Raw genomic sequence first — 72,089 nt, forward strand, 5'->3', positions numbered from 1 at the left:
GATAAATATGCCAGTTTTTACTTGATTTTTCTCTTTTCAGAGAATGACTAACCTTCGCATTTCTCTGGACTCAGAGGAAAAATCAGAGAGAATGTTGATGCTACTTGGCACAACTGATAGAACTCTGTGTTGAGTATCTGAAGGCAAAGGGTTCAGAACTTGTTGAATCATTTCAAGGTTTTTTTATGGTTGTACCTCATGGAAAATCTATTTTTTCATTACTCTTTTTAAAATTTCTTTCAATTGATCAATTTTTAACCTCATGTTTTCAATTAAAATTAAAATTATTGAATTCATGGGTGAGAATTTGAGGGCAAGCATTTTATGGTTGAGGAATATTGAGAGAAGTTGAATTTTCAACTGGAGCATGTGGGTTTTCTCACACTGAAAGCAGTTCCAAATATTCACTTGGGATTTACAGATAAAACTATTTGGTAGTGTTCAGCTGATCAAAAAAAAATAAACCAAACCAAAGCCCTCAAAATCCCAAGCATTTGAGTTTATGAAACTTACACTCAAAAATATGAGCAAGTGAGAACTTAGAAAATGTGAGTCCATATGGAATTTAGCATTCAAGAAGAGTACTGTGTCTCCATCTGCTGGTCAGCGGTATAACCCTCTGCCTTCCAGGAGCTGGGGTGTAGCAACCAAAGCCCAGAAGGCTTTTGTTCTCTCTTTTGTCGTCAGTGGGTAATTAGTTTGAAGAATCTCATTTCCGATACTAAAAGGACTTTGAAAATGACAGTAACCAAAGGGACGTGCTCCTCAGTTTACAGCATAAATAAATCTTTTTATTTCCTTACTTTAAAATCTGGTTCATTTGCATCCCCATTTTAATCTTAGAATGGATTAGATTTATACCAATGGGAAAAAATCCCCATGAAAGTCACCAATTCAATTCATATTTGGAGAAAATCACAACATTTTCTTTCAGTAAAATCATTAAGAAAGGAAAGTGTTCAGAAAGTAAGAGGGGTAATCAACAATTCAAAAAGATTAAAAACCCCAATGTTTATTCAAAATATTATAATTTCAGTAGAGTGATTTGTGCAGATTAAGGGATTAGACTGATTTATTATTAGGGAAAATGTGTAAACATATCTTGACCCTACCAAGGGCTCATTGTGAGATACAACTAGGAGTCTTTCACCTTAAAGAGTTCTGTTTGTGTTTGGATCAGTTTGGGCCATGAAAAGCAAAAGTATATTTAGGTATGAATTTGTGGTAGTCGAAAGAACCCATTTGTCTTAATTTGAATGGTTAAGATGCTTTTCAGAGAAAAAGATAAATGTTGAAGATCCTGTTCTATGTTCCTGATTCTAAATGGGAATTCCCATCTAGGTCTTCTGTGGACAATTTTAAGACCAGCTTTAAAACCATTATAGAATTAATCTGGTTTAAGCAATATTTGTTTCTGAAAATGAACAGAACAACTTCTTAGAGGAGATTTTGTCCCTGTAATTAGTTATCTATGCTACCTGGGGACAAAGCAGACCAATGCATAGTCTGCTTGATATAAAACATAACAAACTTCCATGCAGGTCCTGCTGTCAGTCTCAGCTAGGCTACTTTCTAGTCACTCTTGTTTGCATAAATGAGTTTCAGAGGAATTCCTTTTTATTCCTTTCTTTTTTGTTCTGGAATACAAAATCCAAAGTGACAGAATTTTTCATGAAGTGAAATTCTGGTTGCCTCTGCTATGTATCAGTCAGAAGATTTCTCACATTTATAAGTTTCCTCTTGAATATTAGTTAAAAAAAACAAACAAAAAACCAGAGGGAGTTTGGAGTGTAAATACTGGTTTGTAGATGAATGAAAATTATGTTAATTAGAAGATAATAGTAAATATTATAGGCATTGTAATCCTTGCGCTCTAGTGGAAGGAATTACTCAGTATTTCACTAAGATTAAAACCTTCAATAGGTACCTTTATTCTGACTTTTCATTTAGATTTTTGTTTTTCCCTTGTGCCAGGACCTTGATGTCAGAATCAGCTTTTGGATCAAATCTTCAGCTGGCATATGCAATGTAGCTCCATTTCGTTTTACATTTATTGCAAGAAAGCAACTTATGGCAGTAAAAGAGTGTTGTAAGATATAGGAAAAATCAAAAGCTGTCATAAGAGTTTACTGAATAATTTTCAGTGCAAAGCTTGGCTGAAGCAGTAATGAACTGAAATGTCCCACTTACAGCTGCTTGAGTTTTAACCAGGGAAAGCTGCTACAGTTTTTCATAGCAATGAAATGATTAAATGAAACAGATGCATCTGTAGTGACACTGCTAACACCAATCTCAACTCTGTAACAATCGTGTAGAAGCAGCAAAATTACAATTTTGCTTGTTGAAGAATTTGGATACCTAAAGAGAAGTTAACAGTAGTTTGACTAAATAGTATGTTACAACTTAATTTTTTTAATTGAATATGCAACTGAAGTGCTTTATGTACTGTTTATCACTGCAATGAAAAGGTAGTCAGAATGAACTTCTCTAGGCTGTTAAACTGCCTCTTATTAGCATTGAAACTATATTTGCAGAGCATTATCTTAGACTAATTTTTTTTGTATAAGGAAATTGCCATCAAAGCATAGTTAATCTGAGCTGAATTAGATTATAATTGGAGTCCTTATGAATGGGGATTTAAAATTATTCTGTATTGTGACAGAGTAACAATACATTATTAGGATATTAAAAGTAGTTGGCAGCAGTATCATAAGAGTACATTTCATATTAACACTGTGCAGAGTTAATTTTCTTGTTTACACGTTTTTGTACCCTCTGTTACAATAAACTTCAGAAACATCAGTGCATTAAAGATTTTCCAGCTTTAAAAATGCATCATAGATTAAGATATAGCTTAAAAAAGGAGTCTATCCAAAGCCTTTTGAAGTCAATTGAAAGACTGTGACTTCAATGAGCTTTGGATGGGGCCCACAATGTGCTTGTTGCAAAGTAACAGCTGTGCAGGCCTTTGTTTGCAGGAGAATCAGAAGTCTTATATTTGATGGTTGGGATACAGTGAAAAGCGAGAAAGAAGAAAGATGGAGGCAAAATAATACAAGGCATTTAAAAATGGAAATGAATGCTGTTTGTCTTAATTAGGAGATGCATCACAAGCCTTTGGCTTTTATTATTCAACTGAAAATATTTGAACAAAAAGCATCTGAAGAGGTCAGGATATTTCTGTGAAGTTTTTGCAGGAGGGCATATGAACACTGTCTTGCAACCAAAAGGGAGTAACATCTTCAGAGCTCTTTCATATATAAATGAATGAGAATGGGATATCTACTTGACTTTTTTTATTTCTCTAACATGTACTTTGGGGGTAGGATGGGAGGTGGTTTGCTTACAGCTTACAGCAGAAAGAAGTGCCAATGACTCAGAATTCAGTTTGTTGGGAGTGAAATTCAACTAATTTTTCATGTCATATATGATTACGTAGTTGGTAACCTTTAGAACTAGTTAACATGGCAAACATTGGCATAACACAGTCAATTCTATGCCCAGTGAGTAGAAATAAATGTGAGAAATCAACATTGTCAGATAAAATACATTTGAATAGCTAAATAGATGTGCCAGCTGATGCTTACTAAAACCTTGTGTTCATATCTATCTATCTATATATCTGTATCTCAATATCACTTTTAAGAAATACAGCTATATAAAGGTCAAATACCTCTTGGCTGTCATTCACTATAGTTTTTTCTCAGTGAGGCTTGTTAATAGCAGAACTACACTACAACTATTTTAACTTTTCTGTTCTAATAAGTGCCTCTGTTATTTCTGTTTTGTTCTATATACAAGACACTGCTGAAGAGGCTGTGGCAGTGGCTGTGCAGCTGTCATTTGGGCTTTTCGTGTATATTTCAGCTGAATTAAATTAAGAAGGGAAAGGTAGTGGCAGAAAGGAATAAAGGTTGATCAGTGGGACTACTCCCCTGCTATCAGGGGGAAGACATCATATAATGGCTTAATAAAGGGATCAAAATATATCACATATATTTTACTGTCATTACTCTATTTGAAGGATGATTCTCAATGCTCCTTGCTATAACCCAGTGAAATGCCTTTCATTGACCAAAACATACCAGTTTATTCTTCTGACAACCTCAATTTTACATTCATTCTTGGTGTTTACCACTGCTGTCTTTACTGATGTAAGTGTATACCCTATCTCAGCTTTTGTTTGATTAGGATAAGCAAAGAAACCTTTTCTGGCATTCTTACATATTTCTTACTTATTACATAGCTCTTATCTATATCTTTTGTAGTTTGCGTATCCTCTTCTTTGTCTTAGTGGGCATAAGTTTATGTTTCTGATCTTACCAATATATGTAGTCACTTGCCTATCTATTCTGGAAATACCTTGACTGTAACACATTTACCTTCGCTGCATCACAATGGCTGCATGTAAGCTCTGGGGGACCACATAGTGGTCCTACTCTCTGTGAAATTCTGATTGACTACCTATGCAGAGTACTGTTTAGATGTGACTAGTGACACTAATTCTATCAGCACATCTGAGTACTGAGAACACCTGCTGCTGCCCTGTTATCAGCTTCTAACAAAACTGTAACTTCAGATAAATGCATCTAGCCCTTATGGCTCTTAAGAAAATCTTCCAAATGGCAGCTGAATCTAGACCCATGTGAGGCCAACCATGCTGCAGACATGAGTGTACAACAACTGTATATGTTCCTATCCTCTTTTAATTTTTATTACTGTAAAGACAAAGAATTAGTGTCTTGATGGGCTGTTGTAAAATACATTGACAATTACCTAATCAAATCATAAAAGAAATGAGACTAGGAAATACTTGGCTGTTACAGAGTCCTAGGGTTTTTTTTCAGTGAAATTTTACAAAAAACAAAAGAAAATGTTGACACTGCACCTGATTTCACTGATCAAATGTTAGTATTTTATGGGAGAAGGTTTGTACAAGTCTTAATATGATGATATTTAAACATTTTGAAAAACTTATGCATTGAACTGAATTATGGAAAATTCTTGGATCTTTCTTATTTTCTGTGTACTTGCAACATCTTGGTGAGTATTGCTACTCAATCAAATCGCAAAAGTATATGTTAAAAGATGTATATACTTATAAGAAGGACAGAAGTGTTTTTTCTGGATACATCAGCAATCCAAATACAAGAAGGATCATACTGTGCAGAGCATGCAATCATTAAAAAACCTTTTACACTTTGAGGACTTTTGGCTAATGTCTCTATTAAAGGACAGCATCATTTCTTCATTGGTTACCCAAGCTGGAGAGGGAATATTAATTTTCCCTACAATTGCTATGATGCTTCCTTAGATTTGGGAAATAAAACATATACTATAACTTGCATTTCCTCACTTCTGAACTGACTGCTTCTACTTCTTTGTGACTGCAGCAGCAAAGGGAAAGGTACAATGCAAAGTCTCTTCTTCATGAGACATTTCAAAACATTATTTTCATGACAAGATTTTCTGTTTTACTTTTTCTTGCAGCTTTGGATGGCTAAAGATGTCAAATGCAGGAATACTTTATAGTTTTATTTGTTTCATGTTACAAATATCTTACTGTAAGTAGGTGCTGTAGCAATGTGCTTCTAAGCTTTTTTAATGTATTATCAATGTCACCCTAACTCTCAGATAACTTCTCTGCAGCTTGCCAGGACTTGAAATAATGAGCTTCTTAGAGCATTGAATCAGGGCAAAAAAGTATTGGAAATTCCATTGCGAATATTGTGCTTGCGAAACAGTCTTGGCTGCCTGTAATTTAGCAAGAGTACCAGGCAGTTTCTTTGATCTTAATGTTTAAATGTCTCTAAAGAAAACTTTGTTTAGTTTTATTTTTTTTTCCATTTACACTTTAAGTCATTTTCTTTGTTTTCCTGTTAAATGTTCAATAGAAAATTAATGTGTTTTGGATCAGGCACATGTGCATTTATTTGGCCTTGCATTATTTATTAATAGCATTTATTTATTTATTTTTAACTTTCTAAACAAGGAAAAAAGTGTTTATTCCTGTGAGACATAGCCTCCAATTGGATTAATATTATTCTTTGCTTATGTTCAGTGGGGAGACAGACATGTATGTAAGCATCCAATAACCTAAATTCAGTGGGATTTTAGGACAGTCGTAAGTACTAAAGCCGAAACTATAAATAAATTTAGAAAATGGAACAAAGTTGAGGTATCCAGGAGCAGAATTCAACATGGCTTTTTACAGCAAACAGAGTTTTAGTTGACCCAGAAGTGGCATTGCAATACCCTGCACACTAAAGTGGAGTCAGTTAAGCCAGTGTGGAAGGAATGTTCAGGAAACAAGTCTGTCTGAAACAGCACCAGACTCGGAGAAATCTCTTCCTCACTGCTGGTCAGTCACTCTTTAAGTTCAGGTTTTGCAGCACTGTCTCTTGGACTTACATATATATGATGTGCTCTGTGATTTCATTATGCCTCTGTGTCTTTCCCAACAATGGCAATGTTATACTCACATTTTGTACAGTAGCCTTAAGACTAGAACTGTTGCCTGACAACCAGGAGACATAGGTTTTAGATGCAGCTGAAGAAACTACAGATTGTTTTCCTGGATCACTGCTAAATAATATCCAAGACACACAAGTTCATTTAACTTCACATGGCAACTATCACTGCCTTCCAGCTGCCAGCTCTAAATCCCAGTTCAAAATCTTGCCCAGTATCAGGTTTTCTGGGAACTTGGAAGAGGAGGTACATGCATAAAACTTAGAGGCACAATGTCGTATAAATAACCAAGTATTTTTATTGTTGAACATGATTTCACTGACAATTTGTTTTATACTTCAGACTCTCACACTTCTCCGTGTGTTTAAAGCAAGGAATAGCCATTTGTTTAGAGATTTCAAATATTTTTCTCCATGTTTTCAAAAATTAAAAGCTTTTGATTCCTGTTATTTTCATCACTTCATTGCAGATAATTGCTGGGTAATTTTGTGCAAATGCTGAGATTTGAAAAGTGACCACTGCAATACTGCTATCAGAAGACACTGCTGAATGCTAAAGGTATAGAACTGTTATTATTTTTATTATTAGGAATTTAAATTAAAAGAAATTATTTTTAAGAGAATGCTACTCAATGGATAGATTTTCAGGGTTAATTGCATTTGTACCTCAATTTAAAGTTCACAGTTGAGGAAATCAAACACAAATTATGTGTTTCAACAGAAATGCCAATCCATTGTTTAATTTGGAATCATCCTGTTTTGAAATATCTCGTTAGACTGACAGGCTTCTTCTTAAACAGTTTCTGCTTTGCCTTCCTGAATACTAGAAAGCATACATGAATCCTGCAGGCACATCCAAAGGTTAGACGATGTTACATCAAAATAACTGAAGGAAGTAAACTGAAAACTGAAGTGTATGGCCTTGATAGATTTTACAGAAAACAAGAATACACAGAAAACTTTTCTATATTGCCATTGAGTGGAAGGTTAATACAGGAAGAAGTGTGACAGCAATACAGAGAATTATGTGCATTAGTAGGGTTTATGATTTTTCTAATAATCTCTAAATAGAGAAATAGGCTGTGCTTTCATCACTGCTGAGATCAGAATGCTGGATCATTTGTATGACCATATATACTAATTATCATGCTAGTGTCCTACATGTTCTTCAGCTGATGATGCCACTCTTTTATTCTTCTTCATTGCAGCTCATTTTTCTGTGTTTGAGGATGTATACATTGAAGTAAAAATGGAGGGACACATCTCTTTTCCCTTTATTGACTATCATGTAAGCAAACTTTTTCAGAGCAATAATAATTTCATAAATATTTGCTATTAAATGCTTAGAATCATTATGTTTGTCAACAGAAAATAAAAACTGCTTTCATACAGTTATTAGTTTCATCATCAGAAAAGTTACACAAAGCAAAAGAGGGATGTCAGGATGTACATAAATTCTGTGGAATTTCTTGGACTTTAATAAAAATCATGTTTTTCTGAGAATTTCTGTGGATTTTGACAAATTTCAACTTATAAATATGCTTTGTAGACCCTACTTTGTATGTTCAATGTCTAAGCTGTGCTGCAAGATGCAGCACAGGAACAAAGAAATGGCTTTTGATCAGTCTGACTTCTTTTATAGCAAGTAGTCTTGACAGCAAACTAAGATTCCCTTTGTCAAGTTGTACATTCTTCTATGAACTCTGACTCTGTTTTCAATGTATGCAATTATCTCTAGGTTCAGGATAGAAGTGTACTATATCTACACTAGATAAACACTGTTAATAAAGATTCAGAGATAGGATTACTTTTAGCATTTTCTGCTAAGATTCAGGGCCGATCCATAATTTTAGCTATGTGTTCTTAGTTAATTGTTTCCTTAGTTTCCTTAGAGTTACAATCACTTCTATTCAAGATTCTGTTCAGCAATGATTTGGAATTTGTGATGAGACACATGGAGGCATGTCAAAAATAAGAGATATTTAATATTTAAAATTTTCAGCAAATTTTTTTTTAAAAATATTTTTCTAAATTCCTTGAGTAGCCATATAATTTTGAATTGATAAAAATGTTGTTTAATGATGTGATTTTGGTTCTAATGAGCTCAGTACTTTGGTGGAAATGCTCCATCAAGATTCTCAAATAAGCTGTTCCTTCCTAAACAAATAGCAGAATATGCAAATACTAATAAAGATGGAAGTCACAGTGGGTTTTTTTGCACATATTAAATTCATGGATTAAAAGTATATCCCAAGCTTTCATTTAAATGGTATATTTCACTTAGTTTTTGAATAACTAACTGCTGCTATTGAGAAAGCATAATTCCTGAGAATACTGAAGACTAGTTTTCTTTACAAAATGCAACCCACACTTTTAACGCATTTTTAAAATAGTTCAATTTACCCTGAGATGTACCAATTAGTTTTAAACCTTTATATAATTTGAAAATTGAAGGCCAGAAAAGACGGGGCTTTGGAAAATACCAAATACATACCCAATGAATGCTGATGGTGACCCCATAGATCACTGAAGAGACTAAATAATGCTTCTTTTGCAGCAGACCTGGGGGATAATAAGACGGGTCAGTTTCCCTGTTTCAGGAGGGGAGAACTTTCACAGTAAGAAAAATATTCCTGCAAAGCCTAGTTTTCCCTCATTTATTTTCTGAATATTTTTAATTCTCATGCACAATCTGAGTAAGTTTTCTAGCCAATGGGAGAGAATGAAAGAAGGAACACTGCTGAATGTAGGAAATATTGTTAAGGATGCAAAACTGAAACATTCCTCAATTCTGGAAAGAATTGAAATTAATTGTAAGGGGCAGAAAAATTGACTCTTTTTTCCATACATTTGGTAGAACACTTTTTTTCCCCTGTGTTATTTGTAGTACTAGCTATTTGGATCAATGGATTGCTAATTAGAAACTGACTTTGGAAGGCTGCAGCATGCTTCTCAATGATTCATGTGTTTGCATTGATTTTTGCATAAAAGCAAAATCTAGCTGTACTATTTAGCACTTAGAAATTGGTCCTCAATGAACTATTTGTAGCTTAATAGGCTTGATAATACTTGGAAGCTCATTATTGTGTTTTTATCATTATTTCTTGGATTAAACTATATACATACACTCATATGTATATACACACAACACTCACTCACATACGGAGTTGTATTAAGCCAAAGACAAGGTAGGCAGCAGCTTATGGCAGCAGACTGTGAGCTTCATCTATGCCAAAGAGGGGCCCTGGCTTTCCAGTCTGAACAGCAGGTCTTTTTTTCCTGCTTTATAAAGCCATCTTCCTCTCCTGCTGTTGCTGACATTGAGGGAACAGGTTATAACCTAGGGGTGTGCAGCTTCTTAGGGAAAGGATGGCCACTTCTCTGTCTGTCTTTCCTTCAGAAGGTGTAGGAGGGAAATCTCTGAAACCCAGCCCTTTCGATGTTCTGCTGTTGCTTATTCCAGTAAGAGCAGGTCTTGCCTCTGCAGGAGAACAGGACACTGCAGGCCTTCCTGCTTGGGAAAGGGTAGTAGATGAGGATACTTTCATGGGTAGGTGAATAGAAAAGGGTGGACAGTGAAAATCCTGTGCTTTAGGAAAGTAAGGAAGTGGAAGATTACCTGTGAAGAGTCAAGTTCTCAGAAGAGCAGAAGGAGACAAGAGCTGTTGCTACCCTGATAACACAACTCCACTAATCCTTGCTTAGCTTCTCCAGCCTTTTTAGTCTTCTCAATCAATTTCTACCCAGAATATCATGGACCTTCACTGACCTCTGATTTGCTAGCTTGAGTCTTACTCCAGAAACCTTATTCTCTCCCCCCACAACCCATCTGTTCTGTCCGCTCAAGCCTTCACTGAATCTTTTTAGCCTCTTTCTCCCATCTGCTGTGACCCATATTGCTGCTTCCATAAAACTGATTCTGCCTACACTGCTGAGAAGCCTTCAGCTGAGTTAGCATATACAATATGGATTGTTGGTGTCATATGGCCTATATATGTATGTGTCTATAAATAGATTTATTGTCTGGATAAGCAGCCAGCAGTTCAGCCAAGGTTCCTATGAACATTCTTAACTTTTTGTTCATGAATACTTAAAATATAAATTTAAGCACCTGCTAAAATTCTTTGAAAAACTGAGGAACTAATATCCAGATGGTTAGTTACAGGATCTGTATCAAAATTCAATTTCGTTCTCAATCTGTGGACATATTTAAGGCTATTGATAATAGATCTTTACTTCCAGTCCATGAACTTGCTGAGAACAAGTTTTGCACTTAACTGCCAAGGTCACCCTGACTATTTTATCATATCTTTATTTATCATAACCAAGAGATTACTAGAAATTTATCCTTGCTACATTTTTCAGTTCTACTTTAAATTTTCTGGTATGTAAATCTGTATTTCTTCATGAGAAGTGCTTTTCAATTTAAAATTTGCAACACATGTGAACTCTTTGAAAAGGATAGCAATCAGATTGACCATTTAGCAAATATTTGAAGTGAAATACTGGCCTTCTAGTGAATCCAAGTTTAGTTTTCAATTTAAAAAATGTTTCTGCTCATTCCTCATGACTAGCAGAGAACATGTACTAATCCAGAACAGTATCAATTAACCACAGACACCGAACTGTAAGAGCTACTTTAGCAGACAGGTGGAATTGGACTAATTATTGTACAAAGTTACACAGAAGGAAAAAAGATGTGCAGTCTCTCTAGGAGAATTACAAGCCAGTGATGGCCTCCTCCCTTTGCTGCAATTATCTTCAAATCACACCTGCCAACCTGTAGGGAAGCATTCCCATGATTTGTGGCTGTGAACAGAGTCAGGTAAACTGCTATTTTAGTTTGACTAAAATTCCTCCATACCATACCTCTACTTGTTTCAAAGAATGCTGTACTGGAAGTGTTTCTGCAGTAAAAGAGACACTAACACTATAGAAATCATATTAGAAATTATAATTTTTTTAAAAAATTATTATTAATGAATTTAAGTTGAGATACCATTGAGAGACTTCACTCCCAGAATGATTGTTATCATCATGGCTAAACTGAAGTGCCTTTCCACACAAATATAAGAATGTAGTTCCTTTTTGAAAGAGGAGACCAGGATATAGACAGGGATCTGTAGAATCTTTTGTACCGAATGAAAAACCGGCTCAGTTTGTAAGCAAGAAGTTTCAATACAAGAGTGAAATTTCAAGGCCTGAATGTTTGGAGAGACAGGTGAGATATCTGAGAAGCAGAATATCACTTCTTTTACTTGGGATTCTCAGTGGTGACTCTTAAACCTAGAATTATAAGTCATCTTTCTCCTGAAGCTTGTGGGAATGCATGTTTTTTTCTCACCTCACAAGTTTGTCATTCTAATGTGTATCCTGAAGAAGAGTAGTAGAGTAGTAGAAACTATGAGGAAGACCTTCATCATTCTTGTTAAGTACACTTATCACTGTTTTGTAAGTGTACTCTTGCTCACAATAGTTTATCTATCTAAATATTTTTAAAGTGATGAAAGAAGAACTGTGGGATTAATCATCCAAATTTTTGTGGCAGATAATTTCTGATGTTGAGAATCCAATTCTATATGATTGCAAGAAATTGCCTACAAGTCTTCCTGACGGTCTTTTAGAAGATGGAAAAAATTCAGTGTGTACAAATTATTTCAAAATAATAATTTTAAAGAAATTAGTTTGCATTAGTGAGAACAGAAAATAATTATGGTTTTGAAAGAAAATTGAGTTAATTGCAATTTCTCTCATTCATTGTTTCTCTCTGTCTCAGTATATGTAGAGACAGTGAGAAGGGAGTGCTGTATGCAAGAATTCAAACTCAGTGACTGGGAGAAACAACATGACAGCAGCTATTTGTGTGATTAACTTTCACATGATTGTGCCATGTCCAATATTTGAATCTTAGCTGCAGAGTCCAGATGGTATCTTATGGAGAGCCAGTGCTTCGTTCTTCAGCACAGGCTCATTGTTTCTACAAGTCTACAGCTAAACCACTGGATTCAAGACTTGAGATTTATGTTTGTGGTCATGAAATGGTCCAAGACATATCTGGAATTTGAAAACTGACATGTAGACATAGTTGCTATTAGTCAAAAAAAGAATTATCAGAGGGAGAGTAAAAGACAGGAAAGATTAAAGAACATTGGATTTCAAATTTACTCTTCACAAAAATAAATTTAACCTCATCAAATTATCAAGACACATTTTCATTGCAACCTAATTGTCTTCAATACATTAATTTATTTTACAATGGTATTGTACAGACTAAAGCATTCATACAGTAGGAACTTAAATATAAATATTTGCATTTATTGGTTCCATGATGCCATCAAATTTTAAAACCAATCTTACATTAGCTATGATCTAATCATCTCTATTATATTGAGAGATATCTAGAAAATAGTTTGATTCTACCAGTAAGCTATTTCAGTGATTCACATCACAAATGGCCAATAGAAGCCTAATGATATTATTGGAAAAAATTCCTTTCTTCAGTTTTTGTGTTACTGAATTACATTAAATAGAAAGATTATATTAATCTGAGTAAGAGCTTGTCTTATAATTTTATAATTTATAGTATTCTACACTGTTATCAGGCCTCATATATGACTCTTTGATGGTTTCAGTTTTTTTGAACTTGGCACATTTGATGAAAAAGTACACTTGGAAAAGTGGCTTATAATGTAGGGTAGAGAGAGAAGCATACCTGGTAGTCATCATATTCCTTTTGGAATGTGTCCTGAGAATGAACTAAGTCCAGGATGACAACTGGAGCTAGGTCAAAGGTGAGAGAGAAGTTAATCAGTATGAACAGTCAAAATTTCAGTTTTCATTCACTCACCCTATTTTATTTGGCAGTGTAGACATACTTAGTGAGCTTATGTCTGAGTTTCCTTGTCTTTGGCGTGGGAATTAGATATGAGAAAGCTATGATAAAGATGGTCTATATGGGATCAGCCACTGACCCAGCTTTCTTGTCATGCTGTTTTTTCAAGAACATATGGAAATTCAAGGTTCAGAGAGCCTTCATAGTCATGCCCCTTAGATGTAAGGCTTAGTGTGGGGGTGACAGTGTGTGTGTGGATCTCTTAAGGTCTGAGGTGATTGATGAATGCATTCTTAAGGAGCAGAGAGCCAACAGTAGAATGTGAGATGCCTTGTAACCAGTAGAATCTTTCCATGTATGTTAGGTGAACTGCTGACCAATAGTGTGCTAATGTTATATACAGAAGTGGATAAAGGGGAAGCTGTTACTAAAAATAAAGTCCTTTGTCTTCGGTGAGCCTTCTGATCACACTACAGCCTGAGTTGTCTCTGCCTCCTCAACCGCCACAACGCTAATCTACATTACCCTGACAAAGGGTGACCCCAATAGCTTAGTGTTAGGTTTACAGTATAACTTGCAGTGTCATCATCATCATGGCTAGTTTTTGCGAACGAAAATTTGGTAAGGTCACTACCCATGTTTGCTGCAAATGTGCTAGTGGCTAAAAAGGCCAATGTGGGATAGGCAAGCCTGGTTGCAAAAGGCACAGCAGAAAGTCTCCTTAGGCGATATTGGCGAGGAACAGTACTTTCTGCCTTGTCTTTTCTCCTCCAGACTGACTCTGCGTGCGTTCTCAAAGGAAGCAGCAGCGTTGTGAATGGTGTGTCTCCATGAATCCCGTTTGGAGGCCAGAGTGGACCATTGGTGGCAGTCAATATGGTCAAGGCTGAGGTGTTGTTTCAGGGAGTCCTTGTATCTCTTCTTCAGAGCTTCTCTCTTGTGGCAGCCGGTGGCGAGTTCACCATAGAGTACAATCTTAGGGATATGGTGATCCTCCATCCTGGAGACGTGCCCTGCCCAGTGCAGCTGTGTTCTTATCAGCATGGCCTTGGTACTGGTGATCCCTGCCTGTTCAATAACAGACACAGTGGTCATGTAGTCATTCCAGTGGATGTTTAGGACATTGATCTTTGTACTTTTCTTCAAGTGTTTATTGCACTAGACTCTGTTATGGAATTTTCTGAAAGGTCTGTATGTCTTTGCTAACCTGTTGTCTATCTCTGTCAATCTTGTCATCTGAGGAAATGATACTTCTCAGATAGGTGAACTGCTGGACTGACTTAAGCTCTGATTCACCTATAGTCATGTAGGGATGAGGGAAGACTTCCTGAGGTGCAGGTTGGTAGAGAGCTTCTGTCTTCTTCAAGCTGACTTCCAGCCCAAAAATCTCAGCAGCCTCTGCAAAGCAGGATGTTAAGCACTGCAGAGCTGCTTCTGTGTGAGCAATGAGGGCGGCATCATCAGCAAAAAGCAGCTCACAGACAAGGTGATTTAGGGTCTTAGTATGGGCCTTCAATCGTCTTAGGTTGAGTAGGCTTCCATCGGTACAATATCGAATTTAGACGTCATTTTCTTCATCAAGGTCTGCCATGGCCCTTTGGAGCATCATACTGAAGAAGATTGTGAATAGAGTTGGTGCAAGAACGCAACCTTGTTTCTCACCATTCGTTATTGGAAAGGGCTCAGAGAGCACATTGCCATATCTGACTTGTCCACGCTGATCCTTATGTAGCAGGATGATAATTTTGAGGAACTTGGGGGGACATCCTAAATATTCCAAGATGTGCCACAGGCCTTTTCTGCTCACAGTGTCAAAAGCTTTGGTGAGGTCAATGGAAGTTACGTAGAGTTCTCTTGCAGTTGTCTGAGAACAAATACTATATCTGTAGTACTCCTATTGGCTCTGAAACCACACTGGCTTTCAGGTAGAAGTTCTTCTGCAATAGTGGGTACTAATGTGTTCAGAAGTATTCTTGCAAGGATTTTACTAGCAATGGAGAGCAATCTGATTTTTCTCCTTTCTTCTTGTACAGCGTGATGATGATTGCATCACAGAGATCTGGTGGTAGTTTGCCTTGTTCCCAGCAAAGCACAACAAGCTCATGAAATTTAGCATGGAGCGCTTGACCTACATGCTTCCATACTTCAGGTGGAATTCCATCAACACTAGTTGCCTTGCCAGTTTTCACCTACTGTATAGCCTTAAGTGTCTCCCCTATAGTAGGGCCTATATCCAATTCATTTTTCACCAGTTGTTGTGTAATGTGATGAATTGCTGAGCCTTGGACTTCATGGTTGGCATTGAAGAGAGTCTGAAAAATATTCAGACTATCATTTCAGGATGAAGGTTTTATCTGTGACAAGGATTTGGCCATCCGCGCTGAGTAGGGGGCTTTGAACCTGGTGTGTGGGTCTCCTAAAAACTCCCCAAAACTCTTCCAGAGAAACCTCCCAGCAAGAGAAAAGAGAAATTAACAAGAAAATGTTCACCTCCCTAGATAACAGCAGCATGGATGGCAGCCAGGTCTAACCTCTGCAGAGGCAGAGCGGTGTGTCCTCACAGGGGCTGAGGTGAAGGCTGAAAAAGACAGAAGCTCCTTCTCTCTCTCTCTTTTTATACCCCCTGACACTTCTTGATGATGTCAGATGCTATGAAATACTTCTTTGATTGCTTAAGTCAGGTGATGCTAGTCCCTTCTAATCTGTGTCACATCCTTTGGGCCTGCTGAATGAGGCCTACCTAAAACTAAAGCCAAAACTACCACATCATAACATAGCATTTACAATTCCTCCTTCCAATGTGTGAACCCTTCATGGTGAAGCATGTCAGAATAAGCTATCACTTTATTGCTTCTTTGTGTAGATACAATCTACTTGATATATATTGTCTGAAATGTATGTCTGTAGACTTATGGGAAAATTAATAAAACAGAAATTAAAACTGACAGCTTTGAAATGATATGCTACCCTTAGGATATGGGCTACCTCACATGAACACTTTACAGGATTTTTATCGGCATTATGGGCAGTAACTCAATGGGGGTTAACTTCTGAACTGTTTTCTTAAATCTCATTGGACAGGTTTTGGATGCTATATAAGTCTTACTGTATTATAATGTCATGCCAGTGATGCTACAGTCATCATTAAGATAATCCTTTTATTCTTAGTACTACTTTTGTCTTATAATTGCCTTTTCAGTGAAATTTCATGTTTTTTCCAAGTAGTCAAATAAGTTTCCTTAAAAAGTTAAATGCTTCATTCTCCAGCAAGACATGTTTTGAAGATCCAGCTTCCTCAGAAATAGACAGCTATATCTGGAAAGAAACAACAACTGCAATCTATTGTGTTCTGGCTTTTAAATATATACTAATGATTTGCAGTATTAGATTTGGCACCATTTAAAAAAACAAGTTAGGAAGTAAAGATGTGTAAACAACATTATTTTATGAGGATTCTATACTAATTTTCTTTCAGTTTTGGTATACATCAAGGATCTTACAAATTTAAGGGAGTGAGTGAAAGACTGAGACAGGTTTAATTACATGAGACAGAGAGCAGACTCCTCTGCCACATCCAAATTCTAGACCAGCAGTTAAGTAATTTTCTTGGAATATGGAAATAATAGCAGTTTGACCTGGAATATTTGTCTGCTGGTTAGCCTGGTTGGTATTTCCTGTAGTCACTTTGCAAACACTGCAATTTACTCTTCTCCTCTTGGAAGTAACAAATATTGAGGAAAGAAAAGGGATGAATACCAATGTTCTTCAAATAAAGCAGCCACAACCTGAAAAGAGAGCAGCAGTTAACTTGAAGGGAAGCAAAGATTATTTACTGTGGATTGAAGAGAGTCTTCCTTTCTGCACGTAACTGCATTTGCTGGCTTAACTCCTCTGATTATTTTTACACAGCGTTCCTGAGCAAATCAGGTATTGCCACTGGTTTGATGTAAGGGACAACAGACGTCTTTGAGCTTTACAACTGCTTCTATCTTACATATAGGAATTCTTTTCTGATAGGAGACTTCATTTTAATTTGCTTCTACTCTTCCTGTAAAATGCACAATGTATGTCTGACAGTTACTTGAGCTCTATGCTTGTGCTCTAGGTAAATTAAAACTGGCTTTGCAGGGTATATATAAACTGTGCTTTGTATTGTTTGGAATACCTTTGTTCCAGAGTGTGCATCTCTATAATTGTTAAAATATCTTAGAGACATGTTTTTGTTTTCTTTAGAGACAAATTGTTTCTTTCAAAGAGTAGTAATAACTGTTTTAAAGCTGTATGCTTTTATGATCATAAAATGGAATTGGTTCTTCACTCCAGATGCAAAAATTTTATAGTTAGTAAATATAATTTATAGTTGATTTCAGCAAACATGGATTTCTTTATGTTGGTGAAATTCCAGCCATTGTGCTGCATTACAGTCCAAGAGGATTATGAAGCTCAAGCAAAAGGACTGGGTGAGAGTGAGGAAGATGGAAAAGCAAATTTCTCCAGATCACATGCAGTAGCTGAAGAACCAGTTCATGGAAGCTACATCCAAACTTCTCTGTCAAGAAGAGAATGGGAGGCTCTGCACAGCAATGAATACTCTGTGTATTCTTACTTGCTGTTCTGACACATTGTCATAAGGAGTTTTCAGTGAATTTTGGCTGCCTACAATGCAGTCTATGCTAGTCCTATAGGGATTCCTGTTGCATGTGTGCACTTTATGCACACGCATTTAGTACATTTTATTTTCTAGCCTTATTTTATTTTGTTATGGAAGCATGAACATATGTGAAAAAAGTGCATTTACAAATATATGCTTTATCTCAAAATAGTGAAAGTGGCATATAAGGAGTTAATGGAATGATGAGGCAAAAAACTGCAGTGCCAGCAGAATTCCCCAAAGGGTAAACAAAACTCTTAACTGTTGCAAACAATAAATTGTCAATACCTTGTAGAAACAGTGGATAATGAAAAGTTATAATGCCTATAGTTAGTACCCTCTTTAAAAGAATTTACACAGGATATGAAATTAAATTCTATGCACAGTTCTCTTAATTTGCCCTTAATTAAACAATACTCCATAAATGGTGCATTCAGTGACCAAATGTTCAGAGACAGCAAAATGGTGGGTCCCAAGCCATTAGGAATGAAATAAAGTAAGTCCCCCGAGAGCCTGCTAGAATCTGGTCTATCTAAGTGACAACTGATGGTTTAGGAAAGATAATTAACTTTGCAATTACAAACCGCAGCTTTCATGAATGCTGTTTCTTTCTGTATTCTCTTCTAAGTGTTTTACTATTTTTACAGTGAGATAAAATGCTTTTTAAAAATGCTGAGTTCATATGGATCCATTTTTCCTACACAAATATAATTTGAATATTTTATTTTAAATATTTCACATCAATAATTATACATACAGTTATTTCATAAATTGCAGAAGATAAATGCTATATTTTCTATGACTGTCAAGACTTCTTTCTTTAATTTAAAGATCAAAGGGGCATACTGCATCAAAAAAATTTCATTTTTTCCTTTGGTAGCAAATCCTGGACCTAGAAAACCATAAATTAAGCTTGTTTTTTAACCGTACAGACTGAAATTCTCTTCAGTACAGGGAACATCAGTTCTAATCTGCTAACCTGCTTTCACATTGATAAAAAAAAATACCTGCATTGAAGGGGAGTTGCTTGTTGAATCCACATCTGTACCCTTGATTATCTTTACTATAATGTCTCCTAGCATGTGAATTAGTGTATTTTCATGCTGGCATACGTGTCATGAAATCTTCAGATATGCAAAACTCTCATAACTTACATGTACAAGCATTGGTATTTTGATACCCTGTATTAGGGAATTATGAAAAAGCTTAGCTTAGAAGGTATGATATGTTTAACTGTAGTGTTTTGTTGAGACTGTAGATGTCTGTGTATTGAACAGAGTTCCAGTTAGGTATAGACACAGGAAAGGAAGAAGACAGAATCAGGACCTAAATTCATGAAAAATCTATGTGACTTTATCTGCTGCGATCTCACATACTGTAGTGCACTAAACAGCAGGAAATCCCAGCTTTAAGGAAGCTGACCAAATTAATTTGGCATGCTACAAAGGACCAGTTCAAACTGACAGCAACAAAATAACAGAGAGAAGTCCTAGGGCAAACAAAAGAGACTTAAGGGCCCTGGGATGATTGGTAGAGGAGTCGGGAGAACAGGTAGTAATTTCCTCAACCCCTCTGGTAACAAGGAATAATATTGATAAGAATTGACAGATCCAATTAGTAGCTCTGAGGCTGGTATAATCGGAAAAATTTTGGGTTTTTTGATCATGGGATGACCTACTCAACACCTGATCTACTGATGTCTGATGGGATGCACCTATCTCAGAGGAGAAAAAGAATTCTAGCACAGGAGATAGCAGGTCTCATTGACAGAGCTTTAAACTAGCATGGAAGGGAGAAGAAGACAAAACCAGGCTTGCCAGTTAGGAGCAATGGGATTGTGTGCCAAAACTTGAAGAAAGCAGCACTAATGGGATCCCTCAATCTGCTTCATCAGATATTGGCTACAATGTACCACACCTAAAATGTTTCTAAACCAATGCATGCAGCATGAGAAACAAACAAGAGAAGCTCTAAGCTTTGGCCCAGTCCCAAACATTTGACATCATTGGCATAAGTGAAATCTGGTGGGATAAGACCTGTGACTGGAGTGTCCTGTTGGATGGCTACAGGCTCTTCAGGAGGGGTAGGCAGGGCAGAAGAGCCAGAGGGGTGTCTCTGTATGCAACAGAAGGGTTAGTATATGTGGAGCTCACAGTGGGCAATGACAGATTTGAGAGCCTGTGGGAAAGAATCACGGGCCAAGCAAATAATGCAGATGTCATTGTGGGAGTCTGCTACAGACCTCAGAGCCAGGATGATGATGCTTATTATTAATTATTCTTTGAGGGACTAAGAGACTTTTCCAAGTCAACTGCCCTTGTCCTTATGGGGGACTTCAACTTGCCAGAAGTTAACTGGGAGCATCACACAGCTGGTACAATCTGGGCCAGAAGATTCCTAAAAAACCTGGATGACAACTTTATGAAACAGGTCCGAAGGGAACCAACTCAGAAAGATGCCCTCTTTCATCTGCTGCTTGTCAACAGGGTGGATATTATGAGTGATGTGAAGATTGGTGGCCATCTTGGCCACAGCAACCATGAAGAGATTGAGTTTAAAATCTCTGTTGACAGGAGGGAAAGTGCCACCAAAACATCAACTCTAGACATGAGGAGAGCAGAATTTGGGCTGTTCAGGGAATTGGTAAGTAAGGTCCCCTGGGAAAATGTTTATGCACATGCTGGGGTCTATCAGAGCTGGTCACTTTTCAAACATCACCTCCTACAGGCACAAGAGCAGGAAATTCCTGAATGTCAAAAGTCAGGCAGGCGAGGCAGAAGACTGGCATGACTGAGTGGGGATCTTCTCTTGGAAATGAGGAAAAAAAAAGCAGGTGTATGCCCAGTGGAAGCAGGGTCAAGTGACATAGGAAGAATTCAGAGATGCTGCTTGCTTCTGTAGGGAGAAACTATGTGACTAAAGCTCAGTTGGCGTTGAAGCTGCCAGAAATGTTGAGGACAGTAAGAAGAGTTTTTTCAAAGACATTAATGGCAATAGGCAGTATAGAAACATCACTGGCGCATTACAGGATGAGGATGGTCACCTCAGAAACAGGAACAGAGACAAGGCAGAGGTGTTTAATGCGCTCTTTGCCTCTGTCTTCAATATGGATGAGGGACCAATGGGGTCTCAGTGCCCTGAGCTGGAGTACCATGAGTGCAAGTATGATGAACTCCCAGTCAACCCTGAAACTGTGCAGGATCTGTTGCTCCAGCTAAGTCCCTAAAAATCTATGGTGCCTTATGAGATTCATCCCAGAATCCTCAAAGAGCTGGCTGATGTCATTACATAACGCTTCTCAAAGATTTTTGACCAGTCTCGGGAATCTAGAGAGGTACCCAGGTGACTGGAAGCAGGTGAACATTGTCCCAGAGTAAAAAGGTGGACCCTGGAAACTGCAGGCCTGTCAGTCTCACTTCAATGCCTGGTAAAGTTATGGAGAAGGTTGCACTGGGAGGTACTGACCAACACCTGACAGACAATGCAGTTATTGGTCGCAGCCAGCAGGGCTTTATGAGAGGAAAGTCCTGCTTATAAACCTAATTTCCTTTTATAACAAGGTAAACAGCCTAGCTGATCAGAGGAAGCCTGCTGATATAATATTTTTGGATTTCAATAAAGATTTTGAAACTGTCTCTCACAAGATCCTTCTGGACAAAATGCCCAGCACACAGCTGGATAAACACATCATGTGGTGGGTGAGCAACTGCCTAATGGGTTGAGCACACAGGGTGATAGTGAATGGGGTAACATCAGACTGGTGACCTGTCACTAGTGGGGTTCCTCAGGGCTCCATCTTGGGCCCTGTGCTCTTCAACATCTTCATCAGTGATTCGGACACAGAACTGGCAGGGATACTAAGCAAGTTTGTGATGACACAAAACTGCGAGGAGCTGTTGACTTCCTAGAAGGCAGGGAGACCCTGAAGAGAGACCTTGACAAATAAGAGGACTGGACAATCACCAACCATATGAAGTTCAACAAAGGGAAGTGCTGGACTCTGCACCTGGGATGGGGCAGAGGTACCTGGAGGTCCTGCTTGACATCAAGTTAAATATGAGTCAGGAGTGCCTTGGGAGCCAGGAGGGCCAACCATGTCCTGGAGCATCAGGCAAAGCATCACCAGCTGGTTGAGGGAGGGGATTGTCCTGCTCTACTCTGCACTGGGGTGGCCTCACCTTGAATATTGTGTGCAGTTTTGGACACTGCAATATAGGAAAGATATTAAGCCATTAGAGAGTGTCCAAAGGAGGGCAACAAAGACTGTGAAGGGCCTTGAGAGGAAGCCATATATGAGGAGTGGCTGAGGTCATTTGGTTTGTTCAGCCTGGAGAAGAGACTGAGGAGAAACATTGCAGTTACAACTTCCTTGTGACAGGAAGAGAAGAGGCTGGCACTGACCTTTGTGGTGACCAATTTCAGAACCCAAGGGATGAGTCTGAAGTTGTGTCAGGGGAGATTTATGTTGGATATTAGAAAAAGTTTGTCACCCAGAGGGTGTTGGATACTGGAACAGTCTCTACAGGGAAGTGGTCACAGCACCAAACCTAACAGAGCTCAACAAGCATTTACTCTTAGGCACATGGTGTGACTCCTGGGGATGGTCCTGTGCAGGGCTAAGGATTGGACTCCATGATCCTTGTGGGTCCTTTCCAACTCAGCATATTCTGTGTGTCTGTGATTCTGAGATTCTGAGAATCTGTGGTACATTGATTTAATAGCTGAAAGTAAAATTTAGGCCCTGCCTGAAGTGTACCAGCTTCCTTATCATCAGCTGCAGACTGTTGTTGATGCCTGATGTCAGACTGCTGGAAGTAGCATAGGTCCTGGCCCTATGATTACCAGAGTGTCCCATAGAAGTCGGCTCCTGCAATCAATGCATCTTTTTGTCCATGCCATCTCTCTATGCCACCATGGTAAGTGATAAGGACATTTTTCTCACATGCTTTGAGTTTAAATTGCAACTTCATCAGAAGCTTTCTTGATGCACACCCATACAATTGAGGATGCAACCCTCTCAAATCTCAGTCACAGACTCCGAATTCTCTGTAAGAATGGATTTTTTAAAACAATGTGTAACTTTCTGTTAGGGGTGGATTTCTGCGAATTGTGCGTTATAACTCCAGCTGCGCTGGTCACATCTGTACAACTTTACATTCGTAAATTATATGTAGTTAACCTTAGAAAAGTAAGGAAAATACTGAGGTAATAGCATAGTGTTTAAATTGTTCTAGTTTTAAGTGATAGTTTTAGACTTTAATGACAGGCGGTGTATACTGACATATAAGTTTGTAGATTGTCAGAGAAAGGGATGTTATTACTGATAACATATATATTTTGTTTCTCTAACTAACCTTTTCTTCATGAATATGCTTTAAAATATTCAGCTGTCTTGTATGTCATTTTGTCCAACTTTGCCACTTGTAAAGTGATACACACATATGCTTCATCACAGTTAATAGTTCAAGCTTATCAAAGGGTTAGGGTTTTAAGGTAGTCTGAGAACTTGTATGGAAGGAATCATAGCCTTCAAAATCCCTGGTATTGCCCTCACTGATTTTTGAATGGGCCTCTGGATGTTCTACTGATACTTGCATTTAGCATACCTTTCCACTGGAATGTAGTGTAATTCTCTATACTATCACCTCTAGTGAGGGATTTAAAATTCTTGTTGCTGAACATCACACAAGCTGCAGTGCAATTTCCCTGACCTTTAGCGTTGTTACCGCTGAAGACAACACACAGAACAAGAGAAGGAGTATTGTAATAGAGTCATCAGTGAATACTCTTTATCTGAAAGTACCAGAATGTTTGTGCTTCTAAAAAATATTTATTGATATAAAATTCAAGTAATTATTGTCAAACACTGTCTGTTATTTTATATTTAGAAGCAACTTATGAAATTGCATGATCTAAATTCATCGCAGGTTAATAAAAAATGGAAAAATTGAGAGATCTATGGGAAAATACTGTTTATATATCTGAATTCCTATAAATACAAAGAGGGAAAATGATACTGCTTTTTAAAAAGAATTAGCTTTAATTCTTGTCTGTTCTTTTTATGCAAAGGTTTTTCAATATGCTTTAGAAGTTTTAATTCTAGTCCTTAGTTTGGACTGATGCTCCATATGGATTAAAAAACAGATAGTAAGAGATGGATTCACATTTTCAAAATCATCAAGTTATTTGAAAGAAAAGTGCTTCACAGTGTTAAATTCCAACAATTTGATTTGGCTGTTATTGTGGAATGCTGGTATCCAACACTGAATTTCTACAGAGAGGAAAACTTTATCTCCACCCTCTTTTATGATGTGTGATTCAAAATGCCAATCACTGGGAATGGAATACAATTATATTCACTAATATGTCTAAAATAGAAACTCTTGCTGTCAATATATACTCATTAGTACTGAGCTGCAAATGAATTCTGGAATTGTGCTCTTATTAATTAGGTGGCAGACTAGAAAACTTCCTTGCTTCTGTTTAGCCAGATGGAGGGACAGTGCGTGTAATGACCTATGTTGGGCCTTTCCCAGGGGATTTCTTTGGTGTTTCTTGGTGTCAATATGGGTCCATCTTCTAGTTGCCTTTTAAAATAAACAGCCCCAAACTCGCACTAGTGTACACTTAAATTACATTCAGAAAAAGACATAGTAATTTTGTTTAGTTTTAAAATTAGTCATGCTTCACATTCTTAAAATTGCAGAGCGATTTGGGCACACACAGATGCAAGGTGAAATAATTTTTTTTAGGAAAATGTAAGTCAATCTGCTTTTTTTCTCCCCCTCTGTTATGTTATCCTATGTAGTCTGCTGCATAGTCCACCAGCATAGAGAAGTTTGGTTTTAAAAGTCACTATCTTTCTTGTTTTTTTTTTTTTTGACATGTGAGTTTAGATTTCTAAGAGGCTTCTGTGATTCAAAAATGGACTTCTGGGGGAGGGAAGGAGCAGGGGAAGTTGGTGATTAGCCTGGATGAAAAGTCCCTGATTCTTTAATTGACCCTGTATATTCTGAAGAGTCATCAAGTTACTTAAATGTGTATCTTCATTAAAGAGTATGAGTAATACCAAGAACTGAATGGAATTACTCATGGGCTTTAGGTTTTGCATGAATCAAGGATCATCCTGCATAGTACCTTACATTGAGGAAATATTTGTTAAGATTTGCAGACGATACTTCATCTTTGTTGGCATAAAAATGATTCTTTGAAAGCTCATAATTCATTTCAGATGTATAAGAAACAGAAAACAGCAGCCTCAGAATAATACATAACATCAAGTTGTGGTTTTTCATGGGTACGGTTCTGTATTCAAAATGAAGGTTTTAAATCTATAATGAAGGTTTTAAATCTATGGCACTTGAGTTAATTGGAAAAAGACATTTTCTATTGACCCTATGGATGACTAATTTTTCACAAACAACTTTTTTCAGTGTGAGCTCCCAACTGGTGTTTGCTCTGCCAAGTAAAAGCTAATATCAAAAGAATCAGGTAAACACTCTCCTTTCCTACTGTGTGCTTCTCTTTATTCCCCACTGTGCTACTTCCTGTAGAGAAAAATACTGACAAGTATTATTCATGTGGTTCTGACAAATTTCTGTTTAAATGCACAAGAATGTGCAATTTTTGCTCTCTACTGAAGGAAAATTGTTTGCAAAGAAATCTGGTTGAGGATTTCCCAGGAAAAAAGACTTACGTTTTTATTGAACAAACAAATTGAAAAATATATTCAACAACTTATTCCTGGTAGATTATTCACTTGGATTTACATTTATAGAACTTCACTTGGCTTTACATTTGTAAAACTTTGTTACAGAAAATTTTGATCATGTTTTGAATTTTGTGAGTCTAAAATCACACATGTAAGTCATGCTTAGATACATTGTGATACAGGAGTTAGGAGCTTGCTATTGTGTGGAGACATGTTTTCTCATTCTCATATCCAGTGTCCTCAGTTTTCAAATAAGATCTATGATTCGTTTTTATCTTATTTCCTGTGCTTGTAATCTTCTCTCTGTCCTACCCCTTTCAGGAGATGCCAAGAGGTTGGCCCAATGAGGCAGTGTTTTCCTTCCTCTCCTCTTGGAATAAGGAATGGAGGACAGTGTGATTAAAATCCATTGCAGGCCTGGTAACTATATACCTGGAAGCAGGTAGGATCTGAATATTTGAATCTGGAATACTGACAGAACTTATGACTGAAACAATTATACAGGCCTTGTCATGTGCTATAGCATATCTGATCTCTGCATTACAGTGGCAATGGAATTAATTGCCCTCGTGTCTGTCCAATATAATCCCATTTTTTACTTTGTGTGCTAATGAAAAAAACCATTAAAAATAGAAAAGAAATAATGTTTCAGAAGTATGCAATGTGACTTTGAGTGCAAAAAGATAGCAGATGAGGAGCAAGATGATATTTTTACAAAATTCCTTTTCAAGAAGTTTTATAGGCATGGCTCGAGTACCTGCCTGGGGCAGCCACATCAACTTTGAAGTCCTGTAAAACTGAGGGGAGAGAGACTGGTTACTAGTTGTTGGACACTGTCAGAATAATGTAACAGGACATGACTCCCATGAGATCCATTTTTCGGATCCCTACATAGGTCACTTTTGGAGACTGACACTTCTATCAGACAGAAACAATGAATGTACAAGAGCTGTCATCTATGGTGTCTGCCCATCATGTTCAAAGCAACATAAAACAATTTTCCTTCTCCCTGTTCTTTTAAGCTTTTTATTTCCCTTCTATTCTTTTACTTCTTTTTTTAAGATATGTACAAAAATATGCCCTCATGAACTGTTAAGTGTCAGAGAGTATTAGACCCCCAGTGTTCTCTTTGTACATTTTGCATGTCATTTTTAATCAAAAAATGCTAATGAACCAATGAAAATATATGCAAGTTATTTAACATTTAATGGTTTTTCAGTATTTTTAAATACTTCTCTGTACAAGACTTTTATGAAGGCTTTAAGTCCTTAAGTGTCTGAAGGACCACTTTATCAGAATCTAGGTAAATAACATTAATATATTCTGCACTCTGAAGTAGGTTCAAAATAATATGTGCACAGTAGATAATGAAAACATGTTGACATTCTTAAGGTTATTAACACATTTGAAGTTTTCCTAATTGTAAAATTGAAGATGATGAAGTACAATGTCCCTGAAAATCCTAGAATGGAATCCTTCTCATTTTACTAATTGCTGCAACACTTGAGATCTCAGTATGGCGTTTTTTCCTCCACACAAATGAACAAGTGGAGGCCACAGAACCTCTTTAAAAAGGCAGATATGTTAAATAATTAATCTATAATGAAAATTAGTTTGAGGACTAGAGTACAGATATTGTAACATCAGGTTTTGGTAGTTGAACTAGGGATGCAACCTTTTTTTTTTTAACCAAAAAACATTACTATAAAATCCTTATTTTTTCTTGGCACAGTATATCCCAATGTTGGGATCTATCCATCTCTGTCATATGTTTGATGCTGTGGAATGGCTTTGGTAATAAAAGCTATGTGTTCATCTTATGCTTTTCTGTATTTTTATGCAAGGATGAGCCTGAGTTCTCTTCAGAAATCCTAAGTGAACCTATTTCAACTTTTCTGATAAAGAGTGTTTACCTCCCATAGTTTTACTAAAAGTGCTCCATTTTCTTTGCTCTTCCTTTTCTTTATGAAAAGAAACAAGAAACAATCTGCAACTTCTCCAAGAAAGCAAGGAACTGTACCCATCACTGCCTGATAATCATGGAATATCAAGTGTTAATTTTGTCTTATCTGGCAACAAATTAACAAATAGGAAGAGGCATAACAAAAAAAATTTGCTTAGGAGAGAATCATATTGGAATTACGAGTTCTGTATGCAACTCTTTTTTGTTAGGAATCAGGAGTGTAGGGTTCATCAAATCAGACTACAGCTACTCTCAACACTGAACACATACATTTGGCCACAGTAAGCAGTGATTGTGATAGAAATGAATTCAGATAAATTAATCAGAATACTTTTGGAGAAGACAGTCCAAGTCCAGGTGGCAAAGACAGTAGCATCTGAACTGCTCTCAGCCCTGATCACTCTGGTGTTTGTGAAGCCCTCTGCCTATTGACATCCACGGCTTCAAGGTGGATAATCTCATTTGCAGCCTCAGTGCTGGTTTCTCTGCTGCATGTTTCGAAACCACCTGTAGAAAACTGCTAGGAACATTTCACTTTATATACTCATAGCCAATTATATGGATTAAGAATATGTTTAAGGCTGAAGATGAAAAGAAAGTGATAAGAAACCATTGTCTTGAATTAAAATTCTCTCAATTAAGCAGAATGAGGTCTATACTACTGATTCCCATGGGGACAAGCGAAAAGCAAACACCACATGTCAGCTGATGAGATATTTGGTCAGTTCTAAAACATGCACCAACATTGTTACAGGCTCTTTGTAACTTCTCAGTGAACTCTTCTAGTCCTGATTCCTTTTTCCTGTCAAACAATGACCAGAAAGTGTCCTGGAATCCCATTTAAACTTCAACCATAACTTGTAGCATTTAAACATGTAGGCATATCCGTGTTCATAGATAACTGTGCAGTAAGTAACCTGGAAAGATTATGTGTTATTGAAGTACCTGATTCATTTCATTCTGCAAAGTGAGAATTATTTCAATTTTTGTTCTTTCTTTTACTTTTAGAATTTCTGTTTCAGAGTTAGTTAGAACAAGAACCTTGACAACCCAAGTACAAGAGCCTCTTCTCTTAACTCCCTAAAGGTTCCCTTAGTGATAAAAGTATCAGATACAGGCCAAGTACAAGCAAATGGAAGTGCAGGTGAGCTTACACTTTGTCTTTGCCTGTGGAATGTCTACAATGGCATCAATATCTTAAAGAAACACATAACCTAATGCACAACAGAAATAGAAGAGTGTAATTGTGCTTTGTTTTACAATTCATTGAATTATTGTTGGAAACATGGAGAACCTGGTAAGAAGTGGTCTTCTCACATGCCTATTCTTATTTCTGAATAGTTTAAATAAAAGTAAAAATGACTTGCTTAATATCATCTATTTTGAGAAATTATAGGAAAAAACCCTTCCCAACGACTAAAGGGAAGAATATTTTTAATGAAAAATCCCAAACAAACTCACTATTTTCAACTTTGCAGTAGGAATTTTAAAAATGGGATGGAAAATCAGCATTTTGTCTGGCAAACCCTTATATTATCTGTCATGTGCACAGTTAAAACTCCAGCTAGAAATGGTAATGATTCAGCCCATTGTGATTGAAATAGATAAAAGGCTGGAAAATGTTGTTCACAGCTGCAAGAGGACTACCCAAAAAAGAGATGATGTATGATAATAAAGAATGGAGACACCACTTTTTGAACAAAGATTTCTTAAAATTGCATTTCAGTCATTGTATTAGACAGTATGATAGGCTCGATGATGTAACTTTTTTCCAGTAGAAGACAGGAAAAAAATATCCAACTTAGATATCCCTAGCAGGTTCACAAGGTTTATCATATATAGGTAACATGGAGAGCATGGAGAGAAAAATTGGAGGACCTAAGCATTTTGATTATTTTTTAAAGAAGATTGAGTACAAGTAATTACTACAGTATTGCATGCATGAAGAAACAATTCTATTAAAACTTCTGTGGAATTTGAGAGTATTTACAAGGCTTTTCTCTTGAAAAATGTTATTTTTCTAGAACAGAAATCTGTGTGGAATATGGAGAAAAAGGATGAATTAGACTAGAGAAGATCCTTGCGGAGGACCTGACTGGAATGTTTTCAGTTGTGACCTCTGTAAATAATCATTGTGTTATTGTACTTGAAAAAAACCCCCTGAATTGATTTTTTTTTCTGAGGAGATTGTGGATGTGGACTCCAAAGTCTACAATGTTTCTCCACATTTTCTGTTGAACTGGTTTTACCTTACGCAATGTGCTGATAGAGCTATCTATTTATCCACTGTTTGTCTGTTTACCTCATTTAGACTGCAAGAGCTTAAGGTATCGGGACAAGCTCTTAAAATGTCTTATTAAAGTGTACACTTAATGGAGCTGTGATGCAACAAAAAATCCTGAATGTCCTGTGATATCAGTGACATTCAAAGGTCTGTGTACAAGTGCAGACCCAGCTGTATGTTGACTGATTTAATGAACAATCTGAGTGAAGAAAGGCGGGAGAAAACGACAGAAGGAATTTCACAGGATCTTGGGAGTAGCTTAGTATAAGGCCTAGAAAGGAACTGATAGTATATGGCAGGGTGATCTGGTAAGGAAAGTGACAAGGTTAGCAGGATAGATTGAGGTTTTCTATAGGTGAGGGGAAAAGAGAACCAGTGAAAGGAAGTATTAGGAGGTAGGAAGAGGTTATGCAAGTTACAGACATAACCTGGAAACAGGGCGGTATTTTATTCTGATGCATTCAGATTCTGATTTTTATTCTGATACATTTTAGAAGAGATGAAGGAGTGGAACTAGGTGAAAATATGAATCTAGCTCTCTGTGCTTTATATTGCTACATTGGCCTCTGGGCTGAACATCCTAGACATACAAAGATCCTGTGACCTCTTCTAGGACATATCTCCTTCACAGCATATTTTTAACATACTGTTTCAATTGAAGTGCATAGAGCTATTGCTGCAGTCATCCTTGTCACATGTTCAGCACATAGCCAGATTATTGCCTGGCATTAGCAGATTGACAGACTCCAGGATCCTGGAAATGTTGCCCTTTGTGAATACATCAAAATCTTCATTATTTTTCCAGCAAAATACAAGGCACTGTGAACAGAATGTAATCCAAATTCTGAATGCTGTCTCTGTGACAGTAGCATGCACATCTCAGCGTCTGGTCTGTGAGAGATGTGCCAGATTCCAAGGCTCAGTTTGGGATGTGAATGTCTGGTCCCAATCTAACCACAGAATCCTGTGGTTCTCTATAGGCAAATCCTCGTAACTGGCTGCTCACTTATTAAGCATGTTCAGTAAAGCTGTCTTTTGCCAAAAAAACTTTTTTCATACCTGTCCCTTGACAGGTGCTTCTTGGCCTGCTCTCTTCCTATTCCTCTTTACTTAAGAATCTAAGGTTAAAAAAAAGGCCTATTCTTGATTTTTCCTTATTATTCTGTCTGGTTTTTTCTTCACAGGTGTCACATCTCTTCCCCTGCACTTTCTCTTTTACTTCTGGTAAGAAACTCATGGTTAAACCCCATGCTCTTGGTTGATAACAAAGCAGACCTGTGCTGTCTCAAAGCTCAAGTGTTTTTTTCGCCATTTGTGCTTGACTCTGCTATTATGCAAAGTGTGACGAGATGAGGAGGGCAGCTGTAACTGATGAAGAAAGGTCTGAAGGAGGGTTTTGAAGATGAGGTACACATCCAGATACAAGACTGGGTCCACATAAGTTGGACAACTTAGCAGTAGACAGCTTGTTGTCCAAAGCAAAAAAAAAATCGCAGATTGTGAAGGCAGGAGGCCCTCCAACAGATGGAATCTTGTGAGACAGAATGAGATTGAAGTGATTTAACCTGCAGAGGATTGATCCTGTGGAGTATAACTGTAGCAAGAAAAGAGCTTTGTAAGCTGCTTGTTTATGGATGCCTAGGAAATGTTTACCAAAATTTTAATTAGGATGACTTTGCTGTCTTCTTGCCACACTGTTTTCCTGTAGACTCTGACTATGTAATAGTAATTTGAATGCATGACTGACTGTTTTGTGGTACTGAGGGCGACTAGTACGGAAGGACTTCAGTCATTCTATTCAGTGCTGTTATCCTTCAAAACAGGATGACTGCATGAAAATTTCTACCAGGGTGTATATAAAAGTACCAGCACCAGTGTATTCAACAGTTTCTTTAAGCAGGGATCTGGTTACTGTAGTTTGACTAATGACCAGATTTTTGCTCTTTCACAGGATGTGTGTGTGTGTATGTTCTTTATATATGGAAGTACATGATCTTTTATAAATAATGAGACATTCAACTATTTTGTATGATTCTTTAGGCAGAATATTACAACACTTGAAACTGAAAAATAAGAAGTTACATAGCTTGCAGAAGTTCACAAAACAAACAATTGGCATAGCTAATTATTGGTATATTTTTACAAGTGTACTTTCTACTGTTTGTTATCTGCTACCCATACAAACTTCTCACCATAGCGCACTCAAGTTTGTACGCATAATACGTTCATTTGATAACATGTGTGCCTGCTGTAACCAGTGTGCTAAATCTGATTTTGCTTCTCTTCCATCAAATGCTCATTGCATTTCTTGTTACAGAGTCTGACACTGGGGGTATCTGGCAATCAGCTTACACCTTCATTGGTTTGCATAAGAGGCGGAGACAGGACTACACAGTGGCAGCAACTATGCAAACAACTCATTTCACGCTAGCTCCCCTAGGTAAGAGATTCTTTCAAAGGAGATCATTGAATTTACCTGTTTCATATTTCAGTCACCATTGTCTGATACCCAGTTGCACATAAAGCATCTGGTGTAAGCAAAACTAATTTGAATCTTCTTCTGTAAAATGCTAGCTGGATTAAGGGATCAGGTAACCTCTTTCCTTACAAGCATCACTAGAGGGAACCATACTTTGAAAAAGATAAAATAATTAGGACAGCAGAAAGCAGGCAGCATGGATCTCAACTGCAAATGTTCTGGTATAAATTCAACCTATAAAATTATATTTGTTTGCTTATCAAGCAAGCTCCTTTTCAAATTTAATAGCTACCTATATTACACTGACTGTATCAACACCTGTCACTGTTATGTTCTAGATGTTTTCTAGTTCTTATGAGCTTGAGTTCTTATCACATAGGCAAAATGATTAATATTCCAGAGCCAGTTTAGTGTTTGCAGTCATTCTGGGGCAAAAAGGCAATATAAATTAGTAGCAGACTTCATCAAATGCAGTGTGTAATGCTCATATTTATAGTAGAATAACACTACAAAAGTTACTAAAAGTAAAGCTGCTGGCCAAGTCTGAAACACCCTACAAGGATTCCTAGGAACTACTATAATCCATATAATTAACAGAAAGTCACAAGAAAATACAGAAGTGTTAGGCATTTTTGAATGCATATATGTAGCAGATTTTTATATGAGATCACAAGATTCTACAGAAATCTACTGCGAATTTTTAAAACTGAGATTAATGATCTTGCATGTTGGTAGCTCTTAACTGAAATGACACATCAAACACTGTTATTTGTGTACAGTTTGTGTGGTCTTCAGAAGATTTCAGGTTTTTACCCCTGCATGGTCAGAATGTATTCAGCATGTTTTTAATCTCATGTCAGTATTAACACTGAGAAAATAAAACATATAAAGAAAATAAAATGGTTGCATTGGAAAGGCTAGCCCTTATTTCTGTGTAACTAATGTTTGTTCAAAGAAAACCATGAAATGTTTTCATCACAATAAAACTCAGCACACTATTATTAAATTAGATTTTTTGAAAAATTTTATCCCATTATGGTTCCGTACCCTATAGTGCTTTACACATCAGTGAAATGTAGTTTTACTTCCGATATTTCTTAGTCCATTCCACAACTCGCCAAATCTAGGAAAAGAGTAAGCAAATGCTAAAGATTCTCTTACCCAGCTAAATTACACTCATTACAGAAAAGCTCAATCTTTTCTTTCTGCATAGTATACTACTTATTTCCTTTGTAGTTCTTCAGTATTAAACTTGTCTGTCTTTCTATTATGACCCTTTATACTCAATAGGTCTGTGGTTGCCTTAAAGTTTACTCCAGACAGCAAGAAGACAAAGTAACCTTTTAGAATACACTTCCTATTCTTTATGAACATGAATTAAAATTACTATTTTCAGAAACAAATGCTAACACAGTATTACAACGGACTGTTAATCTTCCTGTTCAGCCTTCAGAATTCCCTGTAGGGTCAGTTCCCTCCACTAGTCTGAACTTGGAAATAGCAAAACCCCAACTGACTGCTCTGTTTCCTTTCCCTTTCAGGTAAGAGCAATTCCCTAATTTTAAATATTCTTTTAAGCACCTGATTTCTGAATAAACATGTTGCAGTCCTATGTACCAGCTTGAAATGTTTCTTATTTAGAAGTATTACATGGAGTTTAGAACAAATAAATAAATAAAAACAGTGGAAAAGACACTTCTGCATTTTTACTTTGATTCTTGAAGAGAATCAGACATAAATCTAGCAAGGGAGGCTCATGGGATTACTCTTGTGACAATAAAACAAAGGTATATTTCAGAACTGATATTATACTAGTCCCTGTATATTAAATGTTCAGACTCCCTCTGAGGAGGAAGAACTATGGTAGTTGTTGGGTTTTTTGTGTTTTTTTTTTGTTTTGTTTTGTTTTGTTTTTGTTTTGGTTTTGGTTTTTTTCCCTTGGGTAAGCTTACTAGATCTTTCAAGTTGTTTTATTAATATTACATTTGTGTATCTCACTGGGTGCAGAGGATAGAGTGAAGACAAAAGCTGTGGAAGCTTATGACCTGTCCTGCGGCTTAACAGCCTCAAAGCATGAATACTCTGAAGAATTTAAAGAAAATGTACTCTTGAATACTCCTGTTTACCACAAGGTGGTATAAAATTGTAGCTGTCTTCTGTACCAGGAAATGATCCATCTTTGTAGTCTAGATGTCATTCTCATTGTGTTTTGCAGTGCTGTATCTCTGTATTATCTGTGTGGTCGTTCAGCAAAACCAGGTAGCTACTTGAGGTACCCTGTTACCAGGTAGCAGAGAAGCAATTGCATGCTGTAATTTATAGGTTTTCACACATAACAGGCTTTGAGCAATATAGCTTTTCCCAGTGGCCTGTGTGAGAAGACCCTTCTGGCAGACCAAGCACAAAGAATAGGTAAAAGTTTGGGTCTGGATGAGTTTACCTGGTGTAAGGAATGACTATTGCTGAATAATGCCACTATGAGGAGCTAAAATGTGAGACTTAACACTTGTGGTGATCTTCAATGGAAGACTTAGAAAGCTTTTTATGTAGCTAGCATCCTTGCAAGAGAGACATGAAAGTAAAGGTGGTATAAAGGTAACACATTCTCTTTAAACCACCAGAAAAATTTCCCCTGAATTGGTGTATCTTGAATTTTGACTTTTTTTTTTATCCCATGTCACAATGTGGTCGCACATCCTCTGCAGCTGCAGACGAATTCAAACAGGCTGTTTTTCATTTGTGACTTCAGTCATCTACAGCAGCTGTAGATAGAGTAACACACCTGTTACAGAGCAGACAAATTGAGCTTTTGATTTATGTCTGTCATGACAGACACTTGGTGTTTGTGTGAGAAATGCAGTTGCAGTGAAGTTACAAGAGTAAAAGAAGAGATGAGAAGGGTGAAGATTTTGATTACAGCATAGTGTTTTGCTGAAATGAGGTTGTATGTGGACTTCTGTATTTCTACTATTGCAACATGTTTTATCAAGAAAAACTCATTCTAAACAGAAATTGCAAAAAGCCCTTGGAAGTTATATTTCATAGGCCAAAAATAAACAATCGCATGAGAGCTGCTCCTTGCTTCTATTATCATCTACTTGGCCATTGCTCTCATAGTTGTTTAGTATTTAATATTAAATAGTTTTCTACTTTGGCACACTTGAGTATTAGGTGTTAGTGTGGGAATGGCTGTTTTGAAGAATGTCAGGGTGAAATCCAGCTGCAGGAACCATCCCTGAAGAGAGATATTTCTTAATTTAAAATAAATATTAAGCAGCTCTTGTATTGAAAATTCCTGTCAAAGTTACCTATGTCAAAGGAATAATGATTTTTTAAAAAAAGTATGAATAAATACTAGCAAATAAATTCTTATTCTTGTATACATGGATAAAAATTAGTATTGTTACAACAGTATAACCTTATGAAGCAATTTTACTAAACATACAATACAGATCTTAATATAGGCTTTGTAAACATTCTCATTCATATTTTAATTCTCACAAAAAGATAAAATGGGTTTACTAATCTGTCTTTCTAAAGAAAAAAAGAATTACTCTCTGAATGTCATAGTTCAAAGGGGACAGTGCCAGAACGCCCTTTCACTATTCGTTTAAAATGATTTTTATCATCATCAGGACTAGACTTCACAAATGAAAATTTGGTAAGGGCACTACCCATGTTTGCTGCAAGTGTGCTGGTGGCTAAAAGGCTGATGTGGGATAGGCAAGTCTGGTTGCAAAAGGCACAGCAGAAAGTCTTCTTAGGCGACATTGGCGAGGAAAGGTTCTTTCTGCCTTGTCTTTTCTCCTCCAGACTGACTCTGCGTGCATTCTCAAAGGAAGCAGCAGCGTTGTGAATGGTGTGTCTCCATGAGTCCCGATTGTAGGCCAGACTGCACCATTGGTGGAAGACAATATGGCCAAGGCTGAGGTGTTGTTTCAGGAAGTCCTTGTATCTCTTCTTCGGGGTTCCTCCCTTGCGGCAGCCGGTGGCAAGTTCACCATAGAGCACAATCTTAGGGATATGGTGATCCTCCATCCTGGAGACGTGCCCTGCCCAGTGCAGCTGTGTTCTCATCAGCATGGCCTCGATACTGGTGACCCCTGCGTGTTCAAGAACAGACACATTGGTCACGTAGTCAGATCAGTGGACGTTTAGGATTGAACAGAGGCAGCACTGATGGAAGCGTTCGAGGAGTCTCAGGTAGTGGTGGTAGATGACCCATGATTCAGACCCATATAAAAGATCAGACAGTACAAAGGCTCTGTAGACACTGATCTTTGTACTTTTCTTCAGGTGTTTATTGGACCAGACTCTTTTGTGAAATTTTTCTGAAAGCTCTGTATGCCTTTGCTAGCCTGTTGTCTATCTCTTTGCCAGTCTTACCATCCAAGGAAATGATACTTCCCGGATAGGTGAACTGCTGGACTGACTTAAGCTCTGATTCACCTATAGTGATGTGGGGATGAGGGAAGTCTTCCTGAGGTGCAGGTTGGTAGAGAGCTTCTGTCTTCTTCAGGCTGACTTCCAGCCCAAAAATCTCAGCAGCCTCTGCAAAGCAGGATGTTAAGCACTGCAGAGCTGCTTCTGTGTGAGCAGTGAGGGCAGATTTTTATAACAACAACAACCACAACAACAAAGTCCTATTTTCATTATGAATTTCTATGGATTGTTTTAATATTCCTCTTAAGCCTGTAAAGTCAACCACATTTCTGGATCTCGTAGAGTACAAAATGAGTACAAAAATGACTGGCTACAAAAAGTTTTTTAGCAGAGGCAAAAATCTATGACCTCAGCAAAATGTGAGACTAACAGAAAATACATCACGAACCTCAGGGAATGTGAAACTATGACTGGCAAGCTGTCATTAAATAAAGTCTTTAAGCAAACTTCATCTAAAAGATATAAAACAGTAGCTGTCATTGAACTTATCCTAGTTCTTAGAAGCCTCAGAAAAACAGGGGGAAGAAGAATGCACTGCCCCATGGTTTTTGATATACCTGGCTCACCACTGAGCTAATGATGCTCTTTATTGTTATTTCCTTTCCCCAATCATGTAGCAAGCCAGGACAGACCATAAGCAGTTTCTCTGAGAAATCTACAGCCATAAGCACTCTGTCTTGTTTTGCAGCCTTTCTCACCTGGTGCTGCATCTGACTTTTTCTTTACAATAAGGAAATCAAACTTTTCCTTTCACTTATAGTCCTTTCAAGTTACTTCTTTCCTTGTGCTCTTTTCTTCCATGCATTCTTATTGATCTCTCTAACAGAACTCCTGATTTCCTTTCTTTTCACAAAAGAAGACAAATAGACTGAGGCATGGAACACGGAAAAGGAGGCAGAAAAAATGCAGTCATTTGGTTCAGATTCTTGTCAAGGCTTGTAGAGCCAACCAGTTTATTACATTGTCATAGTCTTCTTGAATAACTGTATCAGTCCCCCTAATTTCTCTGTACAGTGTGAATAATTACACTTCTTTTATAGCTCAAGGATACTGTCAAGATAAATGCACTGAAAATTGTGAAGTATCCTGATACTATCTCCTATAAAAGAAGGTGGATGAATTTCTAAGAGAGAGAAAAAGATGGAATTGACTAATAAAATAGATTACTTTAAAAGATTACTGCATTGTAGTTCTATCTCAAATGCGGATGAAATATACTTTAGGACTTCCACTGTCAAGATTCTTACAGCGTGCCTTAGCTCTTTCCTCAGTCACTGTGTTGGTTGCTGTAAATCTCATTCTTAGGAACTTACATCTACTGAGCTGGAGAGAATGGAACGTAGAATTTACCAGTCTTTACTGATAAGACCAGCTTTCAGGGATCTTTGACCCAGGAAACCAGGATATATCAATGTTGGGAGGAGGGCTTTCTCTTGGTGAAGGAGGATTGGGTTAGACAACAATTAAACAAACAACATCCACAAGTCCATGGACCATGACAGGATGCATCCACAAGTGCCGAGAGAGTTGGCAGACATCACAGCCAAGCCACTAATAATCTCCTTGGAAAGATCATGACAATCAGGAGAGGTGCTTGAGAAATGGAAGAAAGCAAATGTCACCTCAATTTCAAAAAGGGCGAGAACTACTGTCCAGTCATCCTCACCTCAATCCCTGGAGAGGAGGGGGAGTGCCTCATTCTGGAGGCCATCTCTACCCACACCATGTAATGAATCCATGCTACCCACAGGAAAGACAAGAAGGTAACCAGGAGTAGTTAGCATGGATTCATTACAGGTAAATCATGCTTGACCAATCTGATTGCTTGCTATAATTAAACTACCTGTATGGATGAGAAGAGGGCAGTGAGTGTTGACTACTTTGACTTTAACAAGGCTTTCAACACTTTCTTACCATATCCTAATAAGCAAACTTGGGAAGTGTTGACTGGATGCATGGACAGTGAAGTGCATTGAGAACTGGCTTAGCCAGAGGGTTGTAATCAGTGGGACAAGTCTAGCTGGGGGCCTGTCACTAGTGGTGTCCCCCAGGGTTCTGTACTTGGCCCAGTATTGTTCTCCTTGTTCATCAATGGCTTGGGTGAAGGGGTAGATGTCTTCTCAGCAAGTTCACTGATGATAAAAAGCTGGGATGAGTGGCCGATACCTTGGAGAGTTGTGTGGCCCTTCATCAGAGGGACCTCAACAGGTTAGAGAGATGGGCAGAGAAGAGCCTTTGGAAATTCAGAAAGGACAGATGCAGGTTCCTGCAATTGGGGAAGAATAACCTCCTGCACCAGAACAGGCTGGGAGCTGACCTGCTGGAAACAGAAGGTCCTGGGGAACAACAAGCTGTCCATGAGCCAGCAGTGTGCCCTCGTGGCCAAGAAGGCCAATGGTAGCCTGGGCTTCATTAGGAAGAGCGTTGCTGGCGGGTCAAGGGAGGTTACCCTGCTCCTCTACTCAGCCCTGGTGAGGCCACATCGAGTGCTGTGTCCTGTTCTGGGTTCCTCAGTATAAGAGACGGGGAGCTCCTGGAGCAGGTCCATGTAGGGCTGTAATGTTCAGGGGACTGGAGCACCTCTCTTATGAGGAAAGGTTGGGGCAGCTGAGTCTGTTTAGTCTGGAGTAGACTGAGAGGGAACCTCATCAATGTATATAAGTATCTGAAGGGAGAGTGTCAAGAGGAAGGAGCCAGGCGCTTCTTGGTGGTCCCCACTACTAGGAGAAGAGGCAATGGTCAGAAACTGATGCACAGGAAATTCCAACTGAGCATGAAGAACTTTTTCCTTGTGTGGGTGGAACAGGTTTCCCAGAGAGTTTGTAAAGTCTGCCTCATAAGAGATACTCGAGAACTGTCTGGATACAATCCTGTGCTATGTGCTCAAGGATGACACTGCTTGAGCAGGAGGGTGGTCCCTTCCAACGTCACCCATTCTGTGATTTTAATTTATTTTAAAAATTTATTTATTTTACTTTATTTTTACTTTTTTATTTACATAAATGAAATTTAATTTTTTAAATATTATATTATTATTTTACCTTTTAACCTTAATTTAATTATTTTTTAACATTATTGTGTTTTACCTAACTGTTTATTTACTCTTTAAAAAAAATTTCTCTTTTACTTTGTTTTATTTTAACATTGGCCTTTTTACACTAGGGCTTTATATTTTTTTGGACCTTTTTGTTAACTTTCTTTGGTTCACTTATTACTTGTCTTTTTATTTTTTGTTTTATATTAGATTGTTTTTATAAATTTTTGCTAGAGTTTTATATTGTGGTTTTAGGTTGAGGTTCTACTTTTTCTGGTTTTTGGTTTTTTTTTTCTTTTGTTTAGTTTACTTTGGTTTAATTTCATGGTGTTTTTTGTTTGCTTGCTTTTCTTTTTTAATTTTTATTTTTACATTTTGTTTTTAATTTGGGGCTTTACATTGAGGGTTTTGCTTAGATTTTTTTGTTTTACTTTGTTTTAACTCGTGGATGTTTTTAACATAATTTTATTTCTGTTTCATTCATATTTTATTCTACATTGGGGTCCTACTTTTTTTTGTTTTCTTTGTTTAGTTTGGATTTGAAAAAAATATTCTTTTACTTATTTTCATTTGATGTTTCATGTTGGAGTTTTATGCCAGGCTTTAACATGGGGGTTATACTTGTTTGTGGTGGGTTTTGGGTTTCTTTTTGTTTGCTTGTTTAGTTTGGTTTACTTCAGGGTTTTTATCTTTTGTTTTACATCAGGTTTTACATTAGGGTTTACTGATGGGGTTCTATTTATTGTGTAGATGATTTTTATTTGCATTGTGCTTTTTAGGGTATTTTGTTGGCATTTCATTTTCTGATGGGGTTTAATGGAAATTTATGTTAGGGTTCTACTTTTTTATTGTGTATTTTGTTTACTTATCTGGGTTTTTAATTTTTGTTTTACTTTTACTTTGGGTTTCTTTTTTGTTGTATGTTGGAGATTTACAGGGTGGGTTTTTTCCCTATTTTTTGTTTACTTTTGGGTTTTTTTGGCTTTACTTTAGTTTTATATATTCATTTTGTGTTTTTCATATCTTTGCTTAACATTGGATGTTAATGTTGGGGTTCTACATTGAGTTTGTACTTGGCATTCTGTGTTGTGTTCTACTTTTTGTTTGGTTTGTTCAGGTTACTTTTGTTTAACTTGATTTACTTTGGCTTAGTTTGCTCTTTTTTCTTCCCTTGTTTTTGTTGTTTTATTTCCTACTTTTTTGGTTTTACGTTAAAGTTTTACTTTTTGATTTCTTTTTTCTTTTTTTTTTTCCTTTGGCTTTTATTTTCTTTTGGGTTGATTTGAGGGGGATTTTTTGTTTAATATTGGGCTTTTACATTGTGGTCCGAAGTTGGGACTTTATTTTTCTTAGTGGTGTGGTTGACTTTTGTTTTCTTTGATTTATTTTGTTTTACTGTTTGGGATTTTTTTGTTTTAATTTTAGCTTTTTTATATTTTTTGGTTTACTTTGATTTTCTGTTTTGTTTTTCTTTGGTTTACTTTAATTTCCTATGGATTACTTTGATGGGCTATTTTTGTTTGTTTGCTTGAATTTATTTTTTATTTACTTTGGTTTACTTTACTTTCCACTTTACTTTTTTAATTAATGTTAAAATTTTATTTTGCTTCTTATTTTACTTTAATTTTTAATTTTAATTCATTTTACTTGTTACTTTAATTTTTATTTAACTGTATTTTACCCTTTCTGTATTTTTTGGCTGGGCCACCCTGAGGGAAAAAGCCTTCCCCACCCTTGGCTATGGGGCATGAGAGGTCATCTTTATGGGACATAGGCAGCAGGGAATAACTTAGCCCAAATGGACCAGAGAAGGTCTGACAAGTGGTCATACTCGATGCTGTGAAGAAAAAAATTAATAGCAATATAACAACAAAATTACATAACTGTACTGCAGTAAGTGGATCTCTTAATTACTGAGAGCTTCATAGTCCAGGGTTTTATTTTTGGATATGATTTTCCAGTGGTTGTAATCCTTGGAAATCAAATCTGCTCCTCACAGAATAAGCTGAAGTATTATTCCTTTGGACCTCTCCCATCTTTAAATTGCAGTTTTATTATCTTATCCATATTTATAAATGGCCTGCTCAAATTTAGGTGCTGAAATTCTTTGTGAAGTGGGAAAGTTGGAGAGTTTAGAGTCCTCTAAATAGCTGAACTAACTTTTATCCCCAAACTTTCTAAATCCACATCTGCATAAATAGCAAGCAAGAGCTTGTGACCTAAAGGTGAATATTTCACAATGATTTGGTTGTCTAAAACAGAGGTTGGACTTGATAATCAGGTTTTTTCCAACCTAAACAATTCTATGGTTCTATGATTCTAAGACCTGAATATTGTGAAAATCTTCATCATAAAAAGAGTTATAGTGCTCACAGTCATTGCTCTTTCTACTGTCATCATGGTTTAAAATTAGCTTCTAGCCAGTCTGTTTCATCATATAACAGTGATTACATGACAAAAGACTGTCTTGCATATCTGCAACCATAATTCTTTTAGGACTGCCATCTCTCCATATATAAGTAGATCTTTCTGTCTGAAAGATTGCCAGAAGCATATTTGGAAAATATGAAAAGTTCATGCAAATAAGACTGTCAGTAAAAATGGGTACTGTAGAAGTAGCAAGGTTCTTTTGTGGCCTTCTTTCTACCTTGTGCTTGTACCTGTTTCTGTAAGTTTTATTCATAACTAGGCTGTGGCTCAATTTTAAGGTTATACTTTGGTTTTGGTACTAAATTAAAATTTGTATTTCTTTTTTATTTTGTAATTTCCTGAAACTGCCATCCATTTTCTGTACAGACTATTACATATTTTAATATTCTTCAGGATAGCACTCCAGGGTCGTCTTCTGTATCACAGGCACAGAACAAGAATGCCACAAATGAGGCATCATTGACCAGGTTTTATGCTTTCTGTTGCCATTTTGCAAAAATACTAAATTACTCAATGTTGTCTTGGCCTTTTCCATAAATGCTGACAGCCCACAATTTCCTCTTCCACTTTTTAAGTATCACTTTTTTTTACAGTAGTCTATAAACTACATTGTTAATCAGATAGTGTAAAATCCAATTAGAGACATTAGAATCCAGAAATACAAGTGTTAAGGAATTTATTTCTTGATTGACAAGAAAGCCAAATAGACTCATCTATTTAGAATCTTAGCAACAATTAGCTGCCTTAGATTCATTTATTGTGACATAAAAAATCTGGTTTATTGAGAGCTCTATTGAATAAGATTTCTATGATATGCACCATGAGAAAATATCTTCAAACTAAAATGATTGTTTTGCTGTAATAAATTGAACCATATGTACACTATGTTTTTGAATCCTTTTTCTTCAAGGCATAAATTGATATTAAAGAACATTTAAGTCATAACACATGGTTATCCAGGCATGAACGAGGCAATAACCCATATAAGTTGTCAAGGTGAAGCCAAAGCATTTATTAGAGGTTTGTGTTGTTTTTGAAAAGTGCACGGTTGGATAAACATGGATTAGTGCTATTATGCTGCTACGATGACTCAAGTGTGTTTTTACAGTGTCAGTAATTTTTATGTTTAAAAATCACTGGTGCAGTATATTAGCTATAATTTATGTTTATCATCTTGTGTACTCTAATAGGTTTCAACAAACCATTTAACACTTCAGCTTGTGCATATACATTACTTAATAGGTATTTATCTTAAAAAAGAGATACTTAAACGGGACTTTCAAGGCTTGCAACTGCATGCTAAGAGCAAATACTGCAGTCAGGCACATTAACTTTTTTTCCCTCTGGTCTGCATTTAACTTTGAGCAGTGTGACCACACAATTTCTTTGTGCACTTTGTTCTCAACTGAAGCAAGAAAGATATATCATCTCTAAACCCCGTCAGCCTGAATGACATCGAAGTCCCTGACATGAAGTGTCCGTCACACTTACTAAGTAGAGTAGATGTGATAAAGCCTACGCAGCTGAAAATGCCAATAACTTCCTGTCATCAGAGGTTGCCCTTTCAGGATAGCATAGGACTTCATGTTTTCCTAGTTAAAGGATGTTACTAATAGTAGACATTATTAATTATATGTCTTTTGCTATTCTTTTTTGGTATCTTTGCCTACTTATTTTTAAAAATTGGTTTCCCCTTCTCATAACTCTCAACACTTTGGGAAGCAACCTCATCTAGATGTAAAAGAGCTGGGAATGGCAAGAAGCTAAAGCTAAAGCTCCCACTCAGGGAGGGTTTGTGGGTGACAGTGGATGAGTTTTGCATAATTTATTACACTACTGAGTGCTTCAGACAACATGTTGCTTATTATATGGGTAGTACTGATGGTGTCTTTCTGTTCTAGACAGTCTAGGTTTGAATGACTGGTGTTTAGTGCTGTCACCACAGAGACTGATGGCAATTTAAAAATCATCACACTGGTCTTGGTGGGAGAGTTCTGCAGTTCTCTGAAGTTAAATATTAGTCTGTAATGTGCAGAAAAACAGCCAAAGAAATATTGATGTAAATTCTGTTTTCCAATCTCATAAAGTGCCTGATTACTTCACTAGTGAGGTCATTTCAGAGAAAGAAAAGGAGTTGATGCAGAATCCTGAGACATGCTGATCTGGTGTGAAATAGATTTTTTAGAAAGAGGCTATCAATTCTCCTGACTCAGTCAAGCATATCTGTTGTCTGAGTTGGCAAATAGTGAGGATTTATTGCTCACATGGGAATAATTGACCAAGATGGAGTATTTGGTATTGTAGAATACTTTTTTTGTAGCAATCTCTTTCTTAAACATAATTAAAGAAATAATTATATAATTTAGAGAACATTCCTATGTGCCTACAAACAGATAACTTACTCATTCAAATTTAATTTTTATAGAGGTCCATTTTAAAGATTTAGATTTCAATTGATACCTGCAATAATTGTATTACTTAGAAATGACTTTTTAAATATTCACCTATTTATTAATGCACTACTAAAAAGCCACACCTTACTTATTATTACACTTAAAGAAAATATGCCATTTTCAGTGCCTTACAGTACACACAACATTCTTGAGGAAATTGTAGCTCTTGCTTCCATGTTACATTGTGCCAGGGCACTGTGCAAGTTTAATCTATTGACATTTCTAGTGGTTTTGAAGTTCTGTGCAGTAGGTGATGCAGTGAATTCTGTGTTTGATGTGTTTCCTGGAAGCATTACTTATTCATTTTGTTATAGTACTCCCTGCAGACGACATGGGAGTGTGGTCCCATTTTGCAGGATACTGTACAAAAGCATCATGAAAGAGTATTTCTGCCCCAGGGAACTTACAGTTTTACATATTTAGAAAAAATTGAAAGCATGATGTTTTCCCTGGTAAACAAGGACAAGGAAGTCAGAACTTCATTTTTGTGGAAGTCTGTGCTACGTCTTTTATGTTTTAGTGTTTTCCAGTTTAAGAAAGAGTGATTTCACCCATCATAACAGAAGTAAGAGTCTTTGAAGCAAAACTGATGTCACCATCCTCATGCTGACATGGCTTTTCACTTTCCACAGCAAAACTCTTTACAATCTCCCTCTGGGGAAACGAGTGCAGATCCCCGCTAGTACCACTATCTCACCTGGAAGGCTTTTCAGAGCTGCTTTTAATCCTGTGTGGAATAATTCCCAGGCTTTCCTGTGAGTGAGGATGCTGCTGCCCAGAGGGTGGACAGTCATGAGCTGAGGGCTGAGCTGCAACAAGCCACTAGAGCAGAGTCATCATTGGTCCCAGTGGGGCAGAGCTTGGTGTGATGGCAATTGGGGTCACTCATCAACATACATTATCCGGCAAACTGATAATCAAATGCATTTATCAGATTCACTGCTATTGTCAATCTTAAAATGATGTAGGTATTAGAAAATCTTTTTTGCTTCTCTGTTGATGGTAATGGCTGCTGCAAGTGGCTGCTTTGTCAGTGATGTTTTTTACTCTCTGGGTGGAGCTCTTCTGTTTTTCTGGTCATCTTGGTAGCCATAGGAGCAATGGAGAAAGACTACATCATAGCTTCTGCTATTGTGCACCAAAGAGCTCTAATGATACTGTCTACTGTAGCTCCTTACATGTCTACCTAAGAAAACACTGTCCTCTTTCTGTTCCAATTACTGTTCAAAGTACCATCTGGAAGAGAAAAATTCAGTCTATAGAGCAAAACAGATAAAGTTGAAAGTCATAGAGAAATGCATGAGGAGATAAGACAAAAAGGTTATCTTGTTTTTTATGACTCACTGGAAGTGACTATCAGGTTGTCAAGGTGCCCCAAATGGATTTAGCTTTCAAACAAACAGAAATACCCACATCTAAAGGTCCTGTCCAGTCATAACTCCTTGATTCAAAAAGGATGTTGAGAAGCTGGAGAGGAGTTGGCAGAAGCCTCTTAATATGGTTAGATTTCTCATGTACATGACCTGTTGCGAGTGGCTGAGAGCTGGTTTTATTTATTCTGGTGAAGTGACTGCTGAAGAGAGACACAATTGAAGCCTACAGCTACTTGAATAGAATGATCAAGATTATGGAGCCGTTCTTGGTACTGAAAAATGAAATTGCAAAGAGAAAGAGTCGTGTGTTGTAGTTTGGAAAGTTCTGTCTGAATATGAGGAAAATCTCTCAGTGAGTAGTATGGATCTGAAATGATTTCCCAAAGACCATGAGATCTTCATCCATGGAGGTTTCCAAGACAGAGAGGTAAAGCAATGCTGACCTGATCAAGGGTCGGTAACAATTCCAGAGTAGAACCTTGTACTAGATGACATTCAGGTGCTTTCAAACAGCATTTGGTGAGCAGTGAAATATAATCATCCAGTTTTCAGATGGATATTTTTCTGTGATTTTTCCCTAGAGATTTAATCTTTCTTGTTTTAAAATTCTTTACTGTGACAAAGTGACAATTCTGTGTCTAGGTTTCCTCTTGTCCAGGTTTGAAATAAATCCACATGAGTGTTCCTTATCTTCAAGACCTACCAAATGGATTAAACTCTATTTGTCTTACAAGCATTCTTTCTCATCTTTCCCTTTCCTCATGGGAAGATTATCATGATTTTAACCACACAAACCAAACCAACTTGGAATTCTCTCAAGTAATTAGGCTCTTAAAAAAACAAAACAAAATAAAACAAAAATACAAACAAACAAAGAAAAAAGAGATGGCATAGACAAAAGCTTAATTCCAGGTACTCACAAGAATCGTGCTTGCTATGCCTTTCAGGCTGGTTTTACACATACAGATTTATCAGTCAGTCCAAATTACTTCTGCTATAGATTTAGGCCTAGCTGGACCTGCAGTTTTTACTGTGGAGATAAACCATGTCTCCAATTTTACAGAAACAGCTCTAATAAATTGTCAGTAAAAAGCATCCTCCAATATCCTAGTGAGCTTTCTACCTGAAAATGCTCTACAGAGAAGATTTTCCTTCTAGTTTTTCATGCTCAACATAGGCTTTCATCAGCAATTGGAAATGATCTTTTCCCATGAGCTTTTGGTCCCCATACTTGATATATTTCTTTACATGCAATTAAAGTTATATTTTCAGGCACAAGAGTTCAAAATTACCTCACCAACAAGTGAGGCCACTAAAGTTGAATAAAATAGACATGACAAAATTTTACCAGGAGAAATCAGAGGAAGCCAAACAGAGTAAGGAAGTGGAACAAGACTGATAACAAATTTGACAAACTCTGATTGTGACAGAAAACTGCTTTTTTTTTCACCTTTGTACTTAAGTTTTCTCATACTTTTTTGCTAAAACTTTGTTTGTCAGTAAAATAAACTGTACTCTTTTCATAGGTATTTTTTGAGAGGCTCTGGAAAGAATTTAACCTCAGACTTGTAACTTTAATATTTATGGGAGAGTAGGGTCCAGAAAACAACAGTGTGTCCAAACTTCAGATCGGACCCTGAAACTTAGAACCCAGCACAGTTTAACTGGAAACATCACACACAATAGCATTCGAAGGTAGGAAAGTTCTTGATCTAAATCTTTAATATGAGGAATGCAGCAGTGGATGCTTGTAGATGACTACTTTACTTAGAAATTACTGGAAACGGTACTATTCTAAGACTACTAGCTGGATCATAGTTCATCTTCGTAAGAAGTATATACAATACATTCATGAGTGTCCTCAGTGGGGCTGATTCTGAGACAGAAGCACATGGTTGATACCTTCCCTTTTGGCAGATTTGTTTTCAAATTGGTATCAGTAATTTGGTTCCATGGAAAGAATAATGTCTAGGTAAATAATGGAGCTGAGACCGAGAGTACTGAATTTGGAGCCCTAGAACAACAGAATGTTTCTGATGACTCTCAGTTGGATGGTGGTATTTTCTCACATAAGTGCTGTAAAGATACATGAAAGAATTGCAGAGCCTTTCAGAGCTCTAAACAACTTGCTTTCTGCATGCCATTAAGAGTGCTGGGAATATCTACAATGCATCTGTTCACAGGTATACACAGGCTTCCCTGAGAAAGTTTTGCATCATATAACCTGGGACTCAGTAGTCTTGAAGTCATAGCAGTGTGGGCTTCAGCTGCCAAGAACCTGTCAGTGTTCTGGTGGGCTTGTGCAGTCTGCTATTATATCTGAATTGTTTTGATACATGAGCTAGTGGAAGGATGATCACAGAAGCTGCAGTTCTGTGCACCTGGATGACAGTGAACACCCTTCCCTTTGTAGTTGCAGTGCAGATCATAGTGTAAAAACCCAGTTATGGGTGCATGGTAACATTCATAAGAACTATACCATCTGCCTAAAAGCTTGCACTGTTTCTTTCCAGTGAACAGAAGTACTATTACATCTGCCTAGTGAAACTGCTTGTAGCTGCTCAGTAGCTGCTCATTTTGTATAGTCCATAAAACTCCTGATTCCATTCCTTGCACATCTGGGATACAGAAAGGAGGAGCAATGCTGGTGACATGCAATCCAGACTTCTTGATTTATTTTCTCAGCACCACAATGCTTTTCATATAGTCTACATGAACAACAGTTTTTGAGTTCTGTAGCACAGTGGGTGAATCTTTGTTTCTATGTTTACACCATTAAGACGTTGGTATGTTAAACATTACTTATAATGTAGGTAGGGCCTACTCAGAGGGAGACATAAAAAATACAAGAAGCTTCGTATTATTTTAAGAACCAGAAGGAAATATTTTAAATGTCCAGTTCATTCACAATCCCCCACAGATCTCAAAAAACAGCATACATTAAAACCACGGAGCCTAGATATTGCAATTTTTGCTACAGTACATTGATTATCAAAGTTGTAATTAGGTTAGAGTGAATAAACTACCAAGAGAAACTGAGAGTCCAAGGCCCTTTAAGTAGCTTTGAGTCACTGTATTACTCACTTCACTGATGTGAAAAAGACAAATAAAAATAGCACCTCCAGTTAAGGAATTCCTTCAACAACAAGGAATTTTTAAATGTGCACTCATTTAGCAGCAGCATTATTGTAAGATGATTATACAGCATATGAATGTTTATTGCCTGACTTTAAGATGCACAATGTAAGATTAACAATTGTAGTGGTTTTTTTTTTCTATAAATGCTGCATTTCTGCTATTGTGTTTGCAGAATACAGCTAGATAATAATTGATTCTGTGACAGGGATTGGCTAATTTGCCAACAGTATAGTATAAAACACATTTATACAGTCAATTACACCCAAGTGCATGGCCTATTTGCTTTATAATTTCATAAACTTGCCAGCAATTTAAATAAAAAAGTTCCATTAAATTATCATATCATGTGATAGAATGATATTGCCAAGTATATTAAACCATGTGTGTTCAGCCAGAATTAATTAAATAGTATTACTTTTTTCTTATTAACACATTGAACCTATCCTTCCTACTCAGTACTAGAAATAGAAGCTTATTAGTGAACAAAGTAAACTTAAGGGCAAAGTTTAACCATTTTCCTGAGGGTGCTTCATTAAGATTCCTTGTTCTTTTGTTTAAACATTTGCTTATGCTAAATGTACTTTTATTGTGAAAATATTTTATGTTTCTAGATATGAATACTGGAGAAGTTTAAAGGTAATCTTTAATAGTAATATTCAGACATTTGAGGCAGATCTGATCACTTTTCTCATCTGAATTTGTTCTGAGCTTCCTTTCTTACTTATTGTTGTCATGTTTTGATAGCCTTATGAGGTAAAAACAAATATTAATGTTTCAGCATGACCATTATCTGAAATATCCCCATCTCCCACTGTCAAACAGCGAAATAAATAAGTACCCATTTCATATGAAATATATTAAGCTCAGGGGAACTTGCTATTGGAAGAAGTTATAATGAACAGTAAGAATTAACACTTTCTTATAGCTTTAATACAAATTGACCTGCTGAGTTATAAAACAAAAACTTCCTGACAATCTGTACTGTGCATGCAAGCATGTCTTCTTTCTCCTTCTGTCTGATCAGGTGTTGGAGTATCAGGCACTGTCTTGGCTCTCCTGGTTTTAAAACACAGGGGATCCTTTTAGGGTAAGTTTTATCTACTTATCTTAAAAGAATTTTAGAAAAGCCCAAATTGAAAAAGTGCAGATTTGTAATTACTGGCATGTATACAGTTTAATAAGATAGTGTGTTTGAAAGTGGATAAGCATATCTTTAACAGAGGTCTACCAGGAATCAGCAGAAATAATTACTGTCAAGATTTAATTATGTAAGACAAGAGTTATCTGTCCTGAATAACAGCATCAACAGTAGAGGCTGGCATTGCTGTATGTTCAAGCCAGCTCTCTGTATACTTTGGTTAAACACAGTCTTAGCTATTCTGCCGTGACTGACTTTTAGGTTAATATAATTGAACATATCAGAGCAATGAAAAGAATTATGTATGATGAAAAAAGAGGAATGTGAACAAAAAGAAACTTTTGGAAGAATTGGGCTTGGCCCTTCTCTCACGCACAAGACATTGATCAGAAACATCTCAGCAACTTAATGGGGAAGCAGTTTGTAGGACTGTGTAAGAGTGATCAGAATAGGTCTAACTGTGTTTATGTGTAAGAGTCTCTTCTTTACCTCTTACCTTTTGTTAAGAGGAGATTCAAAAATAATGTAAAACTATTTTGACTGTGATGGTGTTGACTTTCTGATTTTAAAGGAAGGCTTTCATTAGAACATCTCCAAACAATGCAAAATACTATAGTTTGTGTAGCTGCCAAAGATGAAGTTTTTGATTATATGAGGGAGTGGTGTTATTGAGCAAAACAAATCTATAATCTGACTAAATATTACAAAGTATTATTTAAAAAGCTTAAAAAAAGAAAAAAAAAGAATTGTACTAGACTTAATTAAGGCTTCAAGTAAAGCTTGCTTTTATTGGCAATTTTTTTGTTGCAACAAGAAAACTAAAAATTAAGAGGATGGTTGGCAGCAATATTGATATGCTAATGGATAAACATGCTAATTTAGAAAAAAACTAATCAGCAAAGACATTACTAATGGAAATGTACTGGAAAATGGCTAATGCTGTATGCAGACCTGGTATCTACCAAATTAAGAAGAACTAATTTTGTGTTTATAATTGTAACTTGAAAGCTAAGCCTTGATCTTCTCTCTACTTTGTTTTGGTTAGGATTAAAGATATTTCAGATGACCTGTCCTGGTAACATGACACCTGTTTAGCTTCTCTATAATTATGCTGCTAAAATTACATGTTCTGTTTATTGAAAGAAGAGCTAAAAATCTTAAAATTCTTTCTATCTAATTTACCAGTGTCTCCAGACAAAGTGAACCTTCAAATTAAAGGGTATATGTTGGTCAGGTCTTTTGACTGAGGTGTGGTAGAACAACTCTCATTATCAGTACTACATATTCACTGTCTCAAGATTTGAAAGATTTATGATACAGTTAGGCACTAGGGTAAGACTATTAAAATACTGAGCATTGGGTCTGCTTTGTTTACACCATGATCAATGACTTTAGTTGCAGTTGAGTTAAACCAGTTCTATCTCTTTTCTGTCATCCCACTATCACTGGTGTGTCTTTTTTCCCCCAAGATGGTTATTGCAAATGCTTTTCTAGTGGGGACACATTTTACTTCTAATTTTAGCCTGTATTTTTGCTGGAAAACAGGTAATTAGCTGATGGTAATAAAGATTTCTGAGATGTTTTTAAGACTAATAATCCCTGCTGGTCGGAAACAGTGTCACTCAGAGATATCAATTAAGTAATTAAATAATGGACACTGTGCTGAAACAGTTCCCAGAATTTTTCAGTGTGTTGGGGAGCTCTAGAGGACAACACTTCAGTTCTTAGAGTTGTACAGTCTGTAGAGTTGAAATTGAATTGAAGGTTGGAAATGGTTCAGTTTAATGGAGAGGTGGAGTTTCAAGATCTGGTTATGTGAACTCAAGATCTAAGGGCCTACAGGAGAACTGGAGAGGGACTTTTTCTGAGGACATGGAGCAATAGGCCAAGGGGTGATGGTTTTAAACTAAAAAATGGTATGATTAGATTAGAAATCAGGAAGAAAGTCTTTACTGTAAGGATGTCAAGGCACTGGAACAGTGTGTTCAGAGAAGTGAATGCTGCATTACAGGAAGGCTGGGTTGGATGGGGCTTCGAGAAACCCCCAGCCATGGCAGGGGGTTAAAACTGCATGATCTTTAAGGTCACTTCCAACCCAAACCATTCTATGATTCTATGAAATTGTCAAAATTTACAGTCCTTTGCAGTGGTTCTTCCTGTAGAAATATAAGAATCATTCTCTTTGAAACTGGTTGTTGCACTCCATGATCTATTGTGGAACCTTTAAGACTTATTTTGTATTATTTCTATTGAAATACCATATAGTTTTTCTCTCATTTTTTAAAAAAATAGAATAATATTACACTGAATAATAAGTTACATACCACCATTTAGAAGGCTATTAACTATAGTTGTTGCTCCCCAAAACTGTAATTCTATAGGTACTTAAACAAAAGAAATACTGTAGACCTTTTTGAGGAATAAATTTTCAGGAAGGTGACACATACATTACTCAAGTATGAGAAATACAAATAGCTTTAAGATATTTATGCCTTTTACAGGCATTCTAACCTTTTTAGAAAATGGCTATAATTTGAAGATATAATGTGAAGGGAATGTTCTTAATGCTACATTAATTACAAGGGCTCACTTTCATTCCCTTTTTGCAGACATTTTTGTATTTTTATATGAAAAGATGCATATAATATTGTGGCAATAATGAGCTTAATGTAACTGGAAGGTATCAGATAAGATTCTATCAAAATTTAAAATACAAATAGCACCAGAAAAATCATCTGTATGCCTGAATGTCTTTATCTCACATACTGAAAACTTTTTTCCTTGCCACTAAGTGGCACTGTATTATTGTTAGTTGGTTGCCCAGATCGTGTTAAAAACCCCGTGGGCCAAATTTATTCTGGATACAGCTTCATTAAGTCAATAGAGTACATGTGAAGTGAATTTGGCCCACAGTTTTAAAGGCACCTAATTCTAAAACATTGGAGTAAATTTCCATTTGTATTTAGTCTTGCAAGGAGCTGACCCTTTCATTTGACATTTAACTGTTTCATTATAAATTTTTCCTACTGAATTAGCCTTAGTTAGAAAGGATCATCTTATTTATTTCACTACGACTGTCAGTAAATTTTGATTTAAAAATGGATGAACTCTGTGCTGTTCATCTTAACCCTTAATTTTCATCAATATTATATATATTGAAATGTTTGTGAGTCTGCTACTGAAAACTTTGTTATACTCTAACAAAATATGTCAACTGAAGAAGATCAAGTTTGTTGAATGTCACCCTTTACTCTTTGTTTCTTCCTTACGTGGATTACAAAATAGAGAAAATTCTCTTACATGAGAATTTTCACAATGGTGTTTAAAGTTGCTTTAATCTTTGACTTATCACTCTGCAGAAAACATAGAAATACATTGAAGTCTGGAGACACCAGAAACTTTTAAGCAAAACTGGTTACACCTTTGACATAAGACAATCCTTTCCCTCTTAATATACACATAAGTTGTCACTTGCTTTGATAGTAAAGGAAAATGACAGCTATTTTCCCAAATTTTTAGTAAAGAGGTAGTTTAATAAGTCTTTTATATATGAACTGAGAGCTTTATTTGAGAGTAAAAGACTGTGTTCACATCCAAGGACAGCTGTCTCCTTGTCTTCATACAGACCAAGTAACGTGTACAAGAATGGAACTTGGCCCAGAATCTCTGCTGAGGGAAGATATACTTGTAGGTGAGAACATTATTACCTTTGGAGAAGAGACTTCATTGAGTTGCCCGGATTTGGCAAATATTTATCTTTCAATTTCCTATTAAACACCCACATTGTCTATTTTTTCCATAACAGCAGTATAAATATTTCTTTAGGAGGTCCTATCACTGCCTTATCTATGTGTGCCAGGCTCTTTAGGGGGAGGTTTTTTTCTGATAAGACCTAAGAGAGCATTTGTAAAATGGGAAAGAAACTACTTTCTTCACTGTATGGCTTTTGTTAAAAACAGGAGTATTTTCTTCTTTTTCTAACACTAATCCTTGTTTAAGTCTTACTGACTTTCTGAGAAGTCAAAAATTACAGAAACTGTATGACAGTGGCAATGGTGATTGGGAGAGACCTCACCTTTCATTAGTCCATTTGGCAAAGGTAGCTAAAGGAGAGGAGGGTTTGGACACACCAATATCATCTCAATTATATGCAGTCTTCTAGGATATTAGAAGCAGAATCAATGGTGATTAAAACTGTTCTTGCCACACACAGACCAGCAGAGTGGGTAATCTGTCTTACATTGTGTGACCAAACCTTGAACTAGTGAGAAGCTTTCAAATGTTGGTTCTTTATTCTGGCCCTGAAAACACAAACACGTGTGATAAACCCAAATACTGGAATAATTCTTTCTCTGATACAAGAATTTAGAGTACTGACAAATATACTTTTGTGTGTTTCTGTTTGGGTTGTTGCTTATTTGTTTTATTATGAATAACTCTATAAAAAACATACTTGACAGGAAGACAATAGAATCCCTTATAAGTACTTTCCTTTTAGCAGTGCCTGCTCTTTTCTGTTTTCTGATTTAGCAGCCACTATTATTAGCCAAAATAAACTGATATTCAGACATCTCAGGAAAAATATCATATCTTGGAGAACTACTCCACTTTCCTTCCAAATTTTAATAAAAACTAGAAAACTGGAAATGCACAATTAATGTGAAATATTGTAAATATTAAGAAAAGGGTGCTTAAATGCATATTTTAAAAACAACGGAGGCTTGGAGAAGCTGACATGGTTCTTATAGTTCAAATCTATCCACAGCAGAAAATTTGGTTGCAAAACATGTGTTGGGCTAGGATGTGTCTACTGTGTGTTGTGCCAGACTCTAGCTGAATCCACATGAATTGACTAACTTTGGAGCTGGAATTGTGCACGGGATATGACAGTCAACACTGAAAATGTTGTAGTCTTAGCATCACTGACAATATATGCAGAGAGACATGATCTGGTTTATTCGGTAAAAGTTTGACCACCTCTGTACTGATGTCCATTTGAGTATCATTCTTGGCTGTGCTTTCTGCATGAATAGCCTCCTGTTCACGGTGCAGTAGCCTGAAGCTACATCCTTACTTATCCAGGCTGAACATGGAAAAGCAATAAATCCCATAATGATTCCTAAGTTTACTTACTGGAATGCTCCTTGCATGAAGTATCATTGTGCTTTTTCTCTTGCTCAGTACTTTTCATATTAGTGTGAGCTACTGCAACCTTATTTCTGCAGAGCACTTTTATATTAGGTATCACTACCTTGGAGTGCTGACTATGAAATCACTGCAGTTTAAGGCCATTAATAAGGTCAGTCTAGCAACATTTAAGAACTGATCTGTTAGTTCTTTGCTGACATCACTGTTCATGAACCAATTGCCATTTAAAGATCCCATCTGACATTTTCAGTTGATAACCATTATCCCATTATGATGAGTCCTATAAGAAAGTTCTGTAGCCACTGGATTTATTACATTTTTGTCTTTCCTACTTGTTAAAAAAGGCTTCAGGTTCATTATTTCATTGCTGTAAGGGTTGAGGAGAAAAGAAATATTTTTTTTAGACCATGGATCTATTTTTTTTTCTAGTGCTTCTTTTTCTCTTCCGGTTAAAAAAAACACCCAAACAACAAACAAACAAAAAAAAAAAAACAAGAAAAAAAAGTGACCAGTCTTCTGTGATGTGTTATGAGATACTATATTTGTTTTGAATCTCTTGCTGGCATACAGAGTATTTCTAAACAAGGAAAAGGATGGAAGGACTTTTAGATTAAGTATAGTCAACATTTTCATACAGGTTACACAGAGATGTTTGAAATGAAGCAAAATTGAATCCAATATAATAAAAGATGTCCTTTTATAATTCTTCCATAAAAGTACAATAAAAGTAATTTTTTATGCATGTCTGCATAAGGCAGTATCATATCCTGAAATTGTATTTAGTAAAAAGTTATCTACTCTCAACTGCAGTAGAAGTATTAACTCTCTTCATCTACCATCTTCCAGGGTGCAAAAGCAAATAATGCCTCCTGTATTTGGCTCACTGTAAGTAACTGTAGTAACAATATTTATTACACAAGCAAAGTATACATTATCCAATTTATCCAAGAATTAATCTTTCAGCTCTTTGCCCTCTGATGAGCATCTGTAGTTACAGCTGAACTATCTGGGAACTTAAGAGTACAATTCTGCAGGCAGATAGGTCCTGAATGTGAGAATACCACAACCGGGAAAAAAAATCTGCCACAAGGTCAGCTTGTGAGAGTTCAAATTTAGAAACTGATTAATGCAAGATAGAGCACATCTCTGTGAGAAGATGATGCTTATGTTTAACATGTAGTTTGTGATGTTCCCAAAAAAGGAGCCTTCAACCAAACATTGGCTTCATATCTCAGGTAGAACGGATAATACAAAATGTTACTTGAGTTTGTTTAGTGGTAAAGAGGAAAATGGCACACCACCTTGCCTGGAACATTACACTGAGTTAACACATCGTCTTACCACTCATCCCACATTGCATTCTATATATGTTGTCTGTACTGACGGCACGCTATGGGTATTATCTCACATCTGCGGTAGAACATGCATTTATCCTACTGTTCTTATGTGGTAGCAAGAGTTTTATAGAGAATTCAGTACTTTCTGAGATTATTTATCTCAGAGTGCAGAATGCTGGTTCACACCAAGTCTGTGAGGAGGCTTGGAGTCTTACCCGTGATTTACAAAGGCTGCAGCCTACGCACACCTACAACTTCCCATACTTAGAGAGATCATAGAAATCTGAGTAGATGGCATGGTAGCCTAAATATGTAACACCTGGAGTTTTTACACATTTTCTCAGGCCCTTTTAACTCTGCTTCTGTAGAATTTTTTTGCCATTCTATGGCTTGGCTGACCAGTATATGCATAAAACTGTGAGATGTGCTTATCGTTCGTATCAGGACCAGTATCTTCCACACACACCTACATAACTAGCAATGACCTACATAAATCCTCACATAAGTTGCTTTAAATTACATATATCAAGCTGCAGGTGTTTCTGCTCTAGTCAATATAAGTTGTTTTTTTCAACTGAGCTTTTGGTTTTTCTCATTCTTTATGTTTACAGAGCTTGATGAAAAAAGTGACCATGATTTTGCAGAAAAAAAGGTTTTCTGGTCCACTGTTTTTTAAGAAAGTTGAGAATGTACGAGTCACTCATGGTGTAGTGGCATGTATTAATAATTTTTAAACAAAATTGAGGGCTGGTTTTTTTTCTGCTACCTCTCTTTTGTACAGAGGTAGGAGGCTCAGTGATGAGGTTTATGTGAAAATAATTCCAGATCACAGCTCAAAGTGTTTTTTGGATCTTGTTTTTTACAATAATTTCTTTTATATAGTTCAGTGTCAAAATGATGGACATTACACTAGTTATTATAAACTTTTATAAACCTCTCTGTATTCATAAATGTTCTTTAGAGCCTGCGCAAATGTTGACACTAGGTCTGCCTTTGATTTGCATAGCCTGAGTGGGTACACTAGGCAGTATGGTATGAAAGGGAATGGAAAATATAAAAACATATTCCTAATGACAAAATTTTTAACTCATCACAGAGGCTAAATGCCAAAGAATAAAAAAATAGTTGTTCAATAAACCTTCACTTGACAGTTGTGCAGAGCCTTATGCATAGGAAATAAAGGTAGGAATGACCGAAGTAATCCCTCACCATTGAGAAAGTTGAAAATATTTCAGCTAGCATTCTTTCAGGTGCACTGATGAGAAGTACAGATCCAGCATATTTCCATTTTTTTCCCTGATTCTGAGCTTGAATACCAAGGAATTCATGTGATGTACTCAGGTTCACATTATAAAACTGATTTTTGTCATGGGCTTTCGTGGAGTTGGGAGCAAGAGTACATAGAATCATAGAATCAATTGGGTTGGAAAAGACCTCCAAAATCAACAAGTCCAACCCTTGGTCCAACTCCAGTCCATTTACTAGATCATGGCACTCAGTGCCACATCCAATCTCAGTCTAAAAACCTCCAGAGATGGTGAATCCACCATCTCTCTGGGCAGGCCATTCCAATGCCTGATTACTCTCTCTGGAAAGAATTTTTTTCTGATATCCAACTTAAATTTCCCCTGGCAGAGCTTAAGCCCATGCACCCTTGTCCTATTGCTGAGTGCCTGGGAGAAGAGACCAGCCCCCACCTGGCTAGAACTTCTCTTCAGGTAGTTATAGACAGGGATGAGGTCACCTCTGAGCCTCCTCTTCTCCAGACTAAACAACCCCAGCTCCCTCAGCCTCTCCCCATAGGGCTTGTGCTCCAGTCCCTTCACCAGCCTTGTTGCTATTCTCTGGACCTGCACCAGCACCTCAATATCTTTCCTGAACTGAGGGGCCCAGAACTGAACACAATACTCAGTACAATTTCTTTGCGCCAGATAATAACCAAAGAGCTTAAAACCAAAAGCATATGTTATTTCAAAAGAACATTGGCTGGTATGAATTTTCAGTTTTCTGCTCAAAAAACAAGAGAATAACAACTTGGGCCTAATGCCTTCCCTTTAAAATCAGTGGAAACTTGGGCCCTAGAGTCTATTTTAGCAGTTTATATTATTTGAAATGAAATGTGACAGGCAGTAAAATTATCCATCCTGACTGAAAACACATGAAAAAAATTCTTTCAAGGAAAAGGTGAGATGAGATGAGAATAAGAATTCCAGTGCTTGTTGTGCACTGAAGTACATTTTTATGTACTACCCTTACTCTGTTTTGAGGTTAAAAACGTCACCCCATCATTAACTTGTATATCAAGCAGGATACACTTAGACATCTGTCTTCTTAGGGACCATGAGCACAGCAGGATACATACAGAAAGTTCCAAATTCAAATGTTCCCCAAGAAAAATTTCACTTGTCCTAGTACTTCATCTCCTCTTTCTACCAAAATATTGCATTTTCCCTTCCAATAAAGATGTTTTATAATGGCAATATGGGCTGTAACTCTAGAAGATGGTATTGCTCATCTTTTCTTTGTGTCATGCAGCTCCCACTGCATTATGACTGCATATGTTACCTCTCTGTCATGAGTTATAGGCTAAGAGCAGCATATTTTTATCTATATTTAGAAAACAACCTTCTTCTCTCACACAAAAACATGAGCAATGCTAAACTAGCCATATTGCATAATGGTTTCTATACCATGTAAAGTAATTCCGTGTGGCACTTCCTACTTGGGTTTTGCTACCTAAATCCTTAATTGGCAAGTATAATCCCTAAATTCTATTGGTGTTTGAGGTATTTTGCCATGCTGTTTTGAAATAACTCTTCAGGCTGTCTTTGTACATTTGAGATTTATAACAATAAAATTTATTTTCAGTCCATGAGGAAAATAGCTGAGGTCAAAAAATACCAATTCCAGAAAAAATAGAAACATTAATTTTGAGTCACAAACTCCACTGTTCCACAAGTACTGAAAAAGGAATTATCAGAATGGCTTGTCCATGGTATTTTAGGGCAATTTTTGTAATACCACTGTAATGAAGTTTAAAAAATGGGGAAAGGCATAATATTGATTTGCAGCAGTGAAAGTCCTACTGATTCTGTTTTATATACAATACTGAAAATGGCAAATTTTATATAGAGTGTTTTGTGTTTTCTAAATATAAGGACTCTGTACAGACAACATATGTGAGTTTGTGTATTATCAGACTAATGTCTGAGAAGACTGTAGTCTCTTGGAGTCTTTATTTTTCCTTTTTCTTAATTTCAAATTAATGTGGAGTATTATATTTAATATTTGTTTATAGAGAAACTTTAAGAAAACCCACTGCAATCTCAGTATTATGGGATATGGAAGCAGAACTATTTCCTAAGGGTGATACATTTCAATGGACATTTTAACCTACTCTGATGCCCTGATTGAGCACACTTGGATTTGTTGTATTAGTTGAAACAGAAGCAGAGAAACATGAAGCTGATTCTCATAAACTAGGACTGTATGAAATGTAGTGCTTGTATGATGTACCTGTAATTTCTAGAAATAGTGACAGAAATGTAATTGGAATTCATGTTCTCATTCTTCCCGATGATAAACCAGAGTAATCTTACTTTGTAAATCGAAACATTATGAAGAACAAAAGAGTAGCTTTTTAAAACATCAGTCTGTAAAGCTTGGCTGGTCAAAGATTAAGACAAAAAAGAAAGGGTAAATTTTCAGGCTGGACGTAATGCAATGTGTACTGAAATAGCTGCAGACTTAGATATAGCTGATACTTCCTATAGTATATTGGTGTGTAATTAATGAGCTCATGGAGACATGAGCTTTTCATTTAAGTCCAGACAAAATGTCACTGTTAAAAGAGTAATAATCACAAAAATTATGTGAACTGGATTGAATTTAGTAGTACACTTGCTTATTAAATAGCCTTGACTTGTTATTGGGGTGTAACATTTAGCAACATTTTACTTTGTATTTTAGTAAAGCCAAATATCTTTAATAGTGTTCCCAGTAGTATTATATATGGCTATTAATTTACAGGTCCCCACTTTTTGCATACATACTGTTGATTTCAACAGTTTTCCTTGGGAAAAAATTATCAGATATTTGGAATGTAATAACCGCAAATAACCTTTCTGCATCTACTGGAAAGGCCTCAAAAGTCTGACTACTTATTGAATTGAACTGACAAGGTCCCATGCAATTTGCCAAAGGTCATTTGTAAATATATACTCTAGTATAAAAGTCATTATAAAAAACACCAAACAAACCCTCAATTTTAAATGGCAGGGGTTTTATCACTATCAAAAAATGTGATAAATGAGTATTTTTAGCCATGCAAGAAGATAAAATGCCACTTAAAGTGCTGCTGTCCTTATATGTTCATCCCCTTCCTTGTAATTACCAGCAATCCTACGATACAGGACGTCTATTTCCAACCTAGCAGAAATGGGTGACAACCAACATTGTATTCTTGTATTTCTAGGTAAATTTCAATGACGCATGGTAACTTTAATACCTGATACAGAGACAAATAAATTCTATTTGGTTTGAAATGATAAAGCTCATAAATGTATGTAAAGTGTAATAAAAAGCAAAAGTTGTTGCCATTATCATTAAAAGTAGATTTACCATATTGAGGTGAACCAATTGGTTTTGACAGCCCAGAGGATATTTATATTTTCAGTGAACTTTTTATATCAATTTTTCATCACTAAAGATATATTCTTGCTGGTTTAGCCAGATTTTGACTCCCTTGATTGTTCATATAGGAAGTAGATGATGACGTTATATTTGATTTTCATTACTCCTGTGAGTGTATGCAGTTTGAGATCTTTAGTGTGATGTATTCTATTCATATCATATTTCTTTAATTCCTTCTTATCCTTAGGTTTAGACTTATATATTTTTAATAAAAGGAAGAAACCTTCTAAACAAGAAAAAATGTAAGGCATTAAAAAGAAAATAACACAGATATGAAGAAAGAGAGTCAACTATTAGGAGATGCTTTTTTTGTTCTAATTAATGACTTTAAGTCTTGATCCAGCACACAATCAGTACACCAAGTTTTAACTAACTGCTCTGAAGTTCTTTTGCTAACCAAACAGACATGCAGAATAAGAAACTTAAAAGTGGTTGCATATGCTGAAGAGAATCTGAGCATACTGCAATATATTTCATGCAGAGATTTTATAGACCCTTCTAACAAATTTATTGTGGCTATATTCCTTTTACTATTCCTTTTATTTTCTGCAAAACTTTTTCTCAGGAAAGTTGGGGAAACATGTTTACATGTGTGTGTGTGTGTGTGTGTGTGTGTGTGTGTGTTTGTGTGTAAAATATATACCAAAAATACTTACATATTAATTCAATCAACAGCTATAATAGTTTCTGTGATTTTAAATGAATGGTCCAGCTGATTGGATGGTAACCTTCAAAGGTAATACAACCACAAGAGCTGTATGAGAGCATGCAAAACTATTCTTCCAGTCTGATTGTGGGAGACTATAGGAACATTTTTTATTCCAGTTTCACAGGTAATTTTTAACTTGTCATCAGTTTTGCCTTCAAAAGGGATCACTGTTAAGCAGTGGCTTGTAATTAAAAAAAATGAGATGGAAGAAAAGGCAGAGCCCCTGACAGAAAGATATCTTCTTCTGAGTCCAGATAGGACTATTAACATTTAAAGAAAATTTGAGTTGATGGCTCAGAACCACGGAAACAGCATACCAATCTGAAAAATAAGTAGTCTTTTCCAGAGGAATTTAGTGGAAATTGTCTGAGGAATACCATTGGATGATGTTTCAGCTGGTGTTTAGAGAGTGGTTTCATACCATCCTAGCTAAAAGAAGGTTGACCCCTTGCTGACAGCTGAGATAATATTATGAGGTGGATCATTGGTGTTCTGTAGCAGAAACAGAACATATTTGTCAAGAGAAAACTCTTGCAGTCATTCTATTTATTACCTTGCATACCAAGAACAATCTATCCATGCCATACATGCTATGACATGCTTTGGAACACATAACCTGCTAATGTTAAAGGAGAAGATATTTTATACATATTTAATGCAGAAAGTCATCAGGGAAGACAGTTCAGATGTACATACAGCAAGAATAAACCTTTTAATACATCTGTGATGATTGAGACACCAAGATGACTATAGTAATTACACATATATGAATGTCACCTTTTAGTGTGATACTTGTGAGACATCTTCTGAAGGAGAATGAATGAGACAAAAAGTCTGTTTTCAGTCACTGAAAAGAAGTCTGTGGAAGATAGATGGAGAATTGGGCATAACACCTGAATGAAATAGCAGTGCTCACTGCCAAAGGGCAGCCAACATGCAGGGGAAAATCCAGATAAAAAAATATTTATAGCCTGTAGGAGCAAAGGAGGGTAGAAGTTTTGGCAAGAGATAAATGACTTGTGCTTCAAGTGATGTTACCCAGTGTGAGGGATAGAAGAATCATTATTTAACCAGGGACAGATGTAAGGTTCAGTACAGGGAGTAAAGAAATCTTTTATTCTTTTTGTCATGCTTATGATGTTCTCAATTCTGATTTTAAAATTGTGCACTGTACATTACAGTCCTTAAAAACGTCTCTCTGGTGTTTCTTGAGGGGACTGAAATCTTCCTCCTGCCATATCAATAAGGAAGAATTTAGGAGAAAATGATACTGCCTGCTAACAAAATTAATCGAATCCCTTCAGAACTGACTTGAACTGAAGCGACCCTTTACAGTAATCCAAGGTCTTTGCAATGCTACTGGACAATGTGAAGTCCAATAAAAAAAAGACAATCTTGGGTTAGTTCAGATCTACAGACTAGGTCTGCAGACTGCTGGATCAATTCACATGGTTTTTAAGAACAGATCTGTTTCTGTACTGGTGTCAATCATCTGGCAATAACAAAATGTGCATATTCAGAAAGGACTGATGGGCTAAGTGTCCTCTACCCCTTTACAAAAGGAAAATATTGGTGACAGAAGAAAGCAAAATCCTCTTTACTTAATGTGGACCTCTGTCTCTGGTGTGTAAGTCCTCGGTGTCCAAAGATAATTAGCACTTTATAATGCTAATTATTATAATTATGTCTGAGAAAAAAAATCATTAGGGGGTAGGGTTGTTCAGTGATTTTCAATTGCCCCCTCTATTAAAAAATAAGGTCATTGTTTGATTAGCTAGTTTTAGAAGCTCAAAGATGGAAACTGTGTTAAAGGAAATCTTTTGAGTTTTCATTTTCTCATTTAAAATATTTGGTAAAGACATAAATAATATAATAAAATATGGTTGTCTTAAAATTACCTCAGGATTTTCTGTCTTCATGCTACCATTAAGGCATTTTAAAAAAGGTATATATTTTTATAATTTTTGGCATGAGAATGTGAATCCTATACTAAAACAAAGTTAAGAAAAGTGACTTTATAATTTGTTCTGTCACATATTTATTTGAAATACCAAGGGTAGTAGCTGAAAATTGAAAAGCATACGTTCTAGGACATTAATAGGAAATATAAATTTGGACCAAAAGTGAAAAATTCAAACTTGAGTGTTCCACTGGGAGTGAAAACAACCAATCAAATAGAAATTACTCAATTTTTCCCCCCTCTCTGGCAGCTTGAAGTTTGTACAAATATAGTTTGGTTGTCAAAGACTATAAGTTTCAAATTGTACTTTTAGATGTGCTTTCAAAGCACTTCAAAATGAATATTATGACCACAACTTAAATTGTGAGTTATATGCTATGTTTGTTCCTGAATATACTGAATTAGTTTTACTGGGAACCTTGAAAGATATTTTACTGTGAATTAGTTTGTCTTAGTTTGATTGCAGAGCATGTAGTCAAGTTGGGGACTACTTTTCCAGGAATACACAGAGGTATGAGAGAAGGGAGATAGTGAGACTGAGTAGGCTGTGCTAGAGTAAAGGGTAAGGGGTGCTGATTTTAAAATTTTTGGTGAATAGGCTACTTCTAGAAGGCAACATAATTTAGTTGTCAATCTAGTAAATGAAATTATTTGTTAAGATACTTTTGTGACACAGTCTGCAGGTGGACAAAGGGCTAAAGAACATATGTTTTGGGTTTTTTATAGAAACCTAGATTAGAGAATTACACTAAAATGCAGCTCTTGGAATTTCTGATGAACCATAATTTTTTTCTGATTTGGGCTGATATATCGTCTTGTCTTCAGGATTTAAGGATAGAGAAGAAATAAAACATGACTTCTGCCATATGGCTTAACTAATGTTTTGTGACAAAACTCGTTTAACCATATATACCATATACCATATAAAAGGCTGATAATTTTCCCACATGAAAATGTGTTGTGAAAACTCAGAAACACCCTGAGGGAATTCTCAAATATTTAGAGAACATGAACAAACCTCTTTTGCAGATTTGCTTTAAAGTGGAACCTATGATGAAATGGATGGGTGGAAATGCTTTTGCAGTCTGCATCAGACACTTACAGCTCTAGGGATTGGCCTGGATTTTAAAAAAAAAAAAAAGTGAGTTATTCAAGAGGAAAACATTTCCTTCCCAAGGTTGTGAAGAAGAAAGATCCTCACTGATAAGGTCTCCAGATGGAAATTAGCCCTTCACTTGTAATTTGACATCTTAAAAGGAAAAGCTTCCCAGGAGAAAACAAGATATTTGTTGCATAGATTGAATACTTTAAAAGGAAAAGGCTTGAATTAATTTTGTGAAGATGGCCACTTCACATGTTCAGAAGATTGGGTCTGACAACAAAAGAAATGTAAAGAAAAACCCCCACTCATTTATAACAATAATATGCTAAGGCCTTCCTAAACACATGTACATGCAAAATATGCTCCACTGCAATGTTAAGTATATCCTTAAAATACCCAAAACAACAGAAAAACCAACCAACCAGAAGAACACTGGCATAATTATTTCAGAAAACAGTTTAAGCAAAGTAAATATCAAGTTAATGTATGATAAAGCTGATAAATCTGTGATTTTTCTCCCCTCCCCTTTCAGATTTCCATTATTGTGACTTCAGGGAACTATCAGAAATTCTGTGTTGAAATCTATTTTAGCAAAGCCCTCAAACATGCTCTTCATTTTGAAAGCCACTGAAAGCAATGGAATTACTTTTGTGTTTGAAGTTAAGCACACTCATAAGTACTAGCTGCATCCAGAGCAGCACCCCTTCATCTCTAATGAAGTCAAAAGAGTCTCTCATACCTACAATTAAGATGCTATGGCTTCTATTAGTACCCTGTGAATACTGAGGTCAAAAGCTGATGGAAATGGATAAGGCAGTCAGGCATTCAAAATTGCCTTGAGCTACCACTGATTCTAGGGTGCCTCACTTTTCAACACCACTGAAAAGTAAAAGTAAGGATTCTTTTTTCCTTAGCTCTTTTCTTATTGTCTTGGCACTTCTAGTTTTTCTTTGCTAGTGACTGTTTTTTAAAATGCACAACTCTATAGAAGAGAATAAAATCTCAACACAAACACTCCAGTCTTGTCTGATACCAGTTGCCATCACCAGCTTTAAGGCACAAAGTTTTATCTTTTAAGTGACCTTGGTTAACCTGGCTTATCAATCTTGAGTACCTAAATGATTATATCAAGGCCAAATTAGATGGGACTCTGAGCAACCTTGTCCAGTGGAAGGTGTCCCTGCCCATGGCAATGGGGCTGGAACTAGATGATCTTTAAGGTCTCTTCCAACCCAAACCATTCTATGATTCTATGACGACTTTCATTCTTTGCATCACAGAAGAAAGATGGACAAGACTTGCTTCTATTAGTTAAATAATAGCCATGGCAGGGACTACTGTCAAAGCTAAAGAGTGATTCATGGACCACTGGTATGGATGAGACCACAGCAGGCAAGCCTGCCCCAGTACACAAATTTAGTGTGTGCCTTTAACATTTATGGTTCAGTTTAAAAACTGATGATAATGTTACTTGCTTGCCTGTGAAGAACTGAGAGGGATTTCATGATCCAAATAGCCTAAGGAAGCTAATTTGTTCCACTACAGACAAGTTTTAGCATGGAATTAGAGAATCACAGACTGGTTGAGGTTGGCAGGCACCTCTGGAGGTCATCTGGTCCAACCCCTCTGCTCAAGCAGTGTCACCTGTAGCCAGTTACCCAGTAACATTTATACATGTTTGTTTTTCTTTTAATTCTCCAAGGCTGGAGACTTTGCAACCTCTCTGGACAACTCATTGCAGAGTTCAGTCATTCGCACAGTAAAAAAATGCTTCCTTATGCTTAGATGGAGCCTCTTGTGCTTTCACTGGACACCACTGAAAAGAGTTTAGATTTGTCCTGTTTGCACCTTCTTTCAGGTATCTCTATACACTAATAAGATGCCCCATGAGCCTTCTCATCACTAGGCTAAACAGTTGCATTTCTCTCAGCCTTTCCTTATGTGTGAGGTGTTCTAGTCCCTTAATCATCCTTGTGACCCTTCATTGAACTTCACAGAATGTTAGAGTTCCTGTTGACAGAAAAATTTGCACTTTTACATGGCATGAAGGAAATGAAAAAGTAGATTTTCAAAAGAAATATCAATATGCTTTGCTGTAAAGTAATGAAATCCAATACATTATTGGAAAGAACCATTTCATACCAAAGCTGAATTCTGTGAAACACAAAATTCAGCCATAATCACCCATTTTTTAATTGGAAATACAAGGTAGAGGACATAGCCAACCTTTTTTAGCATCTTTTATTTGTGTGGAAGTCCTGACCATTATTCTGATCACCATTATTCAATAAGCAGAGAAGGACTACATAAAGAGGTAAGAACTTCCAATACAGGCAGATGGTAGCTAGACTGAAGAAAATATTGTGTATTATTTTTTTTTCCCTTTGCTTCATACAGTGATTCTGTTATTACAGGCAGGGTGCCAGCAATTTGGGGTGATGAGACAGGGACTAATACAAAATGTGTTCAGTTTATAGTTAGGTTAAAATAGAAACAAAGTTGAAAACAAGCAAAGTTGAAGTCAGGCAGTTTCAACTTTATAAACTTCCTTGCACTAGTTTAGAAATATTACTTGTGATGAAGCAAATCTGTTGGTTCTGGTGGGTGTAGAGCTCCGAGTGCAAGCTGTGAGATCTCTAGCCCAAAGAATCAATAAATCTTCTAATTGTGTCATGCCACGTCTGTGATTTAGACTGCAATATATTCTGTGATTTGTTTAATAAACTTGTAAGCTTAAATACCATGCATTTGTAGGATGCTTCCCTGGGATTCATCCTTAAGGTTGCCCAAATGTATCTTCTCTTCCCGTGACCTACGTAGGAAGTGACATGAGACATGTGGTGGTTTAATTAGCAAAATGTTGGCATCAGATTAATAAAGAAGAGAATATCCCTTTCTACAGTTTCTGTTTCATATAAATATCTCTCTCAGAGCTCTAGTTCCATATGGCAATTAGAAGTACTTGTTAACATAGTTGTTTAGGTATATAAAAATGAAGGTGAATTTTCTCCAAGACTGACAAAACTAAGGATGGACAGACTTGTTCAGATGCAATTCAAACTCATCATCTACAAATAAATATTTATCCATTTTTTAAAACTCACACTTAAAGCTTCTAATAATCTCACTTATGTGTGTTTGTAAAAATATAATTACTATTTTTAATTAGTTTTTATTTATTTTTGCACTGCTAAGTCTTGCTTGGAAATGAAAGTCATTATTCCATAAAAAAGTCACCATCTAAAAGAGACGCTCAAATAGTAATGGCAAATTTGATAGCCTACATCTGCTAAGTATAGTTTTTAAACACAGGGAAACAGAGGATACAGAATTAAAAAAAAAAAGACCAAATAACTGAAGGCCATTTAACTAGTTGAGTTACCTTCTGACTTTAGATCATCCATCAAAACAGAAAAAAAAAATTGAATTTCTATATATTCAGAATCTTTCAAGGATATTCTTTCAATATTCTTTCAATGTTCTTACTGTTAAATAGCTGAATTACAAGAGAGTGTATTTCATACATAATATTCAATACTTTACTGATGACAACAGAAGTAATAGAAATTACATTTATGTGGACCAGAACTGTAAGAGGAAAATTCTTTAGGGAAAGTCCAGCATGGAAAAATCTTGAATTGCCAAGGCATAATTTTAAAAATGTATTTCTGATTTGAAAATAAATATCTCCAGCTTTTCTGGGTCTAGGAATGTACTGTCATGCTTTGTGTAGCTGACACTAAGGCTGCTAAGATAAAGAACCATGGAGGTGAAATTATGGTGAAATGTTTTCATTAGCCCAGAAGTGAAGTACCATAATCCCCACTCTATTAAGTTTTAAATTATCCTTTGCTCTTCCTTTACTCATTTCAACTTCTAAAATGACGGGAATGTCTCTGTTGTTTGTATGTCTTCCAAACAAATCAGAGACTGATTATGACAAATTTGTGAGACTAAATAACCAGTCAGAGGAATGAAGTTCACAACTGCAAAAAATCCTTTACTTTTCTCCATCCCTCTAAAAAGATTCTTTCATTTCATTAGATTTCTATCATCTTCTGCATTGAAGAAGGCCAAGGCCCACTTGGAATTGAGTCTGGCAAGAGATATCAAGGACAACAAGAAGGCCTTCTACAACTGCACAAGCAGCAAAAGGAAGATTAGGTAAAATGTGGGGCACCTGCTGAAACAGTTGTGTGTTCTAGTAAAAGAAGACATAGAGAAAGCAGAATTACCAAATGCCTTCATTGCATCAGTCTTTACTGCTCAAGTCAGCCCTCAGGAGTCCCAGACCTTGGTCATAGAGAGTTGGGTTACAGATTTAATGTCCATAAATAAATGGGCCCTGATGAGATGCACCCATGAGTGCTGAGGGAGCTGGCAGATATTGTTAAGCCACTCCATCATCTCTGAAAAATGAGTGAGAATGGGAGAGATGACCAATGACTGGAAGAAGGCCAGTGTTCCTCCCATCTTCAAAAAGGGGAAGAAGGAGGACCCAGGAAACTACTGGCCAGTCAGACTCGTCTCCATCCCTGGAAAGGTGAAGGAACAGATCATTCTGGAGGTCATCACTAAGTGCATAAAAGAAAATAAGGTCTTCAGGAGTAATGAGCATGTATTCACCAAGGGGAAATCATGCTTAACCAATCTGATAGCTTTCCATGATGCCATGGGCAGGATGGGGGCACACGGGGAGAGCAGTGGGTGTTGTCTGCCTTGACTACAACTAGGCTCTTGACACTGAGTCCCATAGCATCCTCACAGGTAATCTCAGGAAGTGTGGATGAGATGAGTGGACAGTGAGGTAGATCAAGAACTGGCTGAATGTCAGAGCTCAGAGTGTCATGATCAGCAGAGTAGAATCCAGTTGAGGCCTGTAATCGGTGGTGTTCCCCAGGGATCAATACCGAATCCAGTGTTTTTCAACTAGTTTATCAATGACCTGGACAAAGAGATAGAATGTACCCTCAGCAAGCTTGCTGATGATATCAAACTGAGGGGAGTGGCTGATACACCTGAAGGCTGTGCTGCCATTCAGCAGGACCTTGATAGTTTAGAAAGCTGGGCAGAGAGAAACCAAGTTAAGGCATGTTATTGAGACCATAGTACAAAAACAGCTTGAGTGCCGACAGGCATCAACCACCTCTCTAGCAAGCCTGTTCCGGAGTCTGACCACTCCATTTGTAGAGAAATGGTTCCTAATGTCTAGTCTGAACCTCTCCTGGCACAGCTTTGAACCATTCTCACACATCCTATCAGTGGATCCCAGGGAGAAGAGATCAGCACCTCCCTCTCCACTTCCACTCCCCAGGAAAGTAGAGAGAGCCTTCATCTTTCCAAACTAGACAAACCCGATATTCTCAGCCACTCTTAAGAGGATATTCCTTTAAGCATTGTCACCATATTTATTGCCCTTCTCTGGACACATTCAAGGACCTTCACATCCTACTTAAATTGTGGGGCCCAGAAATGTACAGGGAGTTCATGGTGAAGCCACATCAACACTGAATATAGTGGGATAATCACCCCTTTGACAGGCTGATGATGCTGTGTCTGTTGCAACCAAGGATGGAGTTTGCCCTCTGGACTGACAGGGCTCACTGTTGAGCCCACTGCTGACCAGCACACCCAGATGTCTTTCTGTAGGACTACTCTCCAGCCACTCTTCTCACACTTGTGCACTGCAATTTATACTTGAGCCTGGTGTCAAGATTTATTGTGGTTGAAAGCTCCACACTTTTATTTATTTGTTTTATTGTTTATTACCAAAGCAGCTAAATGGCTGTTGCAGAATTTTAAATTGATTGAGCAATGTATCAAATGTTCTTTGCATGTGATGAAGTTGTTTTATTCTACGAAGACTGTGCACCCCCAAAAGGGGAGGAAGTCCAATTTTTTTGTTCTGAAATGTATGTAGGTTAGCAAAAGCATTCTTCAAAGGATTTGAGTGAGACTTATGGAACACGTGCAACTAAACGATGATACTTGCAGAACCTTTCAAAGACCATGCAACAGGATATGGTCTCTATTGTTATCTAGATAAAACCATAAACACAAAGAGCAACAGATCTGCAAGAATGGCTTTCTCAGAAAACATGCCACTTACACAAGTTAGAAATTTAAAGCTGAAACATTGATTTAAAATACTTGGGGTTAGATTTAATGAAAAGAAAAAAAAAAAGAGTCCGCATGTTGGTTAGTACGGGTAGGCATAACATAGGCTTCCACAGTTTTTATCTATTCACCTTGTCCTGCTGTTACACCATTGCTACTCCTATTCTGAGTTTTGTGAACAGAGGCTTTTCTGTGTTCTGAACTCTACTAGTTAATATAACAGTGACTCTGTTACAAAGGCAAAAGGAGAATAAGATAATCAGATTTTCTTCCCCCTTGTAAGCTCAGTCCATGTTTGAATCCAAATTCCAGAAACAGAAATATTAGTATCTTCTTTTTCCAAAAAGGTGTTCGTGGACTGACTCCCTTTGAAATCAATGGGCCTTTGTGAGATCATAAATGGCATTGGCAGGTATTAATTGCAGGGTCAAGGCACAGTGTGTCAGAGCACTTACCTCTAAGATACTTCTCTGTGCCTATCTGTCAGCAGCAACAAAAAATATTTCTTTCATTTTCCTACAGCAACTGGGTCTTTTTAAATAGATGAAGAAAAATAAAACATGAATTCATTCTTACTCAGATTTGAATTGAATGAATAGAAGTAATGTATAATCTTCTTTCTGCA

The sequence above is a fragment of the Pithys albifrons genome, chromosome 7 (assembly GCF_047495875.1).
Source record: "Pithys albifrons albifrons isolate INPA30051 chromosome 7, PitAlb_v1, whole genome shotgun sequence".
NCBI classification, from domain to species: domain Eukaryota; kingdom Metazoa; phylum Chordata; class Aves; order Passeriformes; family Thamnophilidae; genus Pithys; species Pithys albifrons.